This window comes from Chiloscyllium punctatum, unplaced genomic scaffold (genome assembly GCF_047496795.1).
Source record: "Chiloscyllium punctatum isolate Juve2018m unplaced genomic scaffold, sChiPun1.3 scaffold_166, whole genome shotgun sequence".
Taxonomy (NCBI): Eukaryota; Metazoa; Chordata; class Chondrichthyes; order Orectolobiformes; family Hemiscylliidae; genus Chiloscyllium; species Chiloscyllium punctatum.
Genome location: NW_027309900.1, coordinates 329,298 through 401,386, shown reverse-complemented (window position 1 = coordinate 401,386; position 72,089 = coordinate 329,298). Strand labels below are relative to the sequence as shown.

The 72,089-nt window shown below is 45.1% G+C and overlaps 1 long non-coding RNA gene across 3 annotated transcripts; it reads left to right on the top strand.

Moving 5' to 3' along the window:
• The first annotated feature begins 41,017 nt into the window (after positions 1-41,017).
• On the top strand, positions 41,018-71,789 carry LOC140471848 (uncharacterized). 3 transcript variants are annotated; one of them, XR_011957217.1, is made up of 4 exons: positions 41,018-41,102; positions 46,536-46,618; positions 53,030-53,110; positions 70,953-71,789. It is a non-coding gene; the product is annotated as an uncharacterized lncRNA (long non-coding RNA). The 3 variants fall into 3 exon arrangements; XR_011957216.1 differs by lacking the exon at positions 70,953-71,789 and adding an exon at positions 56,048-56,189; XR_011957215.1 differs by lacking the exons at positions 53,030-53,110; positions 70,953-71,789 and adding an exon at positions 49,053-49,434.
• The last annotated feature ends 300 nt before the right edge of the window (positions 71,790-72,089 follow it).

Genomic DNA, 72,089 nt, shown 5'->3' with positions numbered 1-72,089 from the left:
CAGCGAGGGGGGATACACGCACACACAGCGAGGGAGGGACACGCTCACACACAGCGAGGGAGGGACATGCACACACACAGTGAGGGAGGGACACACTCACACACAGTGAGGGGGGGGACACGCTCACACACAGCGAGGGGGACACACACGCACACAGCGAAGGAGGGACACGCTCACTCACAGCGAAGGAGGGACACGCACACACACAGCGAGGGGGGGACACACGCACACAGCGAAGGAGGGACACGCTCACACACAGCGAGGTGGGGGACACGCTCACACACAGCGAGGGAGGGACACGCTCACACACAGCGAGGGAGGGACACGCGCACACAGCGAGGGGGGATACACGCACACACAGCGAGGGAGGGACACGCTCACACACAGCGAGGGAGGGACATGCACACACACAGTGAGGGAGGGACACACTCACACACAGTGAGGGGGGGGACACGCTCACACACAGCGAGGGGACACACACGCACACAGCGAAGGAGGGACACGCTCACTCACAGCGAAGGAGGGACACGCACACACACAGCGAGGGGGGGACACACGCACACAGCGAAGGAGGGACACGCTCACACACAGCGAGGTGGGGGACACGCTCACACACAGCGAGGCGGGGGGACACGCTCGCACACAGCGAGGGAGGGGGACACGCTCACACACAGCGAGGGAGGGACACGCTCTCACACAGCGAGGGGGGGGGACACGCTCGCACACAGCGAGGGAGGGGGACACGCTCACACACAGCGAGGGAGGGGGACACGCTCACACACAGCGAGGGAGGGACACGCTCACACACAGCAAGGGAGGGACACGCTCACACCTCACACACAGCGAGGGGGGGGACACGCTCACACACAGCGAGGGGGGGGGACACGCTCACACACAGCGAGGGGGGGGGACACGCTCACACACAGCGAGGGGGGGCACCATCACACACAGCGAGCGGGGGGACACACACACAGCGAGGGAGGGACACGCTCGCACACAGTGAGGGGGGGCACCATCACACACAGCGAGGGGGGGTACACACACACAGCGAAGGAGGGACACGCTCACACACACAGTGAGGGTGGGACACACTCACACAGCGAGGGGGGGTGACACGCTCACGCACACAGCGAGGGAGGGGACTCACGCACACAGCAAGGGGGGGACACACACGCACACAGCGAGGGGGGACACACACGCACACAGCGAAGGAGGGACACGCTCACACACACAGCGAGTGGGGACACACACGCACACAGCGAGGGAGGGACACGCTCACACACACAGCGAGGGAGGGACACACGCACGCACACAGCGAGGGAGGGACACGCACGCACACAGCGAGGGAGGGACACGCACGCACACAGCGAGGGAGGGACACGCGCACACACAGCGAGGGAGGGACACGCGCACACACAGCGAGGGAGGGACACGCACACGCACACAGCGAGGGAGGGGACACGCTCACACACAGTGAGGGGGGACACACGCTCACACACAGTGAGGGGGGGGACACGCTCACACACAGTGAGGGGGGGACACGCTCACACACAGTGAGGGGGGGGACACACGCACACACAGCGAGGGAGGGACACACGCACACACAGCGAGGGAGGGACACACGCACACACAGCGAGGGAGGGACACGCTCACACACAGCGAGGGGGGGACACGCTCACACACAGCGAGGGAGGGACACGCTCACACACAGCGAGGGGGAGGGACACGCTCGCACACAGCGAGGGGGCGGGACACGCTCGCACACAGCGAGGGAGGGGGACACGCTCGCACACAGCGAGGGAGGGACACGCTCACACACAGCGAGGGAGGGACACGCTCACACACAGCGAGGGAGGGACACGCTCACACACAGCGAGGGAGGGACACGCTCACACACAGCGAGGGAGGGACACGCTCACACACAGCGAGGGAGGGACACGCTCACACACAGCGAGGGAGGGACACGCTCACACACAGCGAGGGAGGGACACGCTCACACACAGCGAGGGGGGGGGACACGCTCACACACAGCGAGGGGGGGGGGGACACGCTCGCACACAGCGAGGGAGGGGGACACGCTCGCACACAGCGAGGGGGGGGACACGCTCGCACACAGCGAGGGAGGGGGACACGCTCACACACAGCGAGGGAGGGGGACACGCTCACACACAGCGAGGGAGGGACACACTCGCACACAGCGAGGGGGGACACGCACACACACAGCGAGGGAGGGACACGCACGCACGCACACAGCGACGGGGGGACACACGTACACAGCGAGGGAGGGACTTGCACACACAGCGAGGGAGGGACTTGCACACACAGCGAGGGAGGGACTTGCACACACAGCGAGGGAGGGACTTGCACACACAGCGAGGGAGGGACTTGCACACACAGCGAGGGAGGGACTTGCACACACAGCGAGGGAGGGACTTGCACACACAGCGAGGGAGGGACTTGCACACACAGCGAGGGAGGGACTTGCACACACAGCGAGGGAGGGACTTGCACACACAGCGAGGGAGGGACTTGCACACACAGCGAGGGAGGGACTTGCACACACAGCGAGGGAGGGACATGCACACACACACACAGCGAGGGAGGGACACACAGTGAGTGAGTAATATGCATACACACACATACAGAGTGAGGGGAGGACACCATCACACACTGCAAGAGGGGCGCGCACACACACACACACACACACACACACACACACACACACAGCGAGGGTGGGACACGCACCCACACAGCGAGGTTGAGACACGCAGACAGAGCAAGGGTGGGACATGTGCTCAGAAAGCGAGAGGGGATACACACACACACAATACACACACACACACAAAGTGAGGGAGGGACACGCACACACACAACGAGGGAGGTACAAAACACACACAGTGAGGAGAATTACACACACACAGCGCGGGAAGGGGACACACACGCATACACACACATATACACAGAACAATGGAGGGACACGTGCACACACAGTGATGTGTCTCCTCGGACATATCATCGTCCAGCTCTCACTCCAGTCTGCTCCTTCACAGGGTCACCGTCTCTGTGACTCCCAGGTACAACTAGGCCTCGATCCTCAGTGCGGATTTATATTCTCCCAGGTGTGAGTCAGCCTCAAACTCCTGCTCCAAGTTGCTCCCTCACACGGTCCCTCCCTCTGTGACTCGGTGCTGATTTCGAGCCTCCTTTTTATCCAAATCCAAGTCCCAGTCGGCCTTGACCCTCGCTGCTGATTTATATTCTCCCGTTTTGTGCTGCTCTCTCTCAGGTTCCCTCCCTTTGTGACTCCCAGGTAATGGTAGGCATCAAGCCTCAGCTGAGATTTATAACATCCCATTCCGCACTGCTCTCTTACAGGATCGCCGTTGTGCCTGGAAGACAGTGGGGAAGAGGAGGATTAGACAGAGCAGAGGGTGTTACAGTGATTGAGGGAGCGGTAGGGGATGAAACAGGTTATCGGGGGAGCTTGGCAGACCTGCAGTAACTAAAGAACGTTACTGGAAGATACAGCGAGATTTTCAGACACTGAAGAAGGCAAAGGAAATAGAGAGATGGTGGATTGTTCATGACGGAGCTTTGTAGAGTCTAAAGGGCTTCAAAGTTTGGGAGAAGATCTGGAGCTCGGGTGCTCATTATTGTGGTTCTGTTCGCCGAGCTGGGAATTTGTGTTGCAGATGTTTCGTCCCCTGTCTAGGTGACATCCTCAGTGCTTGGGAGCCTCCTGTGAAGCACTTCTGTGATCTTTCCTCCGGCATTTATAGTGGTTTGTATCTGCCGCTTGCAGTTGTCATATCCAGCTGTCCGCTGCAGTGGACCGTATATTGGGTCCAGGTCGATGTGCTTATTGATTGAATCTGTGGATGAGTGCCATGCCTCCAGGAATTCCCAGGATGTTCTCTGTTTGGCTTGTCCTATAATAGTAGTGTTGTCCCAGTCGAATTCATGTTGCTTGTCATCTGCATGTGTGGCTACTAAGGAGAGCTGGTCGTGTCGTTTCGTAGCTAGTTGGTGTTCATGGATACGGATCGTTAACTGTCTTCCTGTTTGTCCTATGTAGTGTTTTGTGCCGTCCTTGCGTGGGATTTTGTACACGACATTGGTTTTGCTCATGCTGGGTATCGGGTCCTTCGTTCTGGTGAGTTGTTGTCTGAGAGTGGCTGTTGGTTTGTGTGCTGTTATGAGTCCTAGTGATCGCAGTAGTCTGGCTGTCAGTTCCGAAATGTTCTTGATGTATGGTAGTGTGGCTAGTCCTTTGGGTCGTGGCATGTCTTCATTCCGTTGTCTTTCCCCGAGGCATCTATGGATGAAATTGTGTGGAGTTTGACCCCACCCCACAGCTCACCAATAGGAAAAACAACACACTGAGAAACCTACAAAAAAAAACAGAGAGATAACCAGGTTTGAACTAGAGAGAATGAAAACTGAAAGCAACAACACCCCCAGATTCTATGGACTACCCAAAGTGCACAAACCAGCCATCCCACTCAGACCCATAGTATCACTACCAGGGACACTATCACACAAACTGGCTAAAGAACTACAGCAGAAACTGAAACACCTGATCAGCGGATCCAGACACTCTGTACAGTCAACACAGGAATTCTTGGACATCATCAGAAATATACACAAAGACAAGGAAGAAACTATGGTCTCATTCGATGTCATGGCACTGTTCACCTCTATCGACAAAACCCTAGCCAGAGAAACAATAGCCAACCTGCTGGACAAACAGAACAGACAACAGGACGGTGAACCTATCAACAAAGACGGCATACTCAAACTACTGGACCTGGGCCTCACAACACACTTCACATTCAACAACCAAATATATAAACAAATCAACGGCACACCCATGGGCTCACCCATCTCTGGACTCATAGCACAAGCAGTAATGCAAAGGTTAGAACAAACAGTCTTACTGCAAATTCAACCCAAACTCTGTGTCAGATATGTAGATGACACCTTTGTAATCGTTAAAAACACAGAAATAGAGAACACACACCGGATCATCAACGCCACACTCACAGGAATCTGATTCACAAGAGAGAAAGAAAAGGACAACCAACTTCCATTCCTAGACGGGACGGTACAGAGAACACCGAATGAAAAATTCACCACAAAGGTTTACAGGAAAGCCACACACACAGACCAAGTCCTGAACTATGAAAGAAACCACCCCAACACACACAAAAGAAGTTGCATCAAGACACTGTTCAAAAGGGCCACAACACACTGCAGTACACCAGAACTGCAAAAAGAGGAAGAAGAACACCTATACAATGTATTCACCAAAAACGGATACCCCCGCAATTTCATTAGGGATTGTCTGTATGGATTTGCTCGACGACTGTCCTCTGATATTGATGAGGGCAGTGCAGATGATGTGGTTTATATGGAGTTCATTAAGGTCTTTGTCAAGGTCCCACACGGAAGGCTGGTCCAAAAGGGAAGATCCCATTGGATTTAAGGTAAGTTGGCAAATTGGCTCCACAATTGGTGGAGGGTTGGTTTTGTGATTGAAAGCCTTTGCCCAGCGGGTGTACCACAGGGATCTGTGCAGGAGCCATTGCTGGCTGTTACATACATTAATAACTTGGATATCAAAGCAGAAAGTAATATTAGTAGGTTTGCAGATAACATGAAAGGTGAGGGTGTTGTCCACAGTGAGGGGGATGGTCTCAGGCTGCAGTCTGATATCGATCAGATGATAATCTGAGCAGAGTAATGGCAGACCGAGTTTACTTCTAATCACTGTGAGGTAATGCACTGTGGGAAGTCTAATAAATGAATGATATACATCATGAAGGGTAGGTCCTCCTCGAGTACTGAGGAATACAGGGACTTTGTTGGCAAGTCGCTGGATGTCTGAAAGGTGTCAGCACCGGTAGACAGGGTGGGGAATACACCTGAACTGGGAGCAGGAGGGGGACCCACATCCTGGTGGGGGAACGTTGCTGGAGCTGCTCGAGAGGATTTAAACTCGTCTGGCAGGGCTGTGTGACCCCAAAGAGTCGTAAGGCCAGAAAGAAAGTTGAGGCTGGTACAAATGTTCAAGAGAAGAATATAAGTAGACAAGGCAGGCAAGAACATAGCAGACAATTAGGGCAAACTGGTGGATTAAACTGCAGTTATTTCAATACAAAAGGCCAAACAGATAAGGCCGATGAACCCAGAGCATGGATGGGAACATGGGATTGGGAGACCATAGATATTACAGAAACACAGCTGAGGGAGCAACAGGAGCAGCAGCTCAATATTCCAGAGACAGCTGCTACAGGAAGGATAGAACAGGAGGGAAAACAGGAGGAGAGCTGGTGGGTTTGATTGGGGGGAAACATCCCAGCAGTACCTAGAGGGAGGATTCATGTCGGATCGCCCAGTTAAACGATATTAGTGGAACTGAGAAATAAAAATTGGTCATTAGTTTTCTACGGTCGGACTACAGCGATAGGCAATGGGAGATGGAGGAGCAAATATGTCAGGAGATTTCAGATATCTCTTAGAATAATAGGGTTGGAATGATCGGGGATCTTAACTGTTCCAAACCTGGACTGGGATTGTTACTAAGTTAAGCATTTGGATGGAAGGTATTTGTTAAGTGTGTTCCGAAAACTCCCAGTCATTATGTAATTGGCCCAACTGGAGAATGGGACTAAACCTGACCTCCCCTTGGGAAACAAGGCAGGGAACGGGACTGAGGTGTTAGTGGGGGAGCACTTTGGAAAGTTACCACAATTGTATTAGATTGAAAATAGCGATGGAAAAGGACAGGCCTGGTCCACAAGTTAAAGTTATTCAATGGAGCAAGATAGTATTAGACATGAATTTTTAAAGCAGATTTGGGGAGGCTATTTGCAGATAAAGGGAAGTCTGGCAAGTAGGAATATCTTAAAACCGAGATAAAAGGAGCGTTCAGCGCCAGCGTGTTCCTGTTAGTGTGCAGCTCAATGCTGACTGAATTAGGAAACACTGGCTGAGTTTCGAGGCTGTGGTCAAGAAAAAAGGGGTCACATGTCAGATATAACTGACTGACTCAAGGGAATCCCTTCAGGAGTATCGGGGCTGTAGGAATACACTTAGGATGGAAATCAGGAATGTAAAAAGGGGACACGAGATAGCTTTGGCAGAGAAAGTTAAGGAGAATCCAAAGAGACTCTACAAGTGTATAAAGAGCAAAAGAAGAGCTCGGGACAAACCCGGTCTCCTTAATGATCAATGAAGGCAACGATGTGTGAAACTACAAGATCCAAAACAAATATTTCACTTTGGAACTTACTGTGGATAAAGACTGGGGGGCTCGGGGAACTAAACAGTGTTTGGCCTGACCACTATTGGAATACTGTGTGTAATTCTGGTCTCCATGCCATCGGAAGGATGTCGTGGAACATGAAAGGGTTCAGAAGAAATGACCAAAGATGGTGCCAGGGTTGGAGGGTTTGTGCTTCAGGGAAAAGCCTGAATAGGCTGGGGCTGTTTTCAGTTGAACATGGGAGGCTGAGGAGTTAACCGATAAAAGGTGTTTAAAATCATGGTGGGCATCGACAGGGTCAATAGACAAGGTCATTTCCCCAGGCGAGGGAAACTTTTCAAAGGGGTCTAAAGGACAACTGGCTCCCGCAGAATGGATGGAATAAGCTGCCAGGGCAAATAGTGAAGGCTGATAGAAATACATTTAAAAGGCATGTGGATGGGTGTATGAATAGCAAAGGTTCAGAGGGATATTGGCAAAATTGTGGCAAATGTGACTAGAAACGTCATGCAGGAGTTGGTCCGAAGGGCCTGTTTCTGTGCTGTACATCTCTATGACTCAATGTCTTGAAATGAGTCCACATTATAGAAAAGGAGGTGCTGGAGGTTTTAAAACACAAAGGTAGAACAATCCCCAGGACCTGATCAAATGGATCTCAGGACATTGTGGGAAGCTGGTGAAGAAATTGTAGGGCCCCTAGCAGAGATACTTGTACCATCGAGAGCCATGTGTGATAGGCTGTTAGACTGGAGGGTGGCATTGTGGACAGTGAAGAAGGTTTTCTGAGATTACAAAGGGATCCTGATGAAATGTGTGAATGGCTGAAAAACTGTAGATGGAGTTCAATCTGAATAAATGCAAGGTAAAGCATTTGGTACAACAAACACGGGCAGGACTTATACAATTAATGGCAAGACCTTCAGTTGTGTTGTAGAACAGAGAGACCTCAGGGTTCAGCTACATAATTCTTTAAAGTTTGTAACATGGAGAGACAGGATAGTTTTTAAAAAAGGTGCTTGCATCACTTGCTTTCATTGCTCAGTCGTTTGGATATCGGAGTTGGGAAGTCGCATTGAGATTATACAGGCCATTGGTGAGTCCTCTTCTGGAATACTGTGTCCAGTTCTGGTCGCCCAGTTATAGGTAGGATATTATTAAGCTGGAAAGGGTTGGAAGGAGATTTACTGGGATGTGGCTGGGTACGAAAGGCTTCAGTATAAAGAAAGGCTGAATAGGTTGGTATTTTTCACTGAAACCTGAATGTTGACAGATGACCTCAGAAGTTTATAAAATCATGAGGGGGATCGATAGAGTTAATGGGAGTTGTCTTTTCCCATGGACAGGGGAGTTTCAAGACAAGGCACTACATTTTTAAGTTTAGAGGAGAGACATATAAAAAAAGACATGAGGCACATTGTTAAAGAGGGTGGGTTGTGTGTGAAATGAACTTCCCAAGGAAGGGGTGAACATGAGGACAATTACAATGTTTAAAAGACATTTGCATTAGTACAGGAAGAGGAAAGGTTTGAAGGGATATGATCCAGGAACAGGCAGGTGGGACAAGATCAGTTTTAGTGTATGGTTAGCGTTAACCAAACAGTGCAGTATGACTCTGACTATGATTATAATGTTGTGTCATTAATTCAGAAAGGCTGCAAGAGAAAGCCAGGGAACTACAGACTGATGAGTGAGACATCAGGGTGGGTCAGTTGTTGGAGGTCATTCTGAGAGGTAGGTCTTACATGCATTTGGAAAGATAAGGCCTGATTACAGCCAGCATGGCTTTGTGCGTGGGAAAACATGTCCCACAATCTTGACTGGAGTTTGCTCAAGATGTGACCAAAAAGATAGACGAAGGCAGAGCAACAGACGTTGTTTCTGGCTTCCGCAAACCCTTGTTCAGGGTGTAGCATGATCCATTGGTTAGTAAGGGTAGATCACAAGGGATCAGGGAGAGCTACCCAACTGGATACAAAATGGGATGACAGTGGGAGACAGAGGGTGGTGGGAGAGGGTTGTTGTTCAGACTGGAGGCCTCTGACCAGCAGTGTGCTGTAAGGACTGGTGCTGGGACCACTGTTGTGCACCATTTACATAAACAATCTGAGTGAAAATATAGGAGTCCCTGTTATTATGTTTGTGGATACCAAGATTAGTGGAAGAGTGGGCAGGGAATATAGTTATCGAAGGGGATGGTAATCAACTGGGCCAGTGGGCCAAGGCATGAAAGATGGAGTTTAATTCAGGTGTTGGATTCAGTTCAGACAAACCAGAGAGGACTAACATAGTTAATGGTTGGGCCCTGGGCAGTGTTGTAGAAAAGAGAGAGACCAAGGGGTGCAGTTACATTGTTCCTTGGATTGGCATCACAGGGTGACAGGGTGTTGAAAGCAGCAATTGGCACACTTGTCTTCATTGGTCAGAGCATTGAGTACATGAGTTGGAGATATTGGTAACATTGTTGTCAATATTTCTTATAAAGGTTTATGAAACCATGTAGGGTCTAAGTAAGGTGAATTGCCAAGGGTAGGTGAGTCCAAAGCTAGAGGCATAAACGTGAGGTGAGAGAGCAAGGATTTAAAGAGGGAGCTGAGGGGCAACATTATCCACAGACGGAATGGACTGCCAGAGGAAATGGTAAAAACAAGTACAATTACACGATGGAAAAGACACTCGGGCAGGTACATGGAGAGGAGAAGGTTTGAAGGGATATGAGCCAAACACAGGCAAACCCGACTCATTCCATTTCGGAAACCTCGGCCGAAGAGTCATGCAGCACAGAAACAGAGCCGATGTCTCCAGTTATTGGAGGAGGAGACTATTGAGACAAGGCATGTTGTAGAGACTGAAGCACGTTACAGCGATACGGATGGTCATCTGGACTGGAGGTTTCAAATATGTGAAATAATTGGTGAGAGGGGAGGAGATGACAGAGATAGGAACTGTTATAGGAGTTAGAATGATTGAAGACACTGGTCCTCAATACAAGCCATAGATAGTGTTGGAGAAGGAATAGGGAACAGAAAGATCCCAGGCAGCATTACCACCCTCTCGCGGGAGGCCTGCTTTCCCCTCAGTTGTTCTGATGCTCTCTAAGAAAGCACAGGCCTGGACTAATAACTGGGAACTCCCGATGCTGTCTCATTACAACAAAACTTGCAACAGACGTGGTGATTGAGCCTGGGGTGTATCTGTACTGTGCTCCCCCTCCAGCACTTTCTCTGTCATGTCTTGTTAGCTGATGTTTGGATCCCCCTTATTACTGTCTGCTCTGTGCACTGGAATGATCTTACCTGGCAGCAGGATTTATTGAAGACTCCCGACCTCCCTGACTTTGTCTTTCTGGCTAACCAACCATTGTCCCAACCAGCAGTTGGCAAGTCTATTGAGTCAGGATCTCCCTGATTACCTGTAGAAGACACAGAAATAGGCAGAATGGGAAATTAGGCTGATGCTGTGAGGGTTACACATGTAGAATGGCACTGAGCCCACAGAGATCTGGAAAATCCCAGTCTCCATTCCTGACCTATGCTGCCTCATCTCTCTGGAGTGGAGAATTCTGTTGGCTCATGATCTGGAGTAGCTTCAAAAGTGAGAGACGCTGACAGAGGCAGCAATTAGACCCACACAGTGAGGGGTACCACATGGAGAGGTACTGAGTCACATCACCAGAGTGCCGGGTCAAACAATTTATTTGTTTGTGCAGGAAGAAAGGGTTTTGATTCGTGTTGCACTGGGATATACAAACTGTGAGCAGGCAAAGTGATAGCCTAGTGTCATTATTGTGTGACAATTTATCCAGAAACTCAGCAAGTGTTCTCTGGACACAGGTTCAAATCCCACCATTGCAAATGATTGAATGTGAAGTAAATGCTTCAAAAACGATGTAACTAAAAACCTGTAAGTGAGTATTAAACAATTGCTGATGTTAATAAAAATCCATCGGGTGAATTCCTGTCTTTAGTGAAGTAATCTAAGATGGGACTGGGATATCACAGGTATTACAGAAACAACAGCTGAGGGAGGGACAGGACAGGCAGCTCAATGTTCCAGGGGACAGATGCTGCAGGAAGGACAGAAGGGGAGCTGAGAGAAGAGGATAGCTGCTGGTTCTGACTGGGTGAAACATCCCAGCAGTCCTGAGAGAGGATATTCCTGCAGGATCGCCCAGTGAAGCTGTGTTCGTGGAATTAATCAATAACAATGGGTCTTCCCTTTCCTCTGATTGTTCTACAGACCCCGAGAGCCCCGCCCCCCTGCACCTTGACCGTCTCAAGATGGCGGCCATTAGCGCTCACTCTTCCCTCAAACAAATGGCGGCCGTGACCCTGGGCCGCTTCCCTGATCAGAGACCGCCACCTCCTTACACGGGCCTGGAGGGTCTTCTACGAGTTTTTTTTAACCTGTATCCTGGACTTGTGAATTCTCTCCGCTCCTTTCTCCCGGCGAGGCTCCCACACACCGGCTCAGAGCGCCGCTCTCTGGAGCCGATCGAAGCCGCTGCCGCAGAAAACAGCTCCATGTCGCGCTCTCTCTGTGTCCTGATCAATGTGACACTGCGCATGCTCTGCATTGAAACAAAACTGCGCGTGCGTCTGAGATTATCGGTGAGTTTGTAGAGAATATTCATACCTGCACAGACTGATGGGTAAAATATTAGTCATTAACAATTGCTTTGTCGAGTATAGTCATAGAGATTTCTAGCATGTGAACAGATTGTTTGGTCCAACTCGACCATACCGGCTAGGTATGTAAATTAGTAATCGTTCTGGGAGTTTGAAAATAAGTTTCTTACTCGAGTTGTGCAAATCCTTTGGAAATATGTATGTTATCAGATTTACATCTCAACTATTTCTTAAAATCTCACATTGATTTGTGAGAGAGGTTTAATACTCCACTATGTGGTGGGAACGATCAATCCTGCAAAACAGTTTGCTCTCTGACCAATCCTGAAGCGTTCACTCCTGGAGAATGCTTTGGCCCCGCTCCTCACTCACTCTGGTTGGCAGACCGGCCGCTGCTCGGTCCTCCACTTCCGCCCATTCCTCCCAATTGCAGAGTTGATTCAGGCGTGACTCAGCAGGCTGAGGGACAAGGGAAGTTCGAGTCGATTTCTTGTGATGCGGTGAAAATATCCCAAATCTTGGATCGAGAGGCTTGAGTTCAATTCATAGCTTGTGCAGGTGTGTGCAATAAAAACTTTGAACAGGTTCATTCCGAAAAATAAGGGAAGTCCGGAACAGAGTTAAAAACATAGAAAATGCATGCAATGTGGTGGGGCTGTCATAGCCCAGAAGATTTTCACCTTTACCAAGTGTTTCAGGACCCCAGTGGGTCCTAGTACAGACTGTTGCACTCCTAGTGCACAGCCAGATACCACGGTTGTGGGGAAAAGTGTCGTGGTGGGAGACAGAGGTGCTTTTCTGGAACGCGCTCGGTTTTGGAGGTGAAATAGATGAGAAGGAGTAGGGATTTTTATGGAGGTACCAGTTCCCCTCCTGTCACAGCATCTTATTATTGTCCTGGCTTTGCCTCGTACATGTTTGGTAGAGATCAGTGACGTTTTGTAAGCCCACAATACAACATTCATCACTGTTTAAGATAGTAGAAATCTCTTGTAGCACTTTCGTCACAGAACAATACAGTGCAGAACAGGCCCTTTGGCCCTTGATGTTGCGCCGACCTGTGAACTATTCTCAGCTCATCACCCTACACTATCCCAAAATCACCCATGTGCTTATCTAAAGGATTGTTTAAACCTCTCTAATGTGGCTGAGTTAACTACATTACCAGGTAGCACATTCCACGCCCTAACCACTGAGTGAAGAATCTGCCTCTGACATCTGTCTTAAATCCATCACACCTCAATTTGTAGTTATACCCCCTCGAACACGCTGATGTCATCATCCTCGGAAAAAGACTTTCACTGTCGAACCTATCTAATCCTCTGATCATCTTGTAAGTCTCTGGCAAATCCCCTCTTAGCTGCCGCCTTGCCCCTGAGAACAGGTTCAAGTCTCTGAACATTTCCTCAAAAGACCTTCCCTCCAGACCAGGCAACATCCTGGTAAATCTCTTCTGCACCTTTTCCAATGCTTCCCCATCCTTCCCGAATTATGGGCACCAGAACTGCACACAATATTCCAAGTATGGTCGCACCAACATTTTGTATAGTTGCAGCATGAAATTGCGGCTCCGGAACTCAATCTCTCAACGAATGAAACCTAATACACTGCATGCTGCCTTAACAGTAATATCCACCTGAGTGACAACTTTCAGGAACCTATGGACATGGACTCCAACATCCCTCTTCACACCCACACCACCAAGAATCTTTCCATTGACCCAGCACTCTGCCATCCTGTTATTCTTCCTAAAGTGCATCACCTCACATTTAGCTGCATTGATGTCCATTTGCCACCTCTCAGCCCAATTCTGCAGTTTATCCAAGTCTGCATGAGTACCTGTAAAATTCTTCCACACTGTCCACTACTCCACCGACTTTAGTGTCGTCTGCAAATTTACTGATCAATCCACCTATGCCTATGTCTAAGTAATTTATAAAAATGACAAACAGCCGTGGTCCCAAAACAGGTCCTTGTGGCACACCACTAGTAACCAGACTCCAGGTTGAATATTTTCCATCAACCACCATTCGCTGTCTTCTTTCAAAAAGCCAGTTTCTAATCCAAACTGCTAAATCACCCTCAATTCCATGTCTCTGCATTTTCTCCAATAGCCTACCATGTGGAAACTTATTAAAGGCTTTATTGAAGTCCATGTATACCACGTCAACTGCCCTACCCTTATCTATATGCTTGTCTGCCTTCTCAAAAAACTCAGAGGTTTGTAAGACATGTCCTGCCCTTGACGAAACAATGTTGACTATCTAAATCAAATTGGTGTTCGCTAGATGATTATAAATCTTATCTCTTATAATCCTTTCCAAAACCTTTCCAACAACAGAAGTAAGGTACACTGGTTTATAATTACCTGGGTCATCTCCCCTGCCCTTCTTGATCAAGGGCACAACATTTGCAATCCTCCAGTCCTCTGGTACCAAACCTGTAGACAATGATGACTCAAATATCAAAGCCAAAGACTTTGCTATCTCCTCCCTAGCTTCCCAGAGAATCCTCGGATAAATCCCATCCAGCCCAGGGGACTTGTCTACTTTCACTCCTTGAATTGATAGCACCTGTTCGTAACTAACCTCAATCATTTCTAGTCTAATATCTCGTACCACATTCTTCTCCTCTATAATATTCTCCTTTTCCTGAGTGAAAACCGATGAGAAATGTTTGTTTAGCACCTCTCTGATCTCCACAGGGTCCACACTCAACTTCCCACTTCTGACTTTGACTGGCTCTATTCCTACTCTATGCTTTTGATCCTCACATATCTATAGAAAGCTTTAGGGTTCTCCTTTATTCTATTCACTAAAGACTGCTTGTGTGCTCTCTTTGCTCTTCTTAACTCTCTCATTAAATCCTTTCTAGCTAATCTGTAACACTCCATCGCCTCATATGTACCATCTTGCCTCATCAACACAGAAGCCTTCTTCTTCTCAACAAGAGATCCAATTTCTGTAGTAAACCACGATTCCCTTTCCATATCACTTCCTTCCTGCCTGACAGGAACATATCTGTCAAGGACACGCAATGTCTGTTCCTTAAACCAGCTCCACATTTCAATATTCTGCACCCCCTGCCTTTTGCTACCCCATTCTATGCATCCTAATTCTTGCTGAATCGCATTCTAATTGCCCCCAACCCATCAATAACTCTTGACCTGTGGCATGTATCTATCCCTTTTCATCGCTAAACTAAACATAACTGAATGTTGATCACTCTCTCCAAAGTGGTCACCGCCAACTAAATCAAACACCTAGTCTGGTTTATTACCAAGAACCAGATCCAATGTGGCATCCCCTCTTGTCGGCCCTTCAACATACTGTGTCAGGAAACCCTCCTGTACACATTGGATAAAAGCCGATTCATCCAATGTATTAGAGTTATAGCATTTCCAGTCAATTTTGGGGAAGCTAAAGTCCCCCATAATGACCACTCTGTTACTTTCACTCTTATCCAGAATAATTTTGCTAATCCTCTCTTGCACCTCCTTGGCATTCTGCGGAGGCCTTTAAAATAAAACTCCAAGCAGTGTGACCTCTCCTCCACTGTTTCTAACCTCACACTACCTCAGGAGACGAGTCCTCATCAAAAGTTCTCTCAGCCACCATTATACTCTCCTCGACTTACATGATATGCATGGACCCATTGCAGTGCTTCAAACTCCATGAGGCATCCATACTCTCGATGACAGTCAGACTCAGTCTGGAACCTTCTCTGTCCTTAAGACCTTATCCACTGCCTGCGCTCCTCCATTTCCCCTTTGCACGTTCTCTTTCCAACCCACCTGCATCACTCCACAATTGGAGCTGTCACGGGCCGAAGTCTGTGGAGTAGCCTCCCTAACCTTCTCTATCCTCCTTTTAAGATGTATTTTAAAATCATTCTCCTTAATCAATGTTTTGATCATTCATGAAGCACCTTAGAAGATTTGCCATTGTGAAAGTTCCATACAATGCAAGTAGTTGTTTATATTGCTGTACATTAGGAGAAACAGGAATGATGCATTCAAAATTCTAACAAGAAAGTCACTGACAGGTTAGTGTGCAGGCCAGCAAATAATAACATCACATTGGGATGGGCAATAAACAAATAAATAACTGATGCCAGTAAAAATTGTACGGCGATTATCATGGGTGATTTTAATCTACATGTAGATTGGTCAAACCAGCTCAGTCAGGGTAGCCTTGAGTTTATTAAATGTATCCATGATAGTTTTCTTGAACAGTACGACATGGAACTGACAATGGAGCAATCTATCCAAGATCAGATTGTGCAATGAGACAGGAATAATTAATGACTTCAGGGTTAGGGATCCTCTTGGAAGAAGTGATCACTGTATGGTTGAATTTAGAATACATATGGAGAGTGTGAAAATAAAATCTAATATATGGGTCCTTTGCTTCAACACAGGGAACTACAATAGAATGAGGGAGAACCTGGATAAAGTAGATCGGAAACAAAGATTTTATGGAACAGTTGATGAGCAGTGGAAGATTTTCAAAGGCACTTTACGAAGTTTTCAGCAAAGGTATATTCCAGTGAAAAGGAAGGACTGTAAGAAAAGGCATACTCTGCGATGGGTATCTAAGAAAAACGATCAAATTGAAAGAGAAGGCATGCAAAGTGGCCAAAAACAGTATGAAACAAGAACTGGGAAAACTATTAAAGGTCAACAGAAAGCAACAGAAGAGCTACAAAGAAATGTAAGATAGAACATGAGAAAAATAAATGAGCACAGACTATAAAGACAGAGAGCAAAATTTTATATTGAACAAGAAAAGAGTGGCTAAAGTAAGTGTTGGTCCTTTGGAAAATGAGAAGGAGCATTAAGTTATGAGATATCACAGTGGAGAATACTAATCTCTTGCCAATAGTTAGTAAAGAGACAAAGGTAGATGAGGATTTGGAAACTATCATTATTACGGAACAGCTAGTGTTGGACTGTTGGAGGTAATTGAGTTAATGACAGAAAAGTCTTCTGACCCTGATGGAATGCATCCCAGGGTAGGAAAAGAGATGCCAGGAGAAATAGCAAATGCACTGGCAGTAATTTTCCAAAATTCACTGGAAACTGTGGCAGTCCCAGCAGATTGTAAAGCAGCAAAAGTGACGCCACTGTTTTAAAAAGGAGGTGGAAAAAAGATGGGGAATTACCCAACAGTTACCTTATTCTCTGTAGTGGGAAAGATGCTTGGGTCTATTATCAAGGAAGAAATAGCAGGGAATCTCGACAGAAATTGTCCCATTGTACAGACACAGCATGGGTTCATGAAGGGCAGGTCATGCTTCACAAATCGGTTGGAATTCTATGAAGCCATTTCGAGCAAGGTGGACAACGGGGACCCAGTGGATGCGGTGTACCCGGATTTCCAAAAGTCCTTCAACAAGGTGCTATGCAAGAGGCTGTTACATAAGAGAAGGGCGCATGGCGTTAGATGTAAGGTATTAGCATGGATAGAAAATTGGTTGACTAACAGGAAGCAAACTGTGGGGATAAATGAGTACTATTCTGGCTGACAATCAGTGACTAGTAGTGTGTCTCAGGGATCAGTGTTGGGACTGCAATTATATCCAATTGATACAGATGATTTGGAGTTGGGGACCACATGTAGGGTGTCAAAGTTTGCATATGACACTAAGATGAGAAGCAGAACAAAGTGTGCGGAGGACTGGGAAACTTTGCAGAGGAACATACATACATTGAGTGACTGGGCAATGGTCTGGCATTTGGAATATAATGTGCATAAATGTAAAGTCATACTGTTTGGTTGAAGTAACATTAAAGAAGAGATTATGACTTGAATTTTAAAAAGTTGCATCATTTGCTATGCAGAGGTACCTGAGGAGCATTCTACATGAGGGTTGGTCACCAGGTACAACAATCAATTCAGAAAGCAAATGGAATTTTGTCCTTCATTGCTGAAGGGATTGTGTTTAAAAGCAAAGGGTTTGTTTGAGTAGTATTTGGGTGCTGGTGAGGCCACACCTGGATTACTGCATGCAGTTTCTGCCATCTTACTTGCTCAAGGATGTACTGGCACGAGAGGGGGTGCAGAGGAGGTTAACTAGGTTGATTCCAGAGTTGAGGGGGTTGGCTTAACAGAGACTGAGTCGATTGGGATTATATCCATTGGAATTCAGAAGAACGGAAACCTATAAAATAATGAGTGGAATGGATAAAATAGAAGTAAAGAGGATGTTTCCACGAGGTAAAAACAATGACTGCAGATGCTGGAAACCAGATTCTGGATTAGTGGTGCTGGAAGAGCACAGCAGTTCAGGCAGCATCCGAGGAGCAGTAAAATCGACGTTTCAGGCAAAAGCCCTTCATCAGCAATACAGGCAGACTGCCTGAAGCATGGATAGCTAAGTGAGAGGACGATGGGGGTGGGGAGAAAGTAGCATAGAGTACAATAGGTGTGTGGGGAGGGGATGAAGGTGATAGGTCGGGGGGAAGGGTGGAGTGGATAGGTGGAAAAGAAGATAGGCAGGTAGGACAAGTCATGGGGACAGTGCTGAGCTGGAAGTTTGGAACTGGGGTGAGGTGGAGGAAGGGGAAATGAGGAAACTGTTGAAGTCCACATTGATGCCCTGGGGTTGAAGTGTTCCGAGGCGGAAGAAGAGGCGTTCTTCCTCCAGGCTTCAGGTGGTGAGGGAGCGGCGGTGAAGGAGGCCCAGGGCCTCCATGTCCTCGGCAGAGTGGGAGAAAAAGTTGAAATGTTGGGCCACAGGGTGGTGTGGTTGATTGGTGCGGGTGTCCCGGAGTTGTTCCCTAAAGCACTCTGCTCGGAGACGTCCAGTCTCCCCAATGTAGAGGAGACCGCATCCACTGGCAGGTGAAGCCAGGATAAGAGGACATCCAGTCAAGATTAGAGACAGCAAATTTAGGACTGAATTGAGAAGGAACGTCTTGACCCCGATTGAATTCATTGCCTAGAGAAGTAGTTGATGCTAGTTCAGTAAACGTTTTTAAAGCTAAGGTAGATTTTATTAAAAAGAAATAATTAATTAAGGGATACGGTGAGAACATGGGTAAATGGTTCTGCATCCACAAAATGATCAGCCATGATCTTATTGAATGGAATTGCAAGCTCAAAGGGCAGGATGGCCTTCTCCTGTTCCTAGTTCTTTGGTTCTTATATTTTGCACTCCTCCCTCACTCTTGACTTGCAGGTGCTGGTGTTGGATTAGGATGAGGGCTGAAAAATGTGTTGTTGGAGAAGTGTAGCAGATCAGGCAGCCTTCAAGGAGCAGGAGAATCGATGTTTCCTGAAGAAGGGCTTATGCCCAAAATATCGATTCTCCTGCTCCTTGGATGCTGCCTGACCTGCTGCGCTTTTCCAGCAAGACATTTTTCAGCTCTGATCTCCAGCATCTGCAGTCCTCACTTTCTTCTAAATAGACTAGGTGTTTACCCTGGGGTGGTGGAGCCCAGAACTAGAGGATATAGGCTTAGGGTGAGAGGGGAAAATTCAAAAGGAGCCTAAAGGATAACTAAAATTGTTACACTTAAAAAGCATTTGAATAGGAAGGGTTCAGAGGGACGTTTGCCAAGTGTTGGCAAATGGGAATAGATTAGATTAGAATATCTGGTTGGCATAGATGGGATGGACCGAAGAGTCTGTTTCTGTGTTAGACATCTCTGACTGTGGGATCATAAAAGTGAACACTGCTCTGATTCACCTCTGGGCTCCTTGATATCCACTTGTTCGTTATCTAGCTTCTTCAGTCTCACGTGAGTTTATCTTTGCCATGTTTAGTATTTTACTATTACGTTCACAGACCTTTTCATAAATGCATTGTCCACTGCTGCCCAACTCCTGACCATATGCTGCTCCATTATCAGGTTATTTTTTCCTCAATATTTTTGACAATCAAGAATTCTTTTTTCCAATAAGTGAATGGATTTTCCTTCCATTTCTGACAGTCAAATTCCGAACCATTTTCAATCCCTATAATTCATATTGCACTTCCTGAAACATCATCTCCTTCCACAGATACCAGTGATCATTGGCAAAGCCCTGTTGCCTGTGGAGAGGGTGATGTTTGACTTCCTTGTATTGCTGCAGTTGGTATGATGAAGGTGCTCCCACAATGTGGTTGGGTAAGAGACATTACAGATTATTCACTCAGCGATAGTGAAGAGTAGAAGATATCTGTACATGTTTTTAATTTCACAAAAATATTGTGAACTTTTGACATAAGGCCACAGATGGAGAATATTATGTCCAGTGACCAAAACCATTGCCAAATAAGCATTTTTTCAGGAATGCCTTAAAGGAAGAAAGCAGATCTTAGAGGGTGGGAATTCCAGACCATGTTGCCTTGGAATCTATAGAAACAGTCACACAGCTGAACTCAAAAATAAACCCATCATTGGGAATCTAAACTAAAATGAGTTATTGAGATATGAAAGGGTGTCTGGTGCAGGAAGATAGGAATGATTACAGCCAGGAATTAAACCAAGGGTGTGAAAGTAAATTGCTGTTGCTTATAAATGGGAGCCTTTTGATGGATCAGCAAGTTCTGGTACAAGTGAGCACTTGGGCGGTAGAGTTTTCAATATTCTGGAGATTATAGGGAGGATGATTGTTGGATCCTGGCCAGGAGTGGGTTTAGATAATGAAATCTAGAGTTAACAAAAGGAATGAATGAGAGTTTCAGCAAATGAGCTGAGACTGTGGTGAGGTCCGGTGATATCACTGAAGGCGAAATCGTGGTCTTGGAGTGGGACTGGGCTGTCACCCTCACCTCTAGGATTCAGCTGTTTGTCAGTTTGTGAATCAAGTCTGTAACAAGCTCAGGAGCTGATTGGCCCTGGCAGAACCCAAACTGGGCATCACTGAGCAGGTTATAACTGAGCATGTGCTTGACAGTACTATTGATGACACCTTCCAACACTTCACTGCGGAGCGAGTGTGGACTGATGGAGGGGAATTGGCTGGGTTGGATGTTTCCTGTGTTTTTGTGTTGAACAACACTGGGAAATGTTCCACAATGTCGGAAGGTGCCAGTGCTGGAGCAGTAATTATCTTGGTGTGTAGCAAGTTCTGGAGCACAGCCATCAGTCTTATTGCCACAATGTTGGCAGGGCCCATAGCCTTTACACGACTTGATCTGATTTGAAATGAGTTTTCAACCAATTCGATTCACATCTGTGATGTCAGGGACCAATGGAGAAGGCTCATCCACTTGGCACTGCTGGCTGAAGATTGCTGTAAATGCTGTTGTCTTATCTGTTGCATGAATGTGTGAGGCTCCTCCATCAGTAAGGGTGGGGATATTGTGATGCTGCCTCCAGTGAGTTGTTTAATTGTCCATCACCATTCATGACGAGGTGTGGCAGAGCTCAGATCTGATCTATTGATTGTTGGATCACATAGTTCTATTTGGTGTTGCTTGCGCTGTGTGGCAGGCACATTGGTTAGCTTCACCAGGTTGGCACCTCATTTTTAGGTATGCCTGGAATTGCTCCTGGCATGCCCTCCTGCATTCTCCATTGAGCCAGGGTTGATCCCCAGCTTGATGTTAATGGTTGAGTGGGGGATATTCCAGGCTATGAGATTTCAGATTGGGCTGGAGTACAGTTCTGTTGCTGTTGTTGACCCACAGTGAGGCGGAAGTTGCAGGTTCAAGAGGGCTGTGTTGTTGTATTTTCCAGTGCATTAGTAGATGTAATGTGCTCCATCCAGTTTCATTCCTTTGTTGAGACTGTGCAGTGATTAATACAATGAGTGATTTGATGGGCCAGTGTCAGGAATGCAACTTTTAAAAACAGGTTTGGTGATTGACACATGAAAGAAGTGAAACTATCATGGTATTCGAACAGATGAAAGACTCAACAGACAATCAAGGTATTTTTCAATGGAGAATTTCAGTTACATCACACTGTAAATTTTTGCTATAAATTCCGTGCCTTTGAATTGTGCACTGCACAATCACCTGATGAAGGAGCGGCCCTCGGAAAGCTAGTGTGCTTCCAATTAAACCTATTGGACTATAACCTGGTGTTGTGTGATTCTTAACTTAGAATATTACAGCACTACTAACAGGACTGCATGTAAACAAGCTCAGTACAGTTGATCAATACATTCGGAAGGATTTTCTCCAAGTTTGATGATACCATAATAGTCAAAATCGTCAACTTCAACCTGCAATGTTGCTCTTAACAAAAACTTCAGGCTGACACAAATCTCCCCACCCCACTGCAATGTGGTACCCGGGCCCGGCCCAGGAATTGGAACTGGGACATGTGTGGACTGTGATCTCTAAGGAAGCGAGCAAACACAATTCTGACCGATTAGTCCTCAAAGATGAGTAGCAAGTTTGAGACACGGCAGGTGGTATGCCTTTTTGCATTTAGCTTAATTGCATTTCTTATTTGCAGTAATGTTTTGCAAAGTATAAAGATATGTGTTTTTTTTCCATGGTTGGGGAGTTTTATCCGAATTGATTACAGTTGCTGCCTCTTGCTCCCCAAGTCAAATCATAGGATCGATTACAAAACAATAAACTGCAGGTGCTGGAGATCTGAACCTCAGAAACAAAGTGCTGGAGAAACTCAGCAGCTCTGAGGGTATCTGTGAAGAGAAAAAATGTTACATTTGAAGTTCACTGACTCTTTGTCTGAATGGACAAAAGATCACTGGACTTGGAACTTACAACGTTTTTCCCCTCAGAGGTGCTGCTGGACCTGCGGTTCTCCAGCTCTGTGCTTTCTATAGTGAACTTTATTTACAAAATAGATCGGAAAAATACTAATCTCCAAAAGTGAAAGGTTCATTGCAAACATAAGCATAGTTTCCACACTTGCATTACACAAGCACGTCTCAGTTTAAAAACAAGATTTAACTCTGTGACATTCCATCTCAAAATTAGCCAAGTTACACCAGTAATAAAGCTCATCCACCCAATGAGACACTTCAGCCCAACATCCTGCAGTGTTACACACAGCCACCTTCACCAAAGAATGATCACATGGCACAAAATTGAAGGCCAAGAGCATGTCTCTTCAAAGGGGCTGAAATCAAACTCTCAATTTTGGGAAGGCTTTTTGATCAAACCTGATTGAACACTTAAATCTCAGAGCATAATCTTTGTTTTTTTAAACAAAGTGTGTGGGAAACATCCCACATCTTGTTAAAGGTTCAGTTCGGTCTGATACATAGAGCCAAAGGTCAAACAAACAAAACACTTTCCATTCACTTTTAGGAAGACTTGACATCACATTTCTTCAGGATTTAAAATATTTTATAAATTGTTTGTAAAATCAATTGTCACATTAAAGAACTGGACAATAAATGTCATTGTATGCAATAGGAGTGAAGCCTGTGACAGCAGATTTAGCTTTAGAGGGCACTGTATGTGCTTTCTAAATTCTGGGAGCACTTTGGGAGACTGCTCCCAGATAGTGATAGTGAGCATACCTGGAATGCACTGTTTAGATTTGGGAGTCCTTGGGAAACAATCTGTGGTTTCACTAATACTTGGCTTGCGTTGGTGTACAGTAAGCAATTCATAAAGTTATTTATGTATTGTTGTTAACTACCTGAATGGTATTCAAATTGACCAGATTGCCTTCAACAGTGTGAATGCATCTATTGTAAATATTTGGAACATTCCAGAACTGCCCAGTGCTTGGCAAATTCAGGGGGGGACAAAAAATCACATTGAGTAATTTGAAATTAAGAATCCAAGAGGACTTGAATACTTCAGTGATTAATTCAAATAGTTAAATGGAGTGATCACATTTAAAATACCTCTTATCCATTGGAATGAATGGACCGACAAAACTGGGACCAAATGTCTAGCTGGGGACTATGAAAGGTGCTTTGATAATGTCACCTACATTTACCAACAATAATTTGGCAAGCTCGGAAATTTAAAAAAAAAACTAGCTTCATTGCTGCTCCGATCAGGTCCCAAGCTCTGTGAAAAACTAACAATGTTCAGGTTTATTGCATATGCTCCGAAACACATGTTTCTTCTACAGATCCTGCAAGTTTCCCCAACGAGTACAGTCCATCCAAATGATGTTGCTAACTTTGGCCAACTCAATTATTTCCTCACCTCTAGAGCCTGAAGAGTGACCAGAAGCAATTACTCCACATATGTGGGAACGTTACCGATGAGGATTTTTTCCTTCAGAATTGACTTCCATTTATTCAGTGCCCAGAACAGATAAAAAGCTTGTTATCTTTTATAGAACAATGAATCAGTGGGATTAAAACGCCAACCTTTTCTTGCTTAACAATCAAGCTGCCTAAATTTTAAAAATGAACACTTCTTAACAGTTCACTAGATCCTAACGAAATATTTTGTGCAAAACAAATCACATGATACATAGTTATTCAGATAACAAAACAGGTTTGGTCATTGAAGAACCCAGAGTAAAAGGTAATGAAGTAATGTGAGTTTGATATACCTCAATCATCATTTCAGGTGTATTCTCTCCATAAATTCTCCTTTTCCTCCTCGAAGTATTCAACTGCTTGAATAATTGAGAGAATGAAGTCACAGTTGTACAACACTCAATCAAACCCTTCAGTCCAACTTGCCCATGCTGACTAGATATCCTAAATTAATCTAGTCCCATTTGCCAGCATTTGTTCCAAATCCCTCTAAACCCTTTCTACTGATTATCAGTTTATTTTACTTTATCAGCACTTGAAACACTGACATTTCTTTCTCCCAACATTGGTAAAGGGAATCCTAAATTCATCCATCCAAGTTAATTTTGTGAACTTTCACAAAGAAACAAGTGAGAACAATAAATGGCTGAGTGCAAAACAAAGTACTGCAGCTCCGCGATATCTGGAAGCACTGTAAAGCTCAGGCAGTATTAATCTTTCTGGACAATGACCTTGTTCTCGCTAAATATAACATACAGGCAAAGCAGAAGGAAAGTAGAATTTGGAATGATTTGGAGATGTCAGTGTTGGATTGGGGTGTACAAAGTTACAAATCCCACAACACCAGGTTATAGTCTAACAAGTTTAATTGGAAGCACACGAGCTTTCGGAGCGTCACTCCTTCATCAGGTGGTAGTGGAGGGCTCAATCCAAACACACAGAATTTATCGTAAAAATTTACAATGTGATGTAACTGAAATTATACATTGAAAATTTGATTGTCTGTTAAGCCTTTCATCTGTTAGAATATCACGATAGTTTCACTTCTTGCTTGTGTAAATCACAAAACCATTTTTAAAAAGTTCCATTCTCAGGTTAGCTGTTAACAATGGTGAGAGGTAGACAATATGTTGAAGGTGTTACACCCCTGTGTTCTCTGTCTATGCCATGATGTTTAGATTGATTCTAATCTAAAAAGTGAGATAACAGAGTTTACATGAATTCTTGCAGTTTTTGAGTAAAGTACAATGTAACCTTGCAAGGACAAATTCATCCCACAAAATACGTGTTCATGTGGGCCTTTGTCTGTCTCTCTGTGTGTGTCTGTCTGGGTTGGGGGTTTTGTGTGTGTGTGTAGAGTGTCTTAAGTCTGTGAGGGGGGGCATGTGTGAGTGTGGGAGTGTGTGTGCGTGTCTGTGTATATGTGTGTCCGTGTGCATGTGTCAATAGGAGTGCTTTGTGAGAGTGTGTGTGTGTGTAGGTGTATCTGTGTGTGTGTATAGTGCAATGGTGGTCACCGACAATGTGACATGAACCCAAGGTCCCAATTGAGGCCCTCCCTATGGGTACCGAACTTAGCTTTCAGCCTCTGCTCAGCCATTTTTCGCTGCTGCCTGTCCCGAAGTCTGCCTTGGAGGATGGTCACCCGAAGGTCCGAGGTCGAATGTCCTGGACCACTGAAGTGTTCCCCAACTGGGAGGGAACACTCTTGTCTGTTGATTGTTGTGTGGTGCCCATTCATCCGTTGTCATAGCCTTTGCTCAGTTTCCCCAATGTACCATGACTCCGGGCATCCTTTCCTGCAACGTATAAGATAGACAACGTTGGCTGAGTCACATGAGTACCTGCCATGTCGAGCAAAACATCACCCGTTCACAAAGCAATGCCATCCAGGCTCTCAAAACCAATCACAGCATTGTTCATCAAACCAGCAGATAAAGGAGGAGCCATTGTCATTCAGAATAGAACAGATTACTGCAAGGAAGTGTACCGACAACTGCACAACCAGGAACACTACAGGCAACTACCAGGTGATCCGACCAAAGAACAAGTTTGAGATTGGGGTTAGTGTATTTCAATGGACAGGGAGCTAGTTGACAGACAGGAAACAAAGAGCTGGAACAAACAGGTAATTTTCTGAGTGTCAGCCAGTAACCAGTGAGGCACTACAGAGATCAATGGTCAAACCCAGTTACTTACAATATATACGGATGATTTAGATGGGGGATCGATTACTATTTCTATTCGTGGACGACACAAAGCTGGGTGGAAGGGTGAACTGAGAGGAGGATGGACTGTGAGGATGATACAGAGATGTTTCAGTGTGATTTAGATAAGTTGAGTGATTTTTTTTGTTGCAAAAACAGAAAGGGAAATTATCTGAATATAATGGGAAAAGGGGAGGTGTAACTAAAGGTGTCTTTGTCCACCAGTCCCTGAGAGTGAGCATGTAGGTGCAGCAGGCAGTGAAGGCAAATGGTCTGTTGGCCTTCATGGTGGGGTAGGCCTGAACCAGTGGGTATCGTCTAAAGGATATAAGATTAGGGTATTCAGAAGGGAGAGAAGGAGACATTTCTTCATCCAGATAGTGGGGAACTAACAAAATAGTCTGCCACAGAATGTATTTCAGGACAAAACATTGAAGATTTTTAATGGTTAGATATAGTTCTTAGGGCTAAAGAGATCAAATGGTATGAGGTGAAAATGGGAACAAATTCTGCATTTGGATGATCAGCCATGATCATATTGATTGACAGAGCAGGCTTACTACAACACTTGCTATTTATGTTTCAAACAGGAAAAAAAGTCAAATATTTCTAAAGCATGTCAATTTCTTATCTGGATCACAAAAGAAAATCCTCATTTTTTTTTAAACAGCCTCTTTAAAGATTGATATAAACACAATCATTACAAAGTTCCACTGGTATTTAATTCACCCTGGGAGAGGGTGCTAGTTTCTATTAGTTTTCCAATATTACAGCATTCACACAACAAACATAATTCATACTTAAAATTCTGCATTATTTTTCAATAATTCCAGTAATTCTGGGTGAATTTTATTCAGAAATGTAGTACAGCCTACCATATAATCAAGGCCATTATATCGAAACTTTCACATCACACTGTATAAGACAAAGAGGTCTTCAATTAAACTGGATTATCATGAAATACCATGACATTGCTTCAAAATGACAAAGCTGTTTCCCCTCTCATGATTGATTTAATGAATAAATTTTCAGTTAAATGTAGCGTTCTAACAAGAATACTATTAAAACAGGTGAGGTTCATAGCACAGTGTCTGCAGATTGTATGCACAGCTGCACTGTAACCACAGGATATATTTACATGACTTGTTTTTATTGAAGATGGTTTCATGGAATAAGAGGGTTGCCAATGAAACCAGCATTTGATGCTCATTCCCAATTGCCCTTAAGTGGTGGTATGCTGCCCTCTTGAAGGTACACCCACAGTGCAGTCAGGATGTGGTACATGTTTGATGATGTTATTCCAATTCAAAACGTTACGGAGCTTGGAGGGGAACTGGGTGGTGGTAGCATTAGTAAGGAAGCAGTAGCTACTATTGTCTTCAGATGGCACAGATCATGGCTTTAAAAGGTGCTGTCAAAACAGCCTTGGTTAGTTGTTGTAGTGCATCGTATGTATTGTACACACTGCTGCAAATGTGTGCCATTGAGAAAGAAGTCAATGGGTGGGGTGTCAACCAAGTGGGCTGCTTTGCTCAGGACAATGTTAAGCTTTTTCCTTGCTGTTGGAGCAGTATTCATCCAAGCACATAGAGACTGTTCCATCACACTCCCAAAAAGTGCCTCTCAGGCTTTGGACAGTTATTCATTGCAGAATGTCCAGAGTGCAGCCAGAGTATTTGTGTCACTCATCCAGTTACAATCCCAGTTAAGTTATCCTTCCATCAATGCCATGTCTTTTTCTCTGAAGAGGAAGAAAATGGTAGATTAACAACCCAGTTACATATAGAAATGCCAACAGTCAACTTGCAAAAATACTACTCCCAAAGCAAAAAAGAGGGAGATGGAATTGTCTTTTCTGTGGGAATCTACAAAGAGCTTCAGAAAAGCATTAACGTAATAAACTTCATTTTGAATGCAGTTTTAAAAGAAAAGATAAAAAAAGGGGAAATTAAATAGCTCTGAATCAAGATGAAATTCAAATTAGAAATCAACACAGATTTCCTGCCATTGCTAAAATCATCCAAAATGCTTTTGAGCTTGTCCAACATGCCACTAAATGCAGCACTAAGCCCTGAATTATATTTGATATCTGTAATTTCAATTCTAAATAAAAATCTAAAACCTGAAAGGACTATTAAACTGACACATGTTAAACAAAAATTCCAAGTATTCCACACAACAATTTATATCCAACCTCCCGACACCTTCTGGCTCAACACAACTCCTTCTGCTAAGATTCGTTAACTTCAAATAGCAACAGAGCTCAGTAACGCCAACACCAGCTCCATTTCTCTTTCTGACTTGGATAGGAGGAGAATCTCAAGCACAACCTTCCGAATGGTCCAACCACCCTCTGAAAAAGGGTGAGCATGTCAGCACCATTGGGATACAGAATAAAGAAACGTTCCTCGATGATACACTCACAAGCAAAGTTAAATTCTGTTTGTCTGTTGACAAATCTTTTGGAATGAGGCAAAGAAAATGGAAGAGGGTGAATTACATCAATATTCCAAATTCACACCACTGTGATTTACAATCCAATTTCACACCCAACCTCACAAACACACTAATCAGTCAGGTGAATAAGGACAGAGTACTTCATCTCCAACCAACCAGCATGTTTGACAAAGAGGGAAACATTTAGTCTTTCATCTGTATTACTGAACTTTCCTGAAATGTCCCAGAGATTCTGATCTTTGCTGATCTGGCTGCAGAGACTTGACAAGGCAGATGTAAGACTGCAGCTCACTGAGCAACCAGAGAATTGCCATCTTTCACTCTTTCAATGTTTGAACTGTGACATTCAGTTCACATAGTAAGGTTTGCATAAACATGACTCTCATTTTACAAAACTAAAACAGGGCCTGAAACGAGTGGGAGGTCATGCAATTAAAGGATACCACAGTACTTTCAAGTCTAAAAGGATTAAAAACAATGAAGAATTTGATATAAACTCCAACACAACTCAATGTCAATTATTTAAAAGATGTAGTAGGTCAGAGTTTTTCAAACCTGTTCCCACTGTGACACCATTTTAAGGCTTGTAAATTGTTAAAACTCAGACTGTCTGAGTGGTGAAGGGTTTGACCATTGCTACCTTGGAGCTCATGACACCAAAACATCATGTTGTGACCTCAAGTAGGGACTCACCCCACATTCTGTAAAGTCCTGGGGAAAATCATAACTGAAACCTTCTGATCCACTTGACACAATGGATTTCCCCGCCCCTTCATGTCATAAATTAATCTCTAATTTAAGAGAAAGTTTTATAGTAATACACCTCGAGTGTTTTCAGTTTAAGTTAACCAATTTGATTTAGGGCTTCGGATTTTTATCTTTCCATGTTAAGTACAGATCTTCAAATATCACTTGACTATCATAAATTCCCAGTTCTCAGGTGAGGAATTATAGGTGTGGTCTCAACCCTCCATTACACTCTTTCGCAGTGGGGTGTGAAACAATCAATTCAAAATCCATCACTGAATATTTTGGAAATTGATATTTAGGATTTCTAGTCTAGATTTTATAGTATCATTGCACATAAACCATCTGTTAACATTTATTGTGCCAGATACAAGTTGAAAACAGATGTTTTAGGGTTAGATAAGGCAGGTTCCAGACATATGCATGTTATTTCAGCAAGGGGGCAACGCTGCAGAAATATCACAATGGTCCACTCGTTATCTAAAGGTACTTTATTTGAATTAGTAACACTGAATTTTGCCAATTATTAGTTAATTATATACTGTCTTAAATGCAACTAATTCCTGTTATGGGATTACCAGATGAGCAAAACTGCTATGGATCTGCTGGCCTTGTCCTTTGAGATCTAAGTGGTTGTAGGTTTATAAGTTGCTGCCTAAGAATTTTTGGTGAATCTCTGCAATGCATCTTTAGATCGTACATACTGCTGTTACTGAGCTTTAGCGGTGGAGGGAGTGAGTGCATGTGGATGTCATGCCAATCAAACAGCTAGCATGCTCTGGATGGTGTCAAGCTTCTTGTGTTGTTGGAACCCCACCATTCCAGCCAAGGGGTGAGCGTACCATCGCCATTTTCGCGTGTGTCTTGGAGATGGTGAACAGAGTTTGGAGGTGAGTTGCTCGCCACAGTATTCCTAGTCTCTGACCTGCTCTTGTAGCCACTCTGTGTTGGTGTGGTATGTCCTGTTGAGTTTCTGGTCAATGGTAACCCTCAGGGTTTTAATAGAGGGAAATTCAGTGATGGACATTTATGTCAAGGGATGGTTGTTAGATTGTCTCTTATTGCAGATGGTCTTTAACTGGGGTTGTACAAATATTTCTTGCCACAAACCTGTGTATTAGTCAGCCCTTGCTGCATTTAAACATAGTTTGCTTCAGTATCTGAAGAGTTCCAAATAGTGCTGAACATTGGGGATGTTCAGCAGTGAGTACACTTTCTGACTTTATAATGGAGGGAAGGTCATTGATGAAATGGCTGAAGATTAGTGGAACCAGGACAGTACCCTTTAGGAACTTCTGCAGAGATGTCCTGGAGCTGAAATGACTGACCTACTACAACCACACCCAGCTTCCTGCTTCCCAGGTATGACGCCAGAGGAGAATTTGCCCCCAATAACCAATGATTCCAATTTTGCTCAGCCTCCTTGGTGCCACAAATGCGGCTCTGAAGACAAGACATGTTACCTCACCTCCCCTCTGGAATTCAGCTCTTTTGTCTGCGTTTGAACCAAGGCTGTAATGACCTCAAGAGCTGAGTGGCCCTGGCAGAGCCCAAACTCTGCATCACTGAGCAGGTTATTGCTGAGCAGATGCTGCTTGTTAGAATTGTTGATGACCATTTCCATCACTTTAATAGGGCAGGAAATAGCCAGGTTGGATCGGTTCTGCTTTGTGTACACGACATATCTGAGCAATTTTCTGTATTGTCGGGTTGGTGCAAGAATATTGTCAGGCCCATAATCTTTGCAGTATCCAGTGCTTCTAACCGTTCCTTGGTATCGTGTGGAATGAATCAAATTAATTAAAGACTTGTATTTACAATGTTGGGGACCGCTGGAGAATGCCAAAATGGATCATCCACGCCTGACTGAAGATTTCTGCAATTGGTTCAGCCTGAATTTTTGCACTAATGTGTTGGGCTCTTCCATTACTGATGATAGGGATACATGAGAGTGTTCTCCTGCAGCAAGCGTTTTTTTAAATAAAAGATTTTCCACCATCATTTACGACTGGATGTGACAGGACTACAGAATGTAGATCTCATTCACTGGTTGTGGGATCGCTTAGCTCTGCCTATCACTTGCTGTTTATGTTGTTTGGTCCACAAGTAGTCCCGTTTGATAGCTTCACCAGGTTGGCACTTCACTTTTAGGTCCACCTGATGCTGCTTCAGGGATGCCCTCCTGCACTCTCCATTGAACCCGGGCTGGTCTCCTGGTTTGATGCTAATGGTTGAATGTGTGATATGACAAACCATGAGATTACCAATTGAGGAGTACAATTCTGCTGCTGATGATGGCCCACGGTGCCTCATTGATGCCCGGTCTCAAGTTCTTAAATTGGCTCAAACATTTGTCCCATTTTGCATCGTGACCTTTAAGTGCTATTTTTCCTGTAAGAACTGTTCACCTTAAGGGCTGTTATCATTGGTGGAGTAGCCCAAATTTCTCAATTAACAAAATCAATTCCACAATTATCTATGAAACTGACAGTTAACTCGTAGCATTTAGCTGTGAAGGCAAGTGCCATGAGTATAATACTGGAAAAGCACAGCAGGTCAGGCAGCATCTGAGGAGCAGGAGATTCGATGTTTTGTGCCTAAGCCCTTCATCAGCAATGAGGCTTGTGGGTCGAGGGGCTGAGCGATAAATGGGAGGGGCTGGGGTTGGAGTACAGTAGCTGGGAAAGCGATAGGTGGAGGAAAGTTGGGGAGAAGGTGATAAGTCAGAGGGGGAGTTATGGACCGGTCTGGAGGGCAGTGCCAAGTTGGAGGCTTGGGACTGGGATAATGTGGGGTAAGGTGAAATGAGGAAGCTGTGGAAATCCACATTTATCCCGTGTGGTTTCAGGGTCCCAAGGCAGAATATGAGGCGTTCCTCTTCCAGGCGTCGGTTGGCAACAGTTTGGAGGTGGATGAGGTGCAGGACGTGCATGTCTTTGATGGATTAGATGGGAGTGTTGAAGTGTTCAGCCACGGGGCAGTGGGGTTGGGTGCGGGTGTCCCAGAGACCTTCTCTGAAATGATTCGCAAGAAGGCGTCCCGTCTATCTGATGTTGAGGAGACCACATCGGATGCAACGGATGCAATAGATGACATTGATAGAGGTGCAGGTAAATTTCTGATGGATGTGGAAGGATCTATTGGGGCCTTGGACGGAGGTGCGGGGAGTGGTGTGGACACGGGTTTTGCACTTCCTGCTGTAGGAACTCGACACCGCCCTCAGGACCCGTCCCTCACTCCCCACTCTGACTGATCACCTTCTCCCTTACTTTCATCAACCTATTGCTTTCCCAGCTACCTTCCCCCAGACTTCACCCCTTCCCATTTATCTCTCAGCCCCGACCCACAAACATCATTCCTGATGAAGGGCTTATACCCGAAACGTCAATTCTCCTGCTCTTCAGATGCTGCCTGACCCGCTGTGTTTTCCAGCACTCCATTCTTGACTCTGATCTCCAGCATGTGCGGTCCTTATTTTCTCCTCCCTGCAAGTCTACTTTATCCACACTTTTCATGATCAGACATTTTCCTTTCCTGTCGCTGGGTTTCATAACAAAAGTCACCAAAAGGAAATACACCAAACAATAAAGAGTATAAAATTTCTAATCACTTGTAACTGAGTAAAAGTAAAGTCACCATAGCCCTGGAAGGCAGTAGGGCTGCTCTGTCATGACAGAAAAAGTGGTGGTTTAACCTGAGGGTCACCGCACCTCAGGTGAGGGACAAGTTTGAAAAGATGGAGCCTCAGCCGATGCAGGAATTGAGCCTGCGCTGTTGGCATCACAGCATTGCAAACCAGCAATCCAGCCAACCGAGCTAAACAACCTTTATTATAGCATGTGCAACAACATGGGAGAGAAAAAGGGTTTCACCAAGCAAGGGTATGGAGCATCAACCAACAATAAAAGAAAATGATGATTCTCAAAAAACAGATAGCCAGTTAGACTCAGATGTACAAATTGGAGACAGGCCCTTTGGTCCAATTTATCCTTGCTGACCAGATATTCTAAATTAATCTAGTCTCATTTGGCCCATATCCCTTTAAACCCTTCCTTGTTTTAGGCTGAGTAACTCGTGGGTTAATTTGCCCAATTATCTTACTCATCCAGAAGATACTGCTACCATCCTAAAGATGGGAAATAAGCAAGGTATTAATGGGAGCAAAGATGTTATAACAGTCTCTCTGACAAGGGACAAATTGTTTTGTTCATCCTTCGATAGTTTGAAATTTTTAAACCTTCTGGTCTACCATCATCTTTGCAGTTTTGTGCATCTTTTCTTTCAATTTGATGTACCTCATAATTCCCTCACCTATGCACCACTGTTCATCCTGCATTTCTTTTACAAGTCTATAGATATTGTTGAGAATTATAAAATAACTGAATATATTCTTCTGCTTTAACATTCTAACTGTAGTCCCATTCCAGTTTAGCTAACTGCTACTTTATACCCTTGTGACTGCCTTTAAATTTGGATACTAGTTGAAGAAGCAAATTCCTCACCCTAAAACTAAATTCTATCACGCTGCATTGAATCTTACCAAAAGGGTCGCTTATTTTGAGCTCATTAATCAATCACATTATCAGAATATCCCTGAATTATCAGAATATCAGAATATTCCAGAGCATCTGTTCTGAGAAATTATAGAGAGCAGTCAACCTCAAATTGCTTCAGAAGGTAACATAAGCTGAGTGTACAATACTATTTTAACTAACAGAGAACCCTCTGCATACCAGGATTCTGTTAGATCCCCAAAATTACTCAGAGCATTGAATCCCTATGTTGTGGAAACAGGCCCTTCAGCCCAACAAATCCGCACCAACCCTCCGAAGCGTATTCCAATCAAACCTATTCCTCAACATTTACCCCTGATTAATGCACGGAAGCTGTGCATCGCTGGACACTATGAGCAAATTAGCATGATCAATTCACCGAACCTGCACTTCTTTGGATTGTGGGAGAAAACCACTTGGATCACATTTTGCTTTTGAAATCAGAGGCCCCTCTTCAACCCATCACAACTGTGCCACCTTTTTAAAATAGCTACTTGGCTAGCTCCCTGCTCTCACAGTGTTGCAAATAATTTCTTTTTGCAAGTATTCAAATTAATTTTGGAAATTAACAGTGAATCAGCTGCCACCTCCTTTCCAGATGATCTCAGCTCTTCTTTGAAACAGCAAAACCCAATCAGAACATTGAAGCATCCAATGTTTAAAAAAAATCACATGCTCGGTCACTGTAATATGATGTGTTTTTTAAACATAACGCTGAGCAAAAGTTAATTTAGGGCAAAATGGAGAACTCGAAGAGAAAGGTGAACCACCCGTGGGTAAGAAAGGCAGTAAAGGCAGTACCCACAAGGAAAAAATGACATAGCAGCGGATGACTAAAAAGGGAGAAAACTGACCATGTAATTAAATTGACAAGAAACAAAAACGAATGGCAAGAGTTGTCCAGGTGTATTAAAAATGGAGTATCTAAAGTCAGCATCGAACCCTTGGAGGTTCTGACTCTGGAATTGATAATGGGTACAAGGAAACAGCAGATAATTTAAACCGACATTTTACATTGATCTTCATGAAGGAGGATACCGTTATCATCCTAAAGGTAGCAAATAAGCAAGTTACTCATGGGAAGTAAAATGTTCTAACAGTCTTTGTCACAAGGGACAAAGTATTGACCAACTAATAGGACTAAAGGCAGACAGGACCTAATGGCCTGGATCAAACATTTTTAAGGCAACTGACTGCAGAGACATTTAAGGCATCGATTGGAATATTCCAGAATCAAGGAATACAGGGAACATCCAGTGGATTGATGAGCCTGTTCAAGAAGGAAAGGAAGACAGAACTCAGGAAACTATAGACTAGATTAGATTATTTACAGTGTGGCCCAATACGTCCCTACCGACCCGCCGAAGCACAACCCTCCCAGACCCATTCCCCTATATTCACCCCTTCACCTAACACTACGGGCAATTTAGCATGGCCAATTCACCTAACCTGCATGTTTTTGGATTGTGGGAGGAAACCGGAGCAAACCCACGCAGTCACGGGGAGAATGTGCAAATTCTACACACGCCTGAGGCGGGAATTGAAGCTGGGTCTCTGGCGCTGTGAGGCAGCAGTGCTAACCACTGTGCCACCGTGCCACCCAGTTAGTTAGTTTAATATGTTTTGGTAATATGACAGAGTTGAATATAATAGTCAGAAATAGCAGGACATTTTGAAAAGCTTATCCTGAAACATGGTAGACTGGGTTTTGTGAAAGAGAAATGGTATTTGACAAATTTGCGAAGTTCATTGAGGAGATAACAGACAGAGCTGATAAAGGGCAAGCAAATGATGTTCTGCATTTGGATTCAAAAATGCAGATGATAAGGTGCTCTTTAAAAGTTAATTGCACAATATAGGAGCTCACCGTATTGGGGTAATGTATTAGTATGGACTGAGGATTGGTTAACCACACTGGCTGTTGCTGAGACCTCACTTGGAGTACTGTATACAATGTTAGCTCCCATATTTAATAAAGGATAAACCAGCATTCGAGACCATTCAATAAAGATTCACTTAGCTGCTTCAAGGATGAAAAGGTTGACCTATCAAGAATAGCTAAACAGGTTAGGTCATTATTCAATAGAATCTCAACAAATAAGGGGTGACCTTGTGGAAACAAGATTCTGAGGAGCTTGACGGGGTAGATATTGACTAGATCTTCTAGCACCAGTGAAGTCTCAAATCAGGGGACATTACAGAAGGGAACATTCATTTTAAAACAAAATGTAAAGATTTTTTTTTCTCTCAGTGAATTGCAAGAATTTTCCAGCCCAAGGAATTGTGAAAGCTAAATGTGGTAGGCGAATGGGTCTTGGTTTACTCTTTGGAGGGTCAGTGTGGCTTGTTGGGCTGAAGGGCCTGTTTCCACAGAGTAGGGAATCTGTGATTCTAGACAATAGACAATAGGTGCAGGAGCAGGCCATTCTGCCCTTTAAGCCTGCACCGCCATTCAATATGATCATGGCTGATCATTCCTAATCAGTATCCTCTTCTTGCCTTATCTCCATAACCCTTGATTCCACTATCCTTGAGAGCTCTATCCAACACTTTCTTAAATGAATCCAGAGACTGGGCCTCCACTACCCTCTGGGGCAGAGCATTCCACACAGCCACCACTTTCGAGGAGAAACGTCTTCATCCAATCTCTGTCCTAAATGGTCTACCCCGTATTTTTAAGCTGTGTCCTCTGGTTCGGCACTCACCCATCAGCAGAAACATGTTTCCTGCTGCCAGAGTGTCCAATCCTTTCATAATCTTATATGTCTCAATCAGATCCCTTCTCAGTCTTCTAAACTCAAGGGTATACAAGTCCAGTCGCTTCAGTCTTTCAGTGTAAGGTAATCCCGCCATTCCAGGAATTGACCTTGTGAATCTACGCTGCACTCCCTCAATAGCCAGAAGGTCTTTCCTCAAATTTGGAGACCAGAACTGCACACAGTACTGCAGGTGTGGTATCACCAGGGCCCTGTACAGCTGCAGAAGCACCTCTTTGCTTCTACACTCAATTCCTCTTGTTATGAAGGCCAGCATGCTATTAGGTTCTTCACTACCTGCTGTACCTGCATGCTTGCTTTCATTGACTGGTGTACAAGAACACCCAGATCTCTCTGTACTGCCCCTTTACCTAAATTGATTCCATTTAGGTAGTAGTCTGCCTTCCTGTTCTTGCCACCAAAGTGGATAACCATACATTTATCCACATTAAACTGCATCTGCCATGCATCTGTCCACTCACCTAACTTGTCCAGGTCACCCTGTAATCTCCTAACATCCTCATCACATTTAACCCTGCCACCCAGTTTTGTATCATCAGCAAATTTGCTAATATTATTGCTGATGCCATCTTCTATATCATTAACAAATATTGTAAAAAGCTGCGGTCCCAGCATGGATCCCTACGGTACCCCACTGGTCACTGCCTGCCATTCCGAAATGGAGCCGTTTATCACCTTGGTTATGGAGAGAGATAGGTGCGCACAACAAGGTAGATTTTACAATTGGGGAAGGGAAATTATGATGCTGTAAAACAGGATTTGAGGAGCATACGTTGGGAGCATAGGCTGTCAGGGAAGGATGTGGTGGAAATGTGGAACTTTTTCAAAGAGCAGATACGACGTGTCCTTGATATGTATGTACCGATCAGGCAGGAAAGAAATGGTCGTGTGAGGGAGCCTTGGTTGACGAGGGAGGTTGAATGTCTAGTAAAGAAGAAGAAGGAGGCTTACATAAGGTTGAGGAAACAGGGTTCAGACAGAGCAGTGGAGGGATACAGGATAGCCAGAAGGGACCTGAAGAAAGGGATTAGGAGAGCTAAGAGAGGGCATGAAAAATCCCTGGCGGATAGGATCAAGGATAACCCCAAGGCATTTTATGCGTATGTGAGAAACCTGAGAATGACGAAAACGAGGGTAGATCCGATCAAGGACAGTAGTGGGAGACTGTGTATTGAGTCGGAAGAGACAGGAGAGGTCTTGAACAAGTACTTCTCATCAGTATTTACGAACGAGAGGGACCGTATTGTTGAAGAGGAGAGTGTGAAACGGACTGATAAGCTAGAAGAGATATCTGTTAGGAAGGAAGATGTGTTGGACATTTTGAACAACTTGAGGATAGACAAGTCCCCCTGGCCTGACGGGATATATCCTAGAATTATGTGGGAAGCAAGAGAGGAAATTGCAGTACCGTTGGCAATGATCTTCTCGTCTTCACTGGCAACGGGGGTGGTACCAGGGGACTGGAGAGTAGCGAATGTTGTGCCCCTGTTCAAAAAAGGGAATAGGGATAACCCCAATTACAGGCCAGTTAATCTTACTTCTGTGGTAGGCAAAGTAATGGAAAGGGTACTGAGGGATAGGATTTATGAGTATCTGGAAAGACACTGCTTGATTAGGGACAGCCAGCACGGATTTGTGAAGGGTAGGTCTTGCCTTACAAGTCTTATTGAATTCTTCGAGGAGATGACCAAGCATGTGGATGAGGGTAGAGCAGTCGATATAGTGTACATGGATTTTAGTAAGGCATTTGATAAGGTTCCCCATGGTAGGCTTATGCGGAAAGTCAGGAGGCATGGGATAGAGGGAAATTTGGCCAATTGGATAGAAAACTGGCTAACCGGTAGAAGGCAGAGAGTGGTGGTAGATGGTAAATATTCAGCCTGGAGCCCAGTTACAAGTGGAGTTCCACAGGGATCAGTTCTGGGTCCTCTGCTGTTTGTAATTTTTATTAATGACTTAGATGAGGGAGTCGAAGGGTGGGTCAGTAAATTTGCAGATGATACGAAGATAGGTGGAGTTGTGGACAGTGAGGAGGGCATTTGTCATTTGCAAAGGGACTTAGATATGATGCAGAGCTGGGCTGAGGATTGGCAGATGGAGTTCAACCCTGCCAAGCGTGAGGTTGTCCATTTTGGAAGAACAAATAAGAATGCGGAATACAGGGTTAATGGTAGGGTTCTTAGTCAGGTGGAGGAACAGAGGGATCTTGGGGTCTATGTACATAGATCTTTGAAAGTTGCCACTCAAGTGGATAGAGTTTGTAAGAAGGCCTATGGAGTATTATCGTTCATTAGCAGAGGGATTGAATTCAAGAGTCGTGAAGTGATGTTGCAGCTGTACAGGACTTTGGTTAGGCCACAGTTGGAGTACTGTGTGCAGTTCTGGTCGCCTCACTTTAGGAAAGATGTGGAAGCTTTGGAGAGGGTGCAGAGAAGATTTACCAGGATGTTGCCTGGAATGGAGAGTAGGTCGTACGAGGATAGGTTGAGAGTTCTCGGCCTTTTCTCGTTGGAACGGCGAAGGATGAGGATGAGGGGTGACTTGATAGAGGTTTATAAGATGATCAGAGGAATAGATAGAGTAGACAGTCAGATACTTTTTCCCCGGGTACAACAGAGTGTTACAAGGGGACATAAATTTAAGGTGAAGGGTGGAAGGTATAGGGGAGATGTCAGGGGTGGGTTCTTTACCCAGAGAGTGGTGGTGGCATGGAATGCGCTGCCCGTGGGAGTGGTAGAGTCAGAATCATTGGTGACCTTTAAGCGGCATTTGGATAGGTACATGGATGGGTGCTTAATCTAGGTTAGAAGTTCAGCACAACATGGTGGGCCAAAGGGCCGGTTCTGTGCTGTATTGTTCTATGTTCTATGTTCTATGTACCCTTGTTTCCTATCAGCCAACCAATTTTCAATCCAGTCTAGTACTTTGCCCCCAATACCATGCACCCTAACTTTGCTCACTAACCTCCGATGTGGGACTTTATCAAAAGCTTTCTGAAAGTCCAGGTATACTACATCTACTGGATCTCCCTCGTCCATCTTCAGAGTTACATCCTCAAAAAATTCAAGAAGATTAGTCAAGCATGATTTCCCCTTCATAAATCCATGCTGACTCTGTCCTATCCTTTTACTACTATCCAGATCTGCCGTAATTTCATCCTTTATCATAGACTGCAGCATCTTTCCCACCACTAAGGTCAGATTCTATCTCAAATTATTTTAAAAGAGGGCAGATACATTTTTGAAACATTGAGCAGTTGAGGGCCATGCGAATCAAGCATAAAAGAGGTGTTGAGGCCTGGGTTGGCCCAGCCATGATCTGACAGAATGGGGGAAACAAGCTGAAGGGGATGAATGCCGTACTCATGCTCTGATTCCTTGAGCCTCCATTTCATGCTTTTTGTCTCCAAAGAAGAGCATGATACAATGTGCTAAAGATCTCAGATGTTGTGAAAATGGGGTGTTTATGTACTGATTCAGATGGCATTGATTCATCAATCACAGCGATACAGACATGAGTAGGAAGGGAATTCCCTCCATGAATAAAGGAAATCTACTGCAGAGCTCACACAAAGGGAATTCTTCCCTTCAGAGCAGAAAAGTGTGTTGCTGCAAAAGCACAGCAGGTCAAGCAGCATCCAAGGAGCAGGAGAATCGACGTTTTGGGCATAAGCCCTTCTTCAGGAATGAGGCTGGTGGGCCAAGTAGGCTAAGATAAAGGGTAGGGAGGAGGTACTTGGGGGAGGGGCATTGGGAGTGCGATAGGTGGAAGGAGGTCAAGGTGAGTGTGATAGGCTGGAGAGGGGGTGGGCGTGGAGAGGTCAGCAAGAAGATTGTAGGTCAAGAAGGCGGTGCTGAGTCTGAGGGTTGGGACTGAGATAAGGTGCGTGCAGGGGAAATGGTTGGGGCTGATATAAGGTGGGGGGAGGGGAAATGCCCGAAACGTTGATTCTCCCGCTCCTTGGATGCTGCCTGACCTGCTGCGCTTTTCCAGCAACACATTTTTCAGCTCTGATCTCCAGCATCTGCAGTCCTCACTTTCTCCAATTGTTCCCCTCAGTAAACTCTCCCATCACATTACCCAACATATCAGCTCAAGCAGGATGCACTGCGCATGCTCTTGCCAACAAAGGGACCCCGGGTGATTGATGTCAGCACGGGACCAATGGAAGGACGGTGGGCGGAGCTGGAGGTCCTGGCTGGGCGGTTGGTCCTCCAACCAATCAAAGTGAATGATGGGCGGAACTGGACTAAACCACGTGATCACCCTTACGCGCGGCGCAGAGTCGATGTAATGAATACTCGGGAAGTTATGGAGCGAAAGGATACGGTAAGGAAAGAAATAAACTGTGTTCCTATGAGAGGCGAAGTTTTATAAACAAATTGTGCACGTCGGAAAACACAAATTTGAACGTCCCAGTCCCGTGTTTGCAGTCAACGGGGAATTGCCTCAGCGCAGCTTCAGGGCTGAGTGAGCGCCGCCATCTTTATTCGGGGCAACGATTCACTGGACACGTGCGGAGCCGCCATCTTTGTAGGGGGCAAAGGGGCAGCGTTTCTCTGGTAAAAGTCATAGGGCAGGATTTACACAGAGCATATTCAAACCTAGAGAGATGGGTGTTTATTTCTGGATTTGTTTCGTCATTCAATTAAATGATTTGGATGTCAACATAGGAGGTATAGTAAATAAGTTTGCAGGTCATACAAAATTGGAGGTATTGTGGACAGGGAAGAAGGTTACCTCAGAGTGCAATGGGATATTGATCAGATGGGGTTTAATTTAGATAAATGTGAGGTGCTGCATTTTGGAAAAGCAAATCAGGGCAGGACTTATACACTGAATGGCAAGGCCCTGGAGAATCTTGCAGAACAAAGAGACCTTGGACTGCAGGTTCATAGTGTTAAAAACAAAATCAATAAAATTTAGACGAGACCACCAAAACTGGAAACGAGACCCATTTATTCTACGATCTTGCAAGAATCTGACTCCAGTTGTACAGAACAATTGAAGTGAGGAAAAATTCAAATTACTACACCAGTTGTATCTTTGAGTTGTGTGAGGTCATCTCTACCGACTATGACTGGCTCCTATACTACCCAATCTATTTTTATTGATTTCTATTAATGCCTAGCTATGCTCCACCCTTATTGCCCCCTTCTCTCCAAGTTGGCAACTTTCCCCTCTGTAAGTGCTGACACAAGGCTAAACCGCTATCTTGATGTTCCTTCTCACTTGTGCATTGACCATTATCCATAGGTACATCATGATCTGGTTCAACATTTTGTATCAACTCTCCTGGCACATTCCATCCCTGCATATTTCATTGTCTTGTATAGCTCAAACATTTTGGTTATCTCAGCGTTTTGCTGAAAACACGAGTTTTAAACAAAACTGATTTGAACTTTATTTTAAACATTGAACTTATTTGAAACTTATAATAATTACACACAAAAATTAGTATTTAATTAACCATAATTATAGATTCTCTTCCCTAAATACTTATAGAGTTAATAGTTCTCTTGCTGTACCCCTTTTTCTATATCTGCAAAAACAACACTTTTCCCCATTTCTAACAATAGTTCATTGCCAGTCAAGTTGCAGGTAGATAGGATAGTGAAGGAGGTTTTTAGATTAGATTAGATTACTTACAGTGTGGAAACAGGCCCTTCGGCCCAACAAGTCCACACCGCCCCGCCGAAGCGCAACCCACCCATACACCTACATCTACCCCTTACCTAACACTACGGGCAATTTAGCATGGCCAATTCACCTAACCTGCACATCTTTGGACTATGGGAGGAAGCCGGAGCACCCGGAGGAAACCCACGCAGACACGGGGAGAACGTGCAAACTCCACACAGTCAGTCGCCTGAGGCGGGAATTGAACCCGGATCTCTGGCGCTGTGAGGCAGCAGTGCTAACCACTCTGCCACCGTGCCACCCACTGAGGTGTTCAGTATATTTTCCTTTATTGGTTACAGCATCGAATATAGGATGTGGGAGGTCATGTTGCTGTACAGGACATTGGTTAGGCCACTTTGGAATATTGTGTGCAACTCTGGCCTGCCTCCTATCAGAAGGGTGCTGTTAAAGTTGAAAGGTTTCAAAAAAAGATTTACAAGGATGTTGCGAGGTTTGGAGGATGTGCTACAGGGTGAGGCATGAAAGGCTGAGGCTGTTTTTCCGGACTACCATAGGCTGAGCGGTAATGTTATGGAGGTTTATACAATCATGAGGGGCATGGATAGGGTAAATGAACAAGGTGTTTTTCCTCGGGTAGTGGTGTCCAGATGTAGAGGGCATTGCTTTAGGGTGAACGGGGAAAAATTTCAAAGGGGCCTAAAGGCCAACTCTTTAATGCAGTGGGTGGAATGAGCTGCCAGAGGAAGTAGTGAAGGCTGGTACAATTAAAACATGTTAAAGGCCTCTAAATAGATACATGATATGATTAGGAAGCGTTTACAGGGATATGGGCCAAGTGTTGGCAAATGGGAATAGATTAGGTTAGGCTATCTGGTTGGTATGGATGAGTTAAACCGAAGGGTATGTGTCGGTGCGAGACAGCTCTATGACTGTGGGATCATAACAGCTAATATTGCTCTGATTCACCCCTGGGCTCCCTCATGGCCACTTTGTCAAAACTAGCTTCCTCAGTCTTGAACAATAAGTGTATTTTTGGTCTGTTTAGTATTTTACTATTACTTTATCAGAGATTCTTGTAAGTTAATTTTTCACTGCTGCCCAGCCCCTGACCATGTGCTGCTCTATTATCAGATTATTTTTTTCTAGAAAAACTTTGACAGTCAAGAATTCTTTTTTTCAATAAGCACGTGTATTTTCCTTCCGTTTCTGACTATCAAATTCTGCACCATTTTCATTCCCTGTAATCTGTTTTGCACTCCCTGAAACATCAACTGTGTTCCTCCTTCCACAGATACCAGTGATTAATGCCAAAGCCCTGTTGCCTGTGGAGAGGGTGATGTTTGGCTTTCTTGTACAGCTGCAGTTTGTGTGGTGAAGGTGCTCCCACAATGTGGTTGGGTCAGAGACATTACAGAGTATTCATTACAGCAACAGTGATGATTTGAAGATAATGTCCAAATCAAGAACATGCTTATAATTTCACAAAAATATTATTGGGAACTTTAGACATGAGGCCAGAGAAGGATGATATTAGGTCAGGTGACCAAAACCATTGCCAAATAAGCAGGTTTTGAGGAAAGTCTGAAAGGAGGAAAACAGATCTGTGAGGTTTGGACTGCGAATTTCAGACCTTGTTGCTTTAGCAACTGTAGAAACAGCCACACAGGTGAAATAATGATTTAACAAATCGTTGGGAGTCTCGAACAGAATGGGTTGTCGAGGTCTCAAAGGGTGTGTGATGCAGCGAGCTAGGAATTAAATCAAGGGTGAGAATTTTAAATTGGAGGATGTGGGCCGGGTGCTGACAGGTGAGACTAGATTGGGATATCTGGTTGGCATGGATGGGTTGGATTGAAGGGTCTGTTTCCATGCTGTACATCGCGGTAGCTCTATGTTGTTGATTATGAATAGGAGCCTTTTTATTGATCAACAATTTTTGGTACAAGGGAGTACTTGGGCAGCAGAGATTTAGGTTTTCTTGCGATTACAGGGAGGTTGAATGTGGGAAGCTGGCCAGGAGTGTGGTTGGATAATGAAGTCTGGAGATAATACAAGGCAGATGAGAGTTTATGAGCTGAGATGAGGGTGGAGTCAGCTAGTAATAGTGGTCTTGGACTTGGGACTGAGCTATCACACTCTCCTCACCTCTGGGATTCAGCTGGTTGTCAGGTTGTGAATCAGGGCAGTATCACAATTGGGAGCTGAGTGGCCCTGGTGGAGCCTAAAATGAGTGCCGCTCAGCTGCTGGTTGATAGCCCTGTTGATGACGTCTTCCATCACTTTACTGCTGATCGAGTATGGACTGATAGAAAGAAATTGTCTGGGTTGGATTGCCCTTTGTTTTTTGTGTTGAACATCCCTGTTCTACATTGTTGGTCGATGTCAGTGCTGGAGGGGTACTTGGCTTGGTGGGTGGCAAGTTCTGGAGCACAAGCCATCAGTATTATTGCCAGAATATTGGCAGGGCCCATAGCCTTTGCACTACTTAACCATTTCTTGATGTTATTCAAACTGAATCGAACTGGCTTAAAACTCACATCTGTGATGTTGGAAACCACTGGAGAAGGCTAAGATGGATCATCCACTTGACACGTCTGGCTGCAGATTGCTGCAAATGCTGTCGTCTTATCTGGTGAATGGATGTATGAGGCCCCTCCATCAGTAAGGGTGGAGATATCTGTGATGCTTCCTCCAGTGAGTTGTTTAATTGTCCATCACCGTTCACAACTGGGTATGGCAGAACTGCAGAGCTCCGATTTGTTCCATTGGATGTAGGATCACTTAGCTCTGTTGCTTGCTGCTGATGCTGTTTGAAATGCAGATAGTCCTGTTTGGTAGATTCACCAGGTTGGCACTTCATTTTTAGGTATGCCTGGTGCTGCTCTTGGCATGCCCTCCTTTACTGTACATTGTGATGGGTGAGAGCGGGATTTACAAACCCATGAGATTATAGATTGTGCTGGAGTACAGTTCTGCTGCTGTTGATGTCCCACAGTGCCTCAGAGATACCCAGTTTGAGATCCTACATCTCTTCAAAGTCTATCCCGTTTAGAACGGTGATAGTGTCACTCAACACAATGGAGGTTTTTCTCAACTTTAAGGCAAGACTTCTGTCTCCAAAAGGAATGTGTGATGGTCGCTCTTACCAATACTGTCATGGACAGATATATCTGCAGCTGGTCAATTCATAACAATGAGATCAAGTATGTTTTCCCCTATTGTTGGTTCCCTCAGCACCCGCTGCAGACTCAGTTGAGCAGCTATATTCTTTAGGACCTGACCAGCTCAGTCAGTAATTCTGTTGCAGAGTTAGTCTCGATTGTGGACATTGAAATCCTGTACCCAGAGTACATTTGACGCCATTTTATTGCCTCAGTGCTTCCTCCAAATGTTGTTGAACATGAAGGAGAAGTGATTCATCCTCCAAGGGAGGACGGTACGTGGTAATCAGCAGGAGCCATGATACTTCCTGGTCACCGGAGTCAATGCTGAGTACTCCCAGGGCAAATCCTCCCTGTCTGTACACCACTGTGCCACCACCTCTGCCTGGTCTGTCCTGCCGGTGGGACAGGACATATCCAGAGATTTTAGGAGAAAGTGAAGACTGCAGATGCTGGAGATCAGAGTCGAGAGTGTGGTGCTGGAAAAGAACAGCAGATCAGGGTGATGAAGGGCTTAGGCTCGAAACGTCGATTCTCCTTCTCCTCGGATGCTGCCTGACCTGTTGTGCTTTTCCATCACCCCACACTCTATCTAGGGATGGTGATGGTGGTGTCTGGTCATTGTCTGTAAGGGGTTACTCTGTGAGTATGACTATGTCAGGCTATCCCTTGATTGGTCTGTGAGACAGCTCTGCACATTTTGGCCCCAAAATCCAGATGTTAGTGAGGAGGACGTTGCACCATCGAGAGGGCTGATTCTGTGGTTGTATTAAATGGTGCCTTGATAGATACCAAGCGGTCTATCCAGTTTCATTCCTTTGTTGAGACTTTGCAGTGATTAATACAGTGAGTAGCTTGTTGGGCGACTGTCGGGTTGGCAGGGCTTTTTTCGCCATTGACAATGGTTCCATGGAGATCAGGAAATTCCTAATTCCAGTTATTTTTTTCTTGAATTCAGACTCCACCATCTGCCAAGATGGGATTCGAACCAGGACTTCAGTCGTTTGTTTTAATATTCTGGATAAAAGTTAAATACATCAGGTTTGTTCACTCACTTCAAATATCACTTACCCAGGTTTTGTTTCTTTGTGAAACACTGTCCATCGTCCTGTCTCCTCCAACATTCTCTCCAATAACAAGAGTTTGGAGCACATGTAGTTTCTCTGTCACTAAGACTGAGATAATCCGATCTGCTGCTTCCCTCCCTCCCACTAACCCACTGAGTCAAAGTGCATCACGTAGTGTTCCTGGTTTTTGTCCTAAACTTACATCTTTGTCCAATCTCATGTCAAGCCTTATCAGAGCTCATCTTGACCCTTTACTCTAATCTAACTAAACTACAGACTTTCCAACTCTCTTTCCTCCTCCTCCTTATCAGTCCCCCTCACCGATTCACAGATATTGTTCCTTGTTCTGTCTTTTCTGGTTATGCCCTTCTCTTCCAAAATCCTGCTCCATCTCCACTCTCCAACTCCTTTCTGAATTTCTTGCATTTGGTGTCCTTGGTCCCTCCTGTATCTCACATACAATACCAGGAAGTGTCATTGTGCAAAAGCACCGTGTTAGGTTTCACATGTACACTGACGATGCCCAGCTCTCCCTCCCCATCATCCCTCTCCATTACTCCAATGTTACTCAGTTATCAAACTGCTTACCACATTCCCACTACTTGATTAGCTGCAGTTTCCTCCAATGAAACATTGTACTGGTTAAACCCATTGCCTTACAAATTCCTTTCCCTTATTGCTGAGCTCCTCCCTCTCACTGGGAACTGTCTGAGGTAGAACTACACTCTTCACAATATTCCTCTCATATCTGACCCCAAGCTGACCTTCTGATCAGACATCTACACAATCAAAACCATCAGGAATTCCAATCTCTTGAACGTTGTTTGTCGCCTCACCCCAGCTCCATTGCTACTGAAACCCCTTACCCGCGTCGGTGTCGCCTTAAACTTGATGAATCTGAAACGGAACCCTTGATTCCGTGATGGGAAATATCCTCTCACTATTTATCCTGTCAAACCCCTGAAGAATCTGGTGGTGGAGTTTGATTGTAGGTGGTGGAAATGGCAGAGGATGATGTGTTTTATCTGGGTGGATGGTAAGGATTTGGGGAGGGTTCTATCCTTGCAGTTGGAAGTGTGGATTTCAAAGACAGAGGTGCGGGAAGTGGAGGAAACACATTCGATTGTATTGACTACGTGGGAGGGGAAATTGCAGTCCTTGAAAAACGGGGCAATTTGGTATGTTCAGGCTTTACTGGAACACAGCAGTAAGCGTTAGACAGAGATGTTGGCCAGGGAACAGGCTCGTGTGTTAAAGTGGCAGGCAGCTGGAAGTTCGGGGTTTGTTTTTGCAGCAGAACGTAGATCATCAGTCGCCATTTCCGCCACCTCCACTGAGATGCTGCCAGACACAGGTTCCTGTCCCCTCCATTAACAGCTATGCACCCCCCCAGCCAGAACGTAATCCACTCCTTTGTCTTTCCAAATGTTCAAGTCTCTCTTTGGGTTCTGTCCCTGCCTGTTATTTACTCTTTAACCCCTATCTCCTGCAATACAAAGATCTGCAGGTTAGTTGAATTGGCCAAGCTACATTTCCCATAATATTCAGGGATGTGTAGGTTAGGTGCATTAGTCAGGAGAAATGTAGAGTAATAGGGTAGGGGAATGGGCCTGGGTGGGATACTCTTCGGAGGAACGCTGTGGACCTTTTGGGCCAAATGGCCTGTTTCCACACTGTCAGGATTCCAGTTTTCCCAGCTCCCATCGGTTCTGAGGAAGGGCCACTGGACAGATTTCTGTTCCCAGATGCTGCCAGACCTGCTGAGCTTTCCCAGCACCATCTGCTTGTTGTTCCTGATTGACACCATCCATACACCTTCTGGGTTTGATTCAGACAGGGGGAGGATCCCACCACTGACCTCACAATGGGGTCCAGCTGATTGATGGCAGCTTCAGACCAATAGGAAAAGGTCGAGGGACTGGTGGACCAAGTGGAACCAGCTGGTCATCCAAACAATGGGAGTGATTGAGGGGCGTGGCCAATGGGATGACACGTCACTAGTAATTCTGCTGATGCAGTGCCACGTGACACGGCCGTTGGTGAATGTGGGAGTCGCAAACAGGGAAGGGGAGAGTGGCCTCGGAGACGGAGATAATGAGTCACTTTAGACTGGGAAGTTTTAATTACTCTGTGCGGTTCGTTAGTCTGAATTAGAAACTCTGGGTCCCGTGTTTGCAGCAGATGGGAAAACGGCTGCGGCCCTCAGGCGGTGATAGGACCTGGGTTATGGTCGCCATCTTTATTCGGGGCAAGGTACAGGTGAGGCGCATGTGCATGTCCCCTTCCTAGTAGTGGGGTGCGATTTGAAGAGAGGCATTTACACATCAAGCACATACCAAGAGAAAAGTATGTCTTTACTATTGTTCCTGCACTGACTGTGAGTTTTGTTTTGTGAATTCATTTCATAGGATATTAAATCAGAATAATTGAGGCTGGGATGTCAAAGCAAATTTTTGCAGTCAATGGAGTCATCAGGATCTGAACATCATTGGCATTTAACTGTGGAAGGAGAAGGGTTTGTTCTGTTTGCGGGAAAATATTTTTGTTAAGCAGAAAGATGTACAAATTCGTGGTTGGATCACCCTTTGGGTATGCGCTGCCTCCTGGGCCCTGCAGCTGAGGAAGGAGATATTGGCCTGAGAGGGAGCACGTATTTATCCAAGCTACACCTCGTCTCTTTTTAAGAACTGTCAGATTTCGATCCAATCACCCACTTCATGATGTTAACCTATAAACTCTTTATTTTCAATCACCTGCAAACTTCTCATTAAAACTCCTTTTGGACTCAAATTCCAGCACCTTTCCAGGTGGAATGTTCCAGATTCTACCAACTGTCCATTCATCCAGAAACTGCTGAGGTCCATATTGACTCTGGGGTTACAAAGGGCTGAATTGAAAGATGAGGTGCTGTCCCTGAGCTCCCATTGAGATGCATTGGAACAGGACAGGAGGCTGAGGGCAGTGTAGGTGTGAACAGACAATGAAAATGACAGGGCTGCACTGTGAGGGCTGCTTGGCTCAATGAGTGGGTTTTGGAGTTGGGTGAAAACAGAGGGAGATGAGACAGGGAGAAGGTGAAGCTGAAACTCAGTTTTGGTTCAGGCCATTCAGAAACTCACATGATCCCAATGGGAACAGCCAATTTTTAAGTGATACCTGCGGAGTATTTCTTAACAGTTTTTAAAGTAAAGCATAACAGGCTAAGTAAAGATTGGTGCTTTTGATTTTAATAGAAATGTTTGTGTGAAGGAAGGTTGCTAGTTCATTTAAATTCTCTTAATGGGAGTAACTAAATGAATAAAGAGAGACATTGAGATAGGAGCCCTCAGATCCGTGGTGTGCTACTCTTGCACAATGTGGGAAATAAGGGCCGCTTCCAGTATCCCTGACGGCTATGTATGCAGGAAGTGGACCCAAATGCAGCTACTGGGAAAGTGCTTTTCAGAGCTGGAGCTGTGAGTGGAGTCACTGTGGAGCATCTGCAATACTGAGAATGTTATGGTCAGCACGTTTAGTGAGCTAGTCACACTGCAGGTGAGGGTTACACAGGCAGAAAGGGAATGGGTGACCATCAGATCAATAAAATAGATAGGAAGGGTGTGCAGGAGTGCAGGAGTCCCCAGTGGTTATCCCCTTCTCAAACAGGTACACATATACCACTTGGGATTCTGTTGGGAGGTTACGGGTGGAGTAGCCTCTCAGGAAATCAGCAACAGTCAGGTTCGTGACACCACAGAAAGGTCTGCTGCACAGAGTGGGAGGAAAGAGAGTGGCAGGGCTAGAGTGACAGGGGATTCAATAGTCGATGCACAGACAGGCACTTCTATGGCCACAGACATGAATCCAGGATGGTATGTTACCTCCCTGGTTCTAGGATCCGCAATAGCTTGGATAGGCTATCGGACATTGTGGAGCTGGTGGGTAAACAGCCCATGGTGGTGGAATCTTCTCACTATGAAGACCATGGATCATTTACATTCTCCACTGCTTCCCACTCCTATCTGCTTCGAAAAGAGAATCGCAGAGAAACACGGAATAAAATGGGGTCAGAGTCTCTGATATAAAACTGTTTAACACAGTGCCCCCATCTTATCCATATTGGTCATCAAGCACACATACCCTGTATGATCATCTAATACCTTTTGATATTAGAATAGATGATACATGATTAGTTAATGTTTTGATGAGGAAAATGAGCAGAGAGGTTTAGTAATTTCTGGAGCTCAGGGTGCATGAATCTGAATTAAAAATGGGCTATCCTCAAGGCTGGAATTAGAGAAAGGCACTTAGCACAGAGATTTGTGAGACTCGAGGAGATTACAAATACAAGGAGGATTGTGAGAATGGATGATGTTACAGAGACAGATGTTTTGTGATACCAGAGATAGTGAGGGTTCTGAGGCTGGAGAGGAATTACAGAGATAAGGAAGAGATGTGAAGCTGATGAAGTGACAGTGATAGAGAGAGTTATGAGCATGGAGCAATTTACAGAGACACCGAGAGTTAGAGTCTTAAAGTTATTCAGCATGGAGACACACCCTGTGGTATAACCAATCCATGTCGACTCTAATTCCAAATGAAAGTAACTGCACCTGCCTCCAAATATTTCCTATTTATGAACTTTTGCCCATGGTCTTTTAAAGATTGTAATTGTATTCACAGCTACCATTTCCCCTTGCAGTTCATTCCACAAATGTAAAAATATCCTAATATCTGTTAGGATATCTATAAAACATCCTAAAATCTATTTAAAACCTTTCTCATCTCTCTTCAAAATGTATGCACCTGAGTCTTCAATCCCCCTGCGACCCCCCGGGCATTCATCTTATCTACACTCTCTGTGATTTTATAAACCTCTAATAAGTTCACCCCTCAACCTCCTATACTCCAGTGACAGAAATCTCAGCCTATCCAGCCACTCCTTCAACACGACCCCTCCATTCATGGCAACATCCTGGGAAATATCTTCTGAACCTTCTCTAATAACATCCTTCCTGTAACGGGGAACCAGAACTGGACGCAGTATTGCAGAAAAGGCCTCACCAGCATCCTGTACAGCCTCAATATTATGTCCCAACTCCTCTACCTAAAGGTCTGAGCAATGAAGGTATGTGTGCTAAATACCTTCTGAACCACCCTGTCTACATATGACAAGACCTGAACCCCTCGGTCTGTTTGTTCTTTGTCACTACTCAAGGCCTTACTTTTAATTAGTGAAATTAATTAATGAGGCTAAAGGCGATGTCTGTTTTATCAAAATGTAATAGCTTACATTTATTCAAATTAAACTCTGTCTGCCCCTCTTCAGCCCATTCACCCAATTGATCAAGATCCCTTTGTAATCATAAATAACCTTTGTTACTGTCCACTTTAACAGTTTTGATGGCACCCACAAACAAACCATACTTTGTATATTCTTACCCAAAACATCTACACGCATGGCAAACAAAAATGGACCCAGCACCGATTCCTGTAGAACACTACTGGTTACAGGCCTCCAGTCTGAAAAGCAACCCTCCACTACTACACTCTGTTTCCTACCGTTAAGCTAGTTTTGTATCCAATTGGCAAGCTCTTCCTGAATCCCATGTGATCAAACTTTACAAATCAGTCTCCCATGCAGAACCTTGTGAAAGGCTTTACTAAAGTCCAAATAAACAATGTCTAACGCTCTGCCCTCGTCGATCTTCTTGGTTACTACCTTAAAAAGCTCAATCAAGTCTGTGAGACACCCTCTTGTGTAACCATGTTGACTGTCCCTAATCATTCCTTAAATCTCCAAATAGATGTAAACCCTATCCTTCTGAATGAGCTCCTACAGGTCACCCACCACTGAAGTCAGACTCCGAGGTCTACAGTTCCTGGGCTTCTCCTTCTATCCCTTCACAAACAAAGGTACAACATTATCCACTCTCCAGTCATCAGGTAGCTCACCCGTAGTTATCGATTATCCAAATATTTCTCCATGGTGCCCACAATTTCCTCCCACCCAAACTGTTCCCATCCGATCACTTCAGTCACTTGCCCTGTCTGATCAGCCAAGAAAAGCTCAGGTGTTGCTTGCTTTCTGATAGGAACATTTACATATTGATAAAGAACATTTTCTTGGACTCGTTTAACAAATTCTTTCCCAACCAAACCTTTCACACTATGGTCGTCCCAGTCAATGTTTGCAAAATTGATTCGTCTACTATTACCACCTTATTATTCTGACTTTATATCTGAGATCTCTCTGTATGTTCCTTTAGTTCACTCTGATTATTGCGGCATCTGTAGTGCCATCCGACCAAGGTGATCATTTTTTAAATTTTGAAAACACAATTTTATTTTTAAAAAGCTCTCCTCCGCGATTTAAAAATAAATCTCTTTTTGTTTATTCACTCAGTTGATGTGGGTGCTTACCTTGAGGGCAGTTGAGAGTTAACTCCATTGCTGTGGGTCTGGAGTCACTTGTCGGCCAGACCAGGTGAGGAAGACAGTTTCTTTCCCTAAAGGACATTAATGAATCAGATGGGTGTTTTCTAACAATCGACAATAGTTTCATGGTCATCATTAGCCTTTTCATTCGCGATTGTATTGAATTCAGATGCCACCATCAGCCATGTTGGGATTCTAACCCTAATCCTCAGAACATTACATATATTACTCGTCTAGCAAGAATACCATCTGGCCATTACCTCCCTTTTTAGCAGAGTTTTTAAAAAAAAGTTCCCTCATTCTACATGTATAATTTGTGATAAAATACTCAAATGTCCATGTGTCGGCCTCTCCAAAAGGTCACTCAACAGAAATCTGTTTGGGTGGAAAATATTTCACTCTTTTTTTTTTGTCGGGGGGGGGGGTTTATTTTTCATTTTTGAGGTAAAAGAAACAGCAATGAATCCAAATAAAAATCTTACATCAAGGACATGTAATTTCTGAAGCTGGAGGGGGATTACAGAGACAGGGAGGGTGGTGAGGCTGGAGGGGGATTACAGAGACAGGGAGGGTGGTGAGGCTGGAGGGGGATTACAGAGACAGGGAGGGCGGTGAGGCTGGAGGGGGATTACCGAGACAGGGAGGGCGGTGAGGCTGGAGGGGGATTACCGAGACAGGGAGGGCAGTGAGGCTGGAGGGGGATTACAGAGACAGGGAGGGTGGTGAGGCTGGAGGGGGATTACAGAGACAGGGAGGGTGGTGAGGCTGGAGGGGGATTACAGAGACAGGGAGGGTGGTGAGGGTGGATGGGGGATTACAGAGACAGGGAGGGTGGTGAGGCTGGAGGGGGATTACCGAGACAGGGAGGGTGGTGAGGCTGGAGGGGGATTACCGAGACAGGGAGGGTGGTGAGGCTGGAGGGGGATTACAGACGCTGAGGGTGGTGAGGCTGGAGGGGGATTACAGAGACAGGGAGGGCAGTGAGGCTGGAGGGGGATTACAGAGACAGGGAGGGTGGTGAGGCTGGAGGGGGATTACCGAGACAGGGAGGGTGGTGAGGCTGGAGGGGGATTACCGAGACAGGGAGGGTGGTGAGGCTGGAGGGGGATTACAGAGACAGGGAGGATTTTGGGGCTAGAGGGTGATTGTTGTCCAAATATCACTGTGGTGTACATGGACTGCAGCATTTCAGGAAGACAGTCTACCACCACTTTCTCCAACACGAAGGTGGTCAATCAATACTGGTCTGGGCAGCAAAGGCAACCCCCAGTGAATAAAACCAAGCAGTGACCTCTCTGAGCTGACTGGCTGTGAAGTTATAAACATCTCTGGAAATGGAGTGGACAGAGAAGAGAAACAGTGACATTTCACAGCTGCCCTCAGAGAGTCCTCACCCTTGGAAGTACTCAGAGCCGGGTATCAGCTCAGTGGGTTTCAGTATCTTCAAACATCAATCTTAGTCTGCTATACTTTATTTAATCTACAATAGTGAGTAAGGTGAGGGTTTCTTTTTAAGGTCTTACAGTCTCTTGATTAAATGTTTAAAATATAAAACATAAGCATTGTTATTCTCGGGCAGTATTTTTAGAGCAGTAAGACTGTGCCTTTTTCTTGGTCTGTAGATTCTTAAGGCCGAGAGGTGGCCTGTTGTAGAGTGGCGTGCTGTTCCTGTCGGATGTGGGCGATTAGGGAGAATCTCCATGATCCTGTGGTTATGTCTGCAGGAAGTGTGATTGTAAATCCAATTGGATCGCATGTATTGGTGGAGGAGTGATTAAAGGCAGTGAGGAATTGACAGGAGCTGGGGGGGGGGTGTGATAAGGGGCAGTCTCAGGATTGCAGGATACTGCAGATACAGTCAGGTAGGTGGGTTACCTCCAGGAAAGCTAGGAGGGGTAGGCAGGTAGTACAGCAGTCTTCTATGGCTATCACCCCTCTCAAACAAGTATACTGTTTTGGAAAATGTAGTTGGTAATAGACTTTCAGGGGAATGTAACACTGACAGTCAAGTTACTGTGACTGAGACTGGCTCTACTGTAATGTGAGGTATATCCAGCTCCACATGATCAATGGTGATAGGGGACTCTCTAGTCAGGGGCACAGTCTGCTGTTTCTACAGCTGACCGTGAGACATCAGAATGGGGTGGTGCCTGGGTCAAGGATGACTCAGAGATTTTTCAGAATCTTCTCAAAGGGGAGGATAACCAGTGGGAGGTCATTGTACATTGGTACCAATGGCATGGGAAGGGGAAAGCCTGGGGTCCTGACGAGCAGGGAGATTTGCTCGTGCCACTCGGGAGGCATTAAACGAGTGAGGGATTCAGGGTAATCCTAAAGAGATAGTGAGAAAAGAGGCGAGTCTGAGACTGGTACTGTTCACAGGTCAGACTGTCAAGGCAGGCAAGAGCAAGTCACAGAATGAGATGGGACGGACCAGTTACACTGCATTTATTTCAGTGCAAGAGACCTGACAAATCAGGCAGATGGGCTCAGGCTATGGTTTTGAACAACATGGCACTGGAATATTATAGCAATTACAGAGGCAATATTCAGAGATGGATAGGACTAACAGCTTAATTTTCCAGGGTATAGATGCTATAGCAAGGTTGGAAGGGGGCAACAGAGCAGGGGGAGTGGCATCTTTGGATATTCCTTGGAGTACATCCAGGCAGTTATTTGGGTGGTACTGAGAAATAAGAAAGGGATGATCATCTTATTGGGATTGTATTATAGACCCTCTCCCAATAGTCAGCAGGGAATTGAGACAAAATTTTACCGAGAGATCTCAGTTATCTGTAAGAATAATGTAGTTGCAATGATAAGGGGTTTTAACTTTACCAACATGGCCTCGGAGTGCTGTAGTGTTAAGGGCTTGGATGGAAAGGTATTTGTTCAGTATGTACGAGAACATTTCTGATTCAGTTTGTAGGATGTACCTACTAGAGAAGGGACAAAGCCTGACCTGTTTTCTTTATTCATTCACAAGATGAGGCTGTCACTGGCTCGGCCAGCATTTATTGCTGCGTTTACCCAGAGGGCAGTTAAGAGTCAACCACGTTTCTATAGGTCTGGAGTCCCATGCAGACCAAACCAGGTTAGAATGGCACTTTCCTTCCCTAAAGGTCATGAGTGAACCACATTGGTTTTTCCAACAATTGACAGTGGATTCCTTGTCGTCACTAGATGATTTTTTTTCCAGATATTTATTGAATTCACGTTCCACCATCTGCCGTGATGGGATTCAAACCCAGATCCCCAGATCATTATCTGGGTCTCTGGATTAACTGTCAAAGGATAATTTCACTCCGTCATCAGGACATGAGGCAGGGTGAGTGACTGAGGTATCAGTGGGGCAGCACATCAGCACCAAAGATCCCACAGTATTGTGGCTCAGTGGTGAGCTCTGCTGCCTCAGCACCAGGGACCTGGGTTTGATTCCAGCCTCAGGTGACTGCCTGTGTTCAAGTTGGCACATTCTCCCCAGTATCTGTAAGGGTTTCCTTCAGGTGTTCCAGTTTGCTCCCACAGTCCAAAGATGTGTAGGTTAGTTGGATGAACCACGTTAAATTTCCCATAGTGTCTAGATGCAGTATATGAGGTTTTGGGATGTGCAGGCAAATCTCTGCCTGATGTGAAAAGATCCTTTTGGGGTCTTGGACATAGGTCAGAAGGAGGTGTGGCCGCACGTTTTACATTCCCGTGGCGGCAAGGGAGGGTCAAGGGTGTGGAGCATGGGTTGGTGGGAGGGTATGGACCGAACATGCGAGGTGCAGAGGGAATGGTCTCTGCAGAACACAGATAGGGGTTGGAGAGGGAAATTTGTGTCTGGTGGTGGGGTCTGACTTTATGTAGCAGAAATAAGAGGTTAATGCGCTGTATCTGGAGATTAGTGGGGTGGAAGGTGAAGACTGCAGGGTTATATTCTTTATTGTGGCTGGAGGGGTGGGGTAAAGGTGAAGGTGAGGGAAGTGGAGGGTATGTGTTGGAGGGCATTGTTGATCAAGTCAGAGGAAAATTACGGTCCGTGAAGTAGGCCTTTCTGGGATGTCCTGGAATAGAATCCAAAGAGATTAAACAAATATATCACAGACAAAAGATTAACTGGACCAGAGAATAGGACCCCTTAAAGGTCAACAAGGCTGTCTATGGAACCACAGCGGGTGCGAACGATATGCAAATATTTCACGTCATTTTTACTGGAGAAGTATATGGAAACTCTAGAGTTTTTTTTTTAGAAATAAACAGTGATAACTTGAAAAGTGTCCATGTTACAGAGGAGGTGGTACTGGATGTCTTAAATCGCATCAAGGTGGATAAAGCCCTGGAACCTGATCAGGTGTATCCTGGAACTTTCTGGAAATCTAGGGAAGTGATTGTTGGGCCTCTCCTGGGGTATTTGTATCGTTGATAGCGACAGGTGAGGTGCCATTATTTTTAAAAGGTGGTAAGGAGAGGCCATGGAACAAGAAAACAGTGAGCCTGAAGTCAGTGGCAGGCAAGTTGTTGGAAGGGATTCTGAGGGACAGGATATCCATGTGTTTGGAAAGGTAAGGAATGATCAGGGAGAGTCAATGTGGCTTTGTACATGCACAATTGGGTCTCACTAACTTGAGTGAGTGTTTTGAAGTGACAAAGAAAATTGATTACGCCAGGCGGTGAATGTTGTTAATATGGACATTCAACAAGGTTCCACAAAGCAGACTGGTTAGCAGGGTTAGATAACATGGAATGCAGGGAGAGCAAGCCATTACAAAACTACCTTGAAGGGAGGAGACAGAGGATTTGGAGGGTTGCTTTGCGGACTGGAGGCTTGCAAGGGTGGATATAGGGCCCTTAAATAAATGACTTGGATGTGAATATATGAGGTATGGTCAGTAGGTTTACAGAAGACACCAAAATTGGAGATGTCGTGGATAGTGAATATGGTTAGTTCAGAATACAACAGGATCTTGATCAGATGAGCCATTGGAGCAAGGAATGGCAGTAGGAGTCCAATTTATATAAATGTGAGCTGTTGTATTTTGGAAAGGCAAATCAGGGCAGGACTTATACACTTAATGGTAAAGTCCTGGGGAACATTGCTGAACAAAGGGACCTTGGAGTGCAAGTTCATAGTTCCTTGAAAGTAGAGTCACAGGTAAGCAAGGGAGTGAATGCAGCATTTGGTACGCTCCCCGTTATTGGTCAATGCATTGAATGCAGCTGTTGTGATGTCATATTGTGGCTGGACAGGGAACTGATTAAGGCCCTTCTGGAATTCTGTTTTCAGTTCCAATCTCCCTGTTCTTGGAATAATGTTGAGAAACTTGAAAGGGTTCAGAAAACATTTGCAAGGATTTTGCCAGGGTTGGACGGTTTGAGCTATTGGGAAAGGCTGAATAGGGTGGGACTATTTTCCCTGGAGAGTTGGAGGCTGAGAGGTGATCTTATAAAATCATGAAGGGCATAGATAAGGTGAGCAGTCAGGGACTTTTTCCCAAGTTTGGTGGGTCCAGAACGAGAGGGTACAGGCATAAGGTGAGAGGGAAAAGATTTAAAAGGGATCTAAGGGGCATCTTATTCATGTTGAGGGCATTGCAAGTATGGAATGAACTGCCAGAGGAAGGCTAGTACAATTGCAGCATTTAAAAGGCATTTGATTGGGTACATGAAGAGGAAGGGTTTAGACGGATAAGGGTGAACTGCTGGCAAATGGGACTCCATTAACGCTCTCCGTTATTGGTCAATGCATTGAATACAGGAGCTGGGATGTCATATTGTGACTAGACAGGACATTGATTAAGCCACTTCTGGAATTCTGTTTTCAGTTTGAATTTCCCTGTTCTGGGAAGGATGTTGTGAAACTTGAAAAGGTTTGGACAAGATTTACAAAAACGTTGCCAGGATTGGAGGATTTGGGCTACTGGGAGAGGCTGAATAGGCTGGGGCTATTTTCTCTGGAGAGTCAAAGACTGAGAGGTGACTTCATGGAGATTTATAAAATCACGAGGGGTGTGAATAAGGTGAGCAGCTGGCATCCTTTTTCCTCAGGTTAGGTGGGTCCAAAACTAGAGCACCTGGGTTTAAGTTGAGAGGGGAAAGATTTAAAAGGGATCTAAATGGCAACGTTTTCAAGCTGAGTGTGGTGTGTGTATGGGAGGGGCTACCAGATGAAGTAGTGGAGGCTGATAAAATCACAACATTTAAAAGGCTTCCAACTGGGTACATGAATAGGAAGGGTTTTGATGGATACAGGCCAATAGCTGGTAAATGGGAATCCATTAGTTTAGGATTCCTCGTTGGCACGGACGAATTGGACGGAAGGTCTGTTTCTTTGATCTTAATAAATTAAGATGCATTCCTCTATTTTGCGGAGAGCTAGCTGAAGCACAGATAATTATCCTTGGAGCTGAGAAGGTGAAGCAGTGATTTCGATCTGGTGCAGATTTGGTTCCAAGATCTTGAATTTGCAGAGAGAGAGAGGAATTGTTCACACTGTCACAATTTTTAGTAACTACTTTCAAGTAATTGGCAAATAATACAAGGTGAAAATGTGAACACTATTTTACTCAGTAAGTTCTGAGCATCTGGAACAGTCTGAACGACACAGATTCAGCAGGTATTCTGAAACAGACTTGGAATTTTACTTTTTAAGGAAAGATTTGGGGGGCTATGGGCACATGGGAGGGGACTTGGGACGGATTTGCAGCATCTCCAGAGGGAGAGAGTACAGCCCCAATGGGCTGAATAGCCCCCAGGCCCTGTGGTCTGTGATACTGCCCCATTCACTGTGAATGATGAAGCTCATCCCAGGGCAGAAAGAGGGATTAGCCCTCCACTCTCATCACAATGGGGCCCGGCTGATTGATGGCAGCTCCAGACCAATGGGAGGAGAGGCTGTGTGGTCCTGCAGCCAATGGGAGTGAATGAGGGGTGTGGCCAGCAAGACAACACCTGTCCATGAGCTGTGCAGGTGCAGTGTCACTGTTTGGGGTTGGGAGAGACAGCAGAGGCTGTGGGACCTGAATTACAAACTCCCGGTAAATTAAAACCAAAAGAACTGAGGAAGATGTAAATCAGAAACAACAACCAGGAGGTTCTGGAAAAGCTCAGCAGGTCTGGTAGCATCTGTGAAGAGAAATCAGAGTTAACGTTTCAGACCCAGTGTCCCTTCCTCAGGACAGATGTTACTGAGAAAAAAAGTCAGTTTATGTGCAGAAGTTCGTGTGGGGGGGAAGATAAAAGGAGTAAAGGATAGGTGGGGATAGAGTGAGAAGAACGGTTGGATAAAGGAGGGGATAACCGTCTGGCTGGGGGAAGGTGATTAGCTGTTAATGGAGACTGTTAGTGGCTAACCATAGGTAGGGTGTAATGGCAGGCTGTGAGAACAAGTCCTGGTGTGTGGGGTAGGGGGGGCTATGACGTGAGGTGGTTAACCTATGGTTAGCCACTAACTGTCTCCAGTATAAGCTGTTCCCCCCCTATATCACTCCACGATTGGAGTTGCCGAGGACACAAACCTTTCGAATATCCTCCCTAACTCCCTCTCTCCACCTTAAAGATGTATCTAAAAATCGTTCTCTTTAATCAACATTTCTATCATTTATGAAGCATTTTAGGAAATTTGTCATTGTGAAAGGCTCCATATAATGCAGGTAGTTGTTGTTGTTGTCTGACATCAGGAGAAACAGGGATGAGCCCTCTCTCTCTCATACCTGAGGAACAGCAGCAAAAGCAGGAAGCACTGAGCATGCTCCAGCCCACAATGAGCCTTGGATTATTGATGTCAGCGCAGCACCAATAAGAGTTGGGGAAAGGGGGCTAGAGGTGCTAGTTGGTCCTTCAACCAATCGGAGTGAATGAGGGGCGGGGCAATACTCAACCACGTGATAAACTTCACTGACAGCACACTGTTGTGCCCAAGGCATTGGAAATGTGTGAAGGTGAAGGGCAGGGGAAAGGAAAGACATATTGACCAGGAAGAGAAGGAAATTTTCATGGTATGGGATGAGAGGCTTTACAGAACTTAGTGCACATTGTAAAACACAAATTTCAAAATCCAAATTCTGCACCATTTTCCCTCCCTATAATGCATTTTGCACTCCCTGAAATATCAACTGTGTAGTTCTCCCTCCACAGATACCAGTGATTAATGCCAAAGCCCCATTGCCTGTGGAGAAGGTGATGTTTGACTTCCTTGTAGAGCTGCAGTTCGTGTGGTGAAGGTGTACCCACAATGTCGTTGAGTAAGAGCTGTTATAGATTATTCACTCAGCGATAGTGAAGAGTTGACAATGTATGTGCAAATCAACAACAGTTTTTTTTTATCATGGTTATAATTCCACAGAAATACTATTGAGAACTTCTGACATAAGGCCATATTAGTTCAGGTGATCAAAAGAAATGCCTAATAAGCAGGTTTTCAGGAATACCTTAAAGGAGGAAAGCAAGTCTGAGGGCGTTAGGGTGGGAGTTCCAGACCGTGTTGCCTTGGCGACAGGTGAAGCAATGAATAATCATCGTTGGGAGTCTGAAAGAAAATGAGTTGTCGGGATCTCACAGGTTGTGTGGTGCAGGGAGACAGGGATGTTGACAACCAGGAATTACATCAAGGGTGAGAATTTTAAATTGTTGCTTGTTAATAGGAGCCTTTTGATGAATCAACAAGTTTTGGTACAAGTGAGCACTTGGGCAGTAGGGTTTTAGATACTCTTGAGATTACATGTAAGTTGAATGTGGGAGGCTGGCCAGGAGTGTGTTTGGATAATGAAGTCTGGAGATAACACAGGGATGGACGAGTATTTCAGTAAATGGGCTGAGACTAGGGTGGAGTTGGGTGATGTCACTGATGGAGGAATAGTGCTTTTGGAGTCGGGCTGCTCCTCCTCCTCATCACCCCCCCTCCCCAATTCACAGATATTGTTCCTTGTTCTACCTGTCTGTATTTTCTGGTTATGTCCTTCTCTCCCATTCTGCTACAAACTAATATTTGACCCCACCGTTTATGCAAAAACCTACTCCATCCCGACTCTCCCTTTCCTTTCTGAATTCCTTGTATTTGGTGTCCCTTAAGGATCTATCCTTGGTCCCTCCTGTTTCCCACCTACATACTGCCAGGAGGTGACATTGTCCAAGAGCACCGTGTTAGGTTTCACATGTACACTGACAATGCCCAGCTCTCCCTCCCCATCATCCCTCTCCATTACTCAGTTATCAAACTGCTCATCACACTCCCACTACGGGATTGGCTGCAATTTCCTGCAACAGAACATTGCAATGGTTAAACCCATTGCCTTCAGTTGCTATTACAAATTACTTTCCCTTACTGCTGAGCCCCTCTCTCTCCCTGGGAACTGTCTGAGGCAGAACCACACTCTTCACAATATTGCTCTCATATCTGACCCCAAGGTGACCTTCTGATCAGACATTTACACAATCACAAACACCAGGAATTACAATCTCTTAAAATCTTTCTTGTCTCCACCTCACCCCAGCTCCATTGCAACTGAAACCCCTGACCTGTGTCGGTGTTGCCTCAAACTTGACGAATCCAAAACAGAATCCGTGATTCCGTGACTGACCCAGAATCTGGTTCCAGACTCCCTCATGATGGGCAACATCCTCTCCGTATTTACCCTGTCAAACTCCTTAAGAATCCTACATGTTACAATGAGATCCCCTCTCATTCTTCCCAAATCCAGTGAGTAGAGTCCCAACTTCTTCAGCCTTTTCTTAAAAGATAATCCCTGTAAACCAGGGATCATCCCAGTCAATCTTCTGTGAAATGCCTCTGATGGAATGATGTATTTCCTTAAATAAAGGGACCAAACCTTCTGTCATTACTCCAGATGTGGTCTGACTCGCACTTTATAAAGTTCCTCTCAGGTATATACTCCAAACAACTCCCTTTAAACTTGCACAGATGTTGTTGGAAATGCTCAGCTGGTCATGCAGCATCTGTGAAGAAAAATCAGTTAAAGTTTTGGGTCTGGTCACCCTTCCTCAGATACCTTAAGTCTAATTTCTTTTCACAGGTGCTGCTAGACCTGCTGAGCTTTTCCAGAAACTTCTGTTTCTCTGCCTGGTTTCCACCATCTTCAGTTGGTTTCGGTTTTCACATCCTTTAAACTTGCCATCTCTCCTCTAGAATTTGTCATTTCCACCTTGGAAAAAAGATTCGCATTTGTTTGGTCTCCCCTACTCTGGGGGAAAAAAAAGAAACCATTGCTATCATTGCTCCTCATAATTTTATAAAGTTCAATAAAGCCACCTAAAGTGTCCAGTGCTGCAGGGAAATAGCCTCAGCCTATTCAGCCTCTCCCTATGGTTCAAATGTTCCAATACTGGAAACACCCTAGTAAAACTTTTCAGAACTCTTGCAAGTTTCCCAACGTCTTTCCTATAGCAGGGAGACTGGAATTGAAAGCAGTCTGGGGATTCCAAATTTGGCTGAGCCAATAAACTGTACAACCGAAACATGATCTCCCAACTCCTATACTTAATGCACTGCCCAATAACAGCTAGCATACCAAACACCACTTTGACCGACCTGTCTACCTTCAACCACACTTTCAAGGAACTATCAACCCACACTGCATGGTCTGTTTGTCTGTCAACACTTCCCAGGAACTTGTCATTAAGACGTTGAGTCCTATTCTGGTAACATCTTTCTGAAATCAGGGAGACCACAATTGAATACAGTATTCTAAAACTGGCCTCAGCAATGCCCTACTCAGTCACAACGTGCCCGCCTAATCCCTATACTCAGTGACAGAATCCCTACAGTGTGGAAACAGGCCTTTCGGCCCATGAAACCATACCAACCATCGGAACAGCATTCCACCCTAACTCTGTAACCTGCCATTACCCATAGCTAATCCGGCTAACCTGCATGTCTTTGGATTTGTGGGAGGAAATTAAGAGCACCCAGAGAAAGCCCACGCAGACACACAGGGAGAATGTGCAAACACCACACAGACAGTGGAATCGAACCAGAGTACATTTATTGATCAGCACATTCCATTCAATGGTAGTGTCCCAAATGCCACGTTGAGCACCTGATCTCCCTGAAACTCTACTTTCCAAGAACTACGCAGTTGTTCTGAGACTTTCAGAGGGAATTAAGGTGAGGAGGAGAAAACAGGAACATGGTTGAGTTTTAGATCTATAAAATAACTCTCCATCTTCTCCGCATCTTCCCCTGCTCTGTCTGCTGTCCCACCCCCCCCATCGGCCTGTCTCTCCCCCCTCAACTCGTCGGCCTGTTCCCTCTGCCCCCCCACTTCCCTCCTTTGTTGGTTGTCTCTCCACCCCCCCCCCCCCGGTCGGCCTGTCCACATTCCCCTCAACCCGTCGGCCTGTTTTTCCCCCTCTGTCGGCCTGTTCCTCCTGCCATCTCCCCCCACCCCCGGGTCTGTTTCACCTTTCTGTCATTCGCCCCCCCCCCTTTGTCCCTTTGTTCCCCCTGTCTGTTCCCCTCCCTTCTAATCCCACTTTCTGTCCTCATCTGTCTCTATGCCACCCCTCTCTGTCCCCCCTCTCTTTCCCCACCCATTTCAGTCCCACCCCTCTCCACCCACCCACCCCCTGTCTACCTGCCTATCCTCCCTCCCAGTCCCCTAGTTCTGTACTCCCCCACTGCAGGGCAAATATCTTGTCTATTTACCCTATCCACGCCCAGCCTGATTTTAAAAATCTCTTTCAGGTCACCATTCAGCCTCTGCCGCTCCTGGGAAAACAGCCTATCCAACCCTGGCAACATGCTATACTTCATTTCTGATCTCTTTAAAGTTTAAGAACATCCATCTGATAGGAAGGAGAACAGAATTCTATGGTATATTGATTCGGCACCTTTTGCAATGTCCGGTACAGCCGCAATATGACCTCCCAACCCCTATACTCAATGCTCTGACCAATAAAGACAAGCAGACCAACTGCCGCCTTCACTATCCTATCTACTTGCTACTCTACTGTCAAGGAACTATGAACCTGCACTCCAAGGACTCTTTGTTTAGCAGGACTCCCCTGGAACTTACTATTAACTGTATAAGTCCTGCTAAAGTTTGCTTTTCCAAAATGCAGCAGCTTACATTTTTCTAAACTGATCTCCTCAGCCCATTCACCCATCTGATCCAGATCCTCTTGTACTCTGAGGTAATCTTTTTCACTGTCTACGACACCTCCCATTTTGGTGTCATCTGCAAACCTACTTACAATACCTCTTATGTTCACATCCAAATCATGGATATAAATGATGAAAAGTAGTGGATCCAGCACCAATCCTTGTGAGACTCCACTGGTCACAGGCCTCCAGCCTGAAAAGCTCCCTCTGCCTTCTACCTTCGGGCCAGTTCTGTACTCCATGCGATCTAACCTTGCTGACCAGTCTCCCATGAGGAACCTTGTCAAACACGTTACTGAAGTCCATGTAGATCATGTCCATGCTCTGACCTCAGCAATCCTCTTTGTTACTTCTTCAAAAAAACTGAGTCAAATTCATGAGATATGATTTCCCATGCACAAAGCTGTTATTGGTATCCAGGATTTAACTCTGTACATTGGGGTCTGCGTTGCCCAGTTATAGGTGTTAATATTCTGGATGAAGTTCAAGGACGCCAGCATTTTCTCAGTGAGTCTGTATTGAGTCTTGTTCATGTCACCAACACAGGGGAGTTCCTTTTGAAAGGCAGTCTCTTTATCCCTTGCCCACCAGGAAATGGTGGTGTCCTTACCTCTGGACTAGGAGGATCAGTCTCAGAGTTGAGAAACAGCATCTTTGAAGAGGCTGATTAGTAAACCTGCCCAAGCCCTCAGGCCATACAGTCTCCCAGCTGTCCCTGCCTGAGTCTCCAAACAGAACCTTCCTGTAGTTTCTCTCCTGTCAGACTCTCCCATTGCTCAGTTTGTCCAGGATCCCCTCCTGCTGCTGCACTGATCCTGTCCCTCACTGACCTGTCCATCGCCCAGTGTCCTCCACTTTCATTCACTGTTCACAATCCCATTCACCCAGTCCTCCCGCCCCGCCCCCTCCACTCTATAGAGACTGCTCAGTGGTTAGCACTGCTGCCTCACAGCACCAGGTACCCGGGTTCGATTCCGGCCACGGGCGACTGTCTGTGTGGAGTTTGCGCAATCTCCCCGTGTTTGAGCGGATTTCCTCCCACAATCCAAAGATGTGCAGGGCAGGTGAATTGGCCATTTGAAATTGCCCATAGTATTAGTTACATTATTAGGGGGAATGGGTCTGTGTAAGTTACTGTTTGGAGGGTCGGTATGGACTTGTTTGGCCGAAGGGCCTGTTTCCATACTGTAGGGATTCTGATATATTGGGCAGCAGCTGCTGTCAATCACCCAGACTCCTGTATGATCGGGAGCACGTGCTGTAGGAGGGGAGACCAGTGCACGGGCGCAGTGCTGACCAATTGTGGGAGTATGCGCAATATGGGTCAGTGCCTGGGAAGGAGGCTGTGGGTGTGAGGGATTAATCTATCATTAGCAGCTTCATCCCTCTGGGAGCAGGACCCAGGGGAATGGCCCTTCTCTTGCTACCCTGACATGTGATCAGACTATCAGTGGGGCAGCGTTTTGCAGAAAGTTATCAGAACTGTTTTGTGAAGATTCAGGGTTGTTATGGAAAGAGACAAGGATGGGCCTGCAATTAAAATTCTAATTTGACTCATTTTAGTAAGATGGGTCTTGGCCAGAGTGAGCAGGAAGCAGTGTATGCAGGATGGTTCTCATCAGGAGCTAGGAAACTGAGTTCGAAGAAAGTGTGTGTGAGAACTGGGTGTGGAGGAAAGAAGTGGGGGGATTGGTTTGGATTTCAGTTCACAGAAGAGAGAAATTGTGAGACTGAGGTTTAAAGCTTTGGGGGAACAAGGAAACTACAGTTTAATACTACGATTGTCTTATGAATTTCCATCCTGTATTAACAGTGGTAACTTGTGTGCTCTGTTGTATGGTACTGAAAGGGTTGATTTGCGGATGAGAAATACAAATTGAACTTCATGTTCAGATCTGATGGTTACTTGATCTGTGCCGATCTGAATATCATTGGCCTTTTCATCTGGAAGGAAAGGTGTGCATTCTGTCCGTGGGCAAATATTTCAAATCTCAGTGTGACTGGAAAAGTACTGAGACACTGCCAAGTCCATGTCAGCATGGTGAGTGTGGAGAGAGATTTCATTTGCTTTTGAAAGTCTGGAAAATCATGCCACATTTCCCAGGAACAATTAAGCCACAACTTTGCTTTGTAGAAGGACAAGTCTTTCTGGCTGCATGGTTCATTAAAGACACAAGGATACCTACACCATGGGAAGCACTATGAAAGCAGGATTGTTGTCAAGGAGTTCATTCTCGAGCATGGATTGTAATCCATTGGCATTGTCACGTTGGTTCCAGCGCTGTGGGGAAACACTGGAAATATGATGAATGTAATGTAGGTTTCAGTTATTAAACTGTAAAAAGTGCAGAACAATTTACAAGGATGTTGCCAGAGCTCAGCGGTCTGAGTTATAGGGAGAGGTTGGAGAAGTGAGGATTTTATGTTTAGAGCAGAGGAAACTGAGGGGGTTCTTTTCTAGAAGTGTATAAGACCATGAGAGGCATGGATAAGGCGAATGCACTCAGTCTTTTTCCCAGGAACTCAAGGATTGGACGGCTTGATTGGATCAGTTTAAGGTTAGAGTAGAAAGAATAAAAGGGAAGCTGAGGGGCAACTGTTTTACACAGAGGGTTGTATGAATATAGAATGAGCTGCCAGTGGAAGTGGTTGAGGTGGGTACACTCACAACAGGTAAAAGACATTTGGACAAATACATGGATAGGAAAGGTTCATAAGCAGATGGGTCAAGTGCAGGGAAATGGGGTTAGTGTGGATGGACATTCTGGTCAGCATGGGCCAGTTTGGGCCAAAGGGCCTTTCTCTGCTGCAGGATGCTATGACTCTAAGTGCATCTGCTATTTCTCCCACTAACTCTGTTGGTATCCTGGGATGTATTCCATCAGGGCAATGAGACTTGTCTACCTTTAACTCCATTAGCTTGTCCAGCTCTAACTCTTTCACGATCATGGTTATTATCTAGGTCCTCACCTTCCTCAGTCTCCTTATCAATTACTGGCATGTTCTTCATATCCTCCACTGTGAAGACTGACTGCTGTGTCCTCATCTTCCTGAACCCTACTGGATAGGAATAACTAGGCACAGAACTCTGAGAGGTCTTCTTTGAGTCTTTATTGATGAAACATGGCAGTTACATGGATAGTGTACATGCAGAACACCTCCAGGCAGCATCAGTTAACTCCCCGCCTGTCCGATGTACAGCTCCCATTCTTATACCTTGGTGGTTTGGGACTTTGAATAGAGACTGTCTCTCAGTATTATCTCCATGGCAATGGCAATTAGAAAGTCCAGTTCAGTTCAGCACTTTGTGGTTAAAACACACACCCCTCCCCCCACACCCCTGTGGCTCCCTCAAGTATCTGACAGACGCTTCAGCTTCAGTGGGGTATCTATCAGGATTCTGATGTGGAGGAGCCGGTGGTGGGGTGGACAAAGTTAAAAACCACACATCACCAGGTTATAGTCCAACAGGTTTATTTGGAAGTACAAGCCTTTGGAGTGTGGTGTGATTTTTAATTTGATCAGGATTATCTCTATGGTAACAGTTAAGTGCTTCAGCAATTACAGAGGCCATATGTTCCACACACAATAGGTTCCCCTCTAGCAGGGTAAACTGCTATTCTGGCCCTGGGGATAGCTACTCATCACTTTTTTCTCCCCCAATCCCATTTCGCTTTCTGTTGATCTTTAAAGTTTTTCTAATCTCCTAGTTTCTCCTTGGTCTTTGCCAATTTGTATGCCTTCTATTTCAATTTGATAGACTCCCTTATTTCCTCAGAAACCCACGGCAGATTACGCCTTTTCCTACAGTCCTTCCTTTTCACTGATATAAACTTTTGCTGAGCACTTTGAAAAATTGCTTTGATATTCCCCCACTGTCCGACAACTTTCCCATACATAAAGCCTTTGCTTCCAGTCTACATTAGCCAACTCCTGCCTCATCCTATTGTAGTCTCCTTTGTTTAAGCACTGGATCTTGGGATTGGATCTAATCTTCCGGCATTCCAGCTGTATTCTAAATTCAACCAGATTTATCAGAAGTCTTTTATCAGATTACGAGGTGCGACAATGTTATCTGGGAGTTTTGCATTTCATTCTCAAAGACCTTGGCTTTGTAGTAAAGTATAGGATAGATATTCACAACAGAGTATTCTGGACGGTGTGAATGTACTGCACAGTCGAAAACTATAAATCACTGTCCCCCTCAGTTTAAAATTGCAAAATCATTATCTCCTACACGCTTCCTCACTACCTAAATTTGGAACGCTAATCCACCTGACTATCCTGCATTTTCCCAAATCTCCTTTGGTGAAGATGGTGAGTTTTAATTCAGCATTCCAGTTATTACCATAAGAAGATAAGCCCTGGGCACAGGGGAGGCAATGCAGCCCTTTGAACCAGCTCCACCATTTAATACCATGATGATTGAGCTCACCTCGGTCTCAGATAGATTTTCCCACCTGCTCTCTCTCACCCTTCATCTCATTGCAAAATAAACATCTGCTTCGCTTCATTAAATCTACTCATTGTCCTGGCATCCACCGCATTTTCAATAGGGAATTCCACAGATTTGCAACACATTGAGACAAGTACATTCTTCTTCATGAGAATATAATAGAGTCCCTGTAGTGCAGAAACAGGGTATTCATCCATCGATTCCACAACAACCTATGATGAGCATCCCATTCAGACCCACTCTATCCCTGTAACCCTGCATTTCCCATGGCTAATGGCCTAACCGGCACATACATGGACACTGTGGACAGTTTAGCATAGGCAATCCACCTAACCTACACATCTTTGGACTGTAGGAGGAAGCTCGAGCACCCGAGGAAACCCACCCAGACATGCTGAGAACGTGTAAACTCCACACAGTCGACTCTGGCTGAAATAAAAGCCGGGTCCCTGACGCTGTGAGGCAGCAGTGCTAACCACTGAGCTACATCTGCTTAAAATCTGCTACCCCTTATTAACCTCCCCACTCCGCAATTGGCTAAATCAATGTTCCTTATGTCAGAAATCAGGTTGTGGAAGCAGATGTCTCAGTAAAATCCAGTACCAGCCCGTGTCTGAATGGGGATCCTATACACAAGACCCTCCATCCCTCACTTTTCATTCACTATCAATAAACATATCTCCAGTGGCTTCATGGGGGCTACATCTCCCACAATCCCTGAGGCAGGGACCACGCATGTGTGGGGAAGCCTAGCACTGCACATGTACAGAATATGGGCGGACTTTGGAGCATGTGCTTTGGGGTAATTAGCGGAAAGCATTTGACGTTGTGATTTCCTGGAGAAGGAACGTATCAGCTTGTAGTATTGATGGGTTGGGGGGGTCAAAGTGTCACCACACCCACATGGGCCCAAGTTCCATCCCCAACTTGTCATAATGCTGGGAATCGACCAATGGGAAACAAAGAAGGGTCTTACCCATTCTCCCAGACTGAAGGTTCCTCTTCTGTACAGGATCTGCTACCACCCTTTCTGTTTCCTTTTGATTTATTCTCCTGTTACATTATTGACTTGCAGTAACTGAAGGGAAATGGAGTAAACCCAGAAAGGGTGCAGAGTCTAACCAGGACAGGAAGTGGTGGCATGGGTCTGTTTACCAGTCACTCCATGAGAATGGGGAGGGTGTACATTAGGGACAGCAGAGGCAGAATGGTGGGAGAGAGTAATAAGTGGGCTGGAGCATTACAGCTTTGGGGGGAGAAAGGGGGAAAGGATATTCCAGAGAAGCTAGAATTGTCTGTTCTGAATTTCTAACCTGTACATATTCCTTTATACAGGGTGCTAGATGGTGAAGATTTGCTGACTGAAATCTCAAACTCATGTGCCGATCATGATAAAGTTAACCAGCATTTGAAGAACCAAAGATAGAGAATCACTTGACCAAAATCCTGCAACACTCTCCCTCACAGGATTGTCGGTCTATCTGCGCCAAATGGACTGTGAATGGTTCAAGACAGCAGCTCACTACCATCTTCTCAAGGGTAACGAGAGATGGGGAATAAATGCTGGCTGAGACCGTGATGCCCACATCCTGGAAATGGTTTCTATCTCTAGTTGCTGAAATCCAGTTGATGTTACTGCAGGATGATGAGGGAGGCTGAGTGCGTCTTCCAGGAGGCAGCACCATCACATTACCCTTGCCTACACCCACACAGTAACACAGCAACGTCACTGGAACAAAAGCAGTGAAGCCAAAGGAGAACATAGATATAGTTCTTAGAGATAAAGTCATAAAAGGGGATTGGAACGCAGCAAGAAAAGGAGACTGAGCTGGATGGTCACCTGTTTCCCCTTGAATGGTGGAGCAGGATTGAAAGGCCGAATGGCCTCCTGCTATCTCCAGGTCTGTATATAGCCATGGAGCCCGCGTAGGAATAAGTAGGCAGGGATTCTCCAGGAGATTGCACCTCGACATCAGTTTTCTGTGAGGGTTGGTTTGATGGATTTTATTTCACATTTGTCTTTAACAGAAGGTTTGTGAATATGATATTAAAATATTGTAGCTATTTAATCCACAATAAATAAAACGAAAAGAAAAGAAATGAAACTATCTGAACATAGCAGTTTTTAAAATTTTCAAACGCCGTGTGAAACAAAATCCTGTCTATTCCCGGACGCCATCACTTTCCAGTTATTCCAGCTGCAGGGAAATATTCCCTCCCTGTCTGAACCTTTGGTTTGATTTAACTTCTTTTCAGTTCTCCTTTGAGCTGTGAAGCGTTCTTTCTCCGCCCCCCCCCCCCCCCCCCCCCCCTCAGAGGTTATCTCACACAGCTGAGCAACCTTCCCACGTTCATCATTTCGCCATTTTGGGTTTTTGTTAATATATGATCACCAGCAGTAAACCACCCATGTAACCAATTAAATATTTACAAACAAAGCCCATTACAGGCAAAGCAAACCATTACAAATGA